A 71,089-nucleotide genomic window follows, 5' to 3' on the forward strand; every position below is an offset into this window, starting at 1 on the left:
AGAGACTTCTGGGAGGACTAGAGAGGTCCAAGCCTCCATGAACCTTCTTTCCAGGGCATGGCTCTGCCCGGGGCAGCCCAAGAGTCCTCCACAGGTGCCTTCCTTACCAAGACTCTTAAATGTGCCCTCCCCAGCTTTTAGATGGGGTGAGATGCAGGCCTTTGATCCCAATCACTCTGGTGACAGAGCCATGGGATCTAACATTCAAATCCTACCTGGATTTGAGACCCCGGCTCAGAATTTAAAGAGTGAATAGCTGAGGCTGGAGAGATGGCTCAGAGGTTAGGAGCACTGGCTGCCCTTCCAGAGGACCCGGTGGGAAATCCAGAATCCACCTGGCAGCTCAGAGTCATCTGTAACGCCAGTTCTAGGTGACCCAGTGCCCTCCAAGGCTTGGCACCAAGCACATGCATGTGACACACGGACATGAAGCTAGCAAAAGGTGGCCAGGGAAAATGCTCACTGGTTCTGTGTGTGTGAGGCCCAGAGTTGGTCCCCAGTTTTAGAAAAACAAAAAACAAAAAACAGCAATTTAGTCCTTTAGTGTGTTTGTTTCTGAATTGTCCTTTAAATTTTACTTACTTGTTTTATTGTATTTTAGATTTTTAAACTTACTTTCACGTGTATGAGTGTTTTGCCTGAATGCATGTCTGTTGGCTTCACCACATGCTTGCGGTGCCCACGGAAAAGATATCAGTTCCCCTAGGGCCAGAGTTACAGAGGTTGTGAGGGTCCTGGGAATTGAACCTGGGTCCTGAGAAGCCAGTGTTTTTGACCTCAGAGCCGTCTTCCCAACCTTATTTTATTGACTTGTATTTGTTTACTTATTTTTAGAAACGTGTAGCCCAGAACTGCCTTGAATCCCCTATGTAGCAAAGAGTGATCTCTAATTCCCACTTCTCCTGCCTCCATCTCTCAAGTACTGAGATGTCAGGTGTGTCCCATCTGGATTTTAGTTTTTATATTTTATTTACTTTTTAAGATAAGCTCAGGCTGGCCTCGAACTCATTACCTCGAACTCTTACCCCTGCTGGGATTGCAGTTGAGTGCTGCCACACTCTGCTACACAGAACCACACTTCACATTGGTTTATATTGAAGCACAATGCTGAGGATACCACAGCACCCCAAGCCCCACATTGCTTCCCCAGTGCTCTGTCTCCGGTTACTGTGGTTATGTTCACTGTGACTGGTGAGCGGGGAGGGGTACATTATGAGACTGTGGCGTGGCCTTTGCCTTCATTGCCTTGGTTTCAACCCTTGTGCCTTTCTTTTGCCCTGAAATTCAACCCAGGATGCCACACTGGGGTGACAATTCTGCACCTCTGGAGGTGAGGGGGAGCCTTCACATGAATAGTTGGGGATTCTGTGAAGGAAATGTGTCCCTTATGGTCAACCCTGGTTGACATCAGTCTGGACTTGCAGTTATTTATTTTCTGCTGTGGGCTCTGTCCAACCTCTTAGATCTGTAAATGAAACTCCATCAGGCTGCTGAAAGCCCATGCAACCTGCTGGTATTATTTCCTCATCCCAGATATTGTCCTGGGGCCACTGCTGGTCTCCCAGAGGTCATCCCAGCTGCCTGGGTTCTGGGACCTTGCAGACCAGTCCTACCCCAATATGTTTATTTGGAGGGGACACTCAATCCATCTGTCCCATGGCATTAGTAGGCTTCCCTACCACATACCCCGGACTCACAGGCATGACAGATTTGAGGCCCTATGAGGACCTGAGCTGCTGCTAAGTTCTCAGAGGACCCAGGTGGATGTAGGTCCTTTGTGTCCTTCTTATCTGGGCTCCGTGGAAAGAGGGGAGTTTCTAGGGGTAGAGACCATGTGCAAAAAGCAGGACCCCAGACTGCAGACCAGCCCTGACGAGTCCTAGAAACTGTCCAAGACTTGGCTGGGCCATTCTTGACGGCAGCCCGGTACCAGCTTTGGGCTTCACAGTGAACTCAGTGGCCCAGACTTGGAAAAGGGATGGAGAGGGAGTTGACTGCTGGCCTCTGGGCAGGGTGATGCCACTGTAATTACTAGTGTGGCCTGGACAGCCCAGCCTGTCCCTGAGGCTGAGAACAGGAGCAATGACGTCCCTGAGAACCCACAAGGCGGTCCCAGGTGATGTCACTACAGCCACCTTCCAACTGTCGTCATCGTCACCTTGGGAGTGAGTTCACACTGGATGTGCTGCCCCGGGCAGCCAGGCCTCTTGCCAGTGGTTGGTTCCTCTATGTCACCTGCCATCAGTGGGTGTTGGCCAGGCCATTTCCTAGAACTTCCTGTAGCCCAGGCTGGCTGACAGGCTGGCCGCAGGCCTGAGGTGGTTGCTGCTTGCTCTTGTCTTTCATTACAGGATAGCAGCTCCTCCCATTGAGGGTCCCGGCTTTACAGCTATGGAGAAAAGGACCAGTTAGTGGAAGAAAGGAAGAAGTCTTAGTCCAACAGAGGGAGCTTGCTGTTGGGACCCCTGGTAACATGGGTCCACACTATGCTGATGAGAACCAGGGAGGGAGTTCTGAGGATATTAGGTGTGGGTCCTTCATTTCCCTTTGTAGAAAGAGCATCTCTTGGCCGCATCTGAGCTGTCCTAGACATCACACACAGGGCTCTGTGCTTGGAATAAATCTCTCCTCTCCTCCCCACCGAGGATGACGGGCTGTATTTCTTGCAGCCTGTGGCTGTCTCAGGGCTGGTCTGCCTGGCAGAGATGCACAGACACTGCCCTCACTGATTTGTGGTCCTGGCTTGGCTGGTGCCGACTCTGGACATCTTTATGAGATGCAGGGGCCTCCGCTGAGAACTGTGATGAGCTGGCGTGTGAGCTACAGCTTGCCAGCCTGGCCTGTCTCTCCAGCACTCACCCCAGTGCCTCCCAGGGCCAGGGCTGGGCTGGCTTCTGTCTAATGCCAGGCTGAGGCAGGAAGGTCCTGGCTTTCATGCTTGTCCGGGGAGCCTGATAATTGGATTCTTGGAGTTTTCACAGGCAGCCAGTGTGTGCAAGCCTGGCTTTGGGCCGGGCTGAATGGGTCTGGGGTAAATGAAGCTGTCCCAGGACCGTGCAGGGAACCCAGGTTTTCTGGAGCTTGGGAGAGATGGCAGAAGCTAGCAGTGGCCTGCTGGGGGGCCTGTCCTGTGCTTCTGAGATATCCAGGGTGCCACGGATGTCAGACCTGTAAGCCAGCGCCAGCTCTGCTACCTGGCTCCAGGCCTCTTTACCTAGCCCGTGGTTCTGAACCTTCTTAAATGCTGTGACCTTCAATTAAGAGCTGTGACCTTCGCCCTCACGTTAGGGTGGCCCTCAACCATAAAAGCATTTTTGTTGCTACTGTATAACTGTAATTCTGCTACTGTTATGAATCATAATATAAATATCTGTATTTTCTGATGGTCTTGAGGGGGGTGGTCATGACCTACAGATGGAGAACCAGTGTTGTAGCCTCCCAGAAAGGGTGTCTATAGAAAGGGTGGATATATACATCATTTCCTTGTGGCACGCATGGCTTCCTCAGCCTATGCCAGTCTCTGCTAGTCAGTCCCTGCCCCCACCTCCACCCTGCCCCTAGAAGAGAACATGGCTCCCCAGGGAGTTTCCCGTTGTGTCCTTCACTCCACCTGCTTCCCAGGTCAAGCCTCCTCCCTCCCACCCCCTTGATTTTCAGGTGGGCAAATCAGTCAGGGATTTGGTTTCTTCAGAGATGGTTGCCAATTTAACGAAGGGCTGAACTGAGAGCCTCGAAGAAGGAACTGGCTGGGATTTGGTTCCGGAACCCGGTGGAGGAGAAGGTTGGAGGGTAGGCTGTGTGTTGAGCTGGCAACAATGGAGCTGAAGAGCTAGGCGAGGCCACCTCCTTTGGGGAACACAGGTAGAGAGCGGGCAAGCTTTGGGTGGGAGCTGACCTTGTGGTTTACCTGTCTCCATGTACTTCAGGGCTCTGGCCCGGTATCACTGGTGTCTCTGGGGTGCGTTGGATGTGGTTATGAACTGGTACGGTAAAATCAGGAGCCACTAGGGTTCCAAAAGAGGGCTTGGGCATGACTTTCACTGTAAGTGGGGGTTTCTGGTGAGAGTCTTAGAAATTTGTCAGTTTTCTGCTAGGACAGGAGAGACTTTAGCAGTTAACTGTCGTGGAGTTCTTGCCTCTGCTGGTGAGATACCTTTGTGGAAGGCCCTCTCATGTTCCAATAACATTCCTGACCTTCTGTCTCACCTCACTCATTCTTCTTACTGTTTCTGGGCCAGCCTTTCCTCAGGCTGGATCTTAGGATTAGTGAACACACCTGCAGAGCCCATCACAAAAGGCTGGGGCTCAGTTGCATCCCCAGCAGCCAAGAAACTGTTGTCACCCAAACACTGAACAGAAGCGAGCATGCAGTTTGGTTCCTTCCTGCTCCTGAGTGGTACAGAGTAGCAATTAGACAGCTCCAGGTCTCTAGAGAAGTGATGTCCATGCCTGCCTCTCTGGTGTGCGTGGGGTTGTGAGCTGTGTCGTTTTGGAGGTCAGTCGGCAAATGTGGTCAGTCGGCTTATCTGGGCCCAGACACTCTCTTCCCAAAGCCAAATGAGTCAAGGCTTCAGACCTCTTCTAACCAGTTATGGGCTGGTGCCACAGCCCAGAAGTTCCAAGGGTTTAAGAGTGTAGGATAGGCCTTTATCTTTCTGTGCATGAGGAGGCCAGGGACTCCCAAGGACAGGAAGTTTCAGGCCCTGCCGGAGACTTGGATGATGCTGGGATGATAGCATGGCCTGAGGATGTGCCCTGTTGCCTGGAAGCTTCTGCAGGAGAGAGAGGCAGGACTTAGACTCCGCCTATTATGTCTCTCCAGAAGAGACCCACTGTGTGCTGGCAGCCAGGAAGGCAGCCCGTTGTCAATCTCAGACAGTGGAAAGCAGTGTATCCCCACCGATCTCTCTGACAAGGCCCATGGGGGACCCAGTCACTGCTCACTAATGGTTTTCTTGCCCTTGGAAGGACAAGGTTGTGGGGCAGATTGGGAGGTATCTGTGGGACACTCCTGGGAAGATGGGGATTCTTCCAGTAGATCTGCCTCTGTCACCATCTGGGCCTCAGTGGTTCCCCACAGGAAGGAGAGCAAACTGACCTAGGGTCTGGGGAAGACAGTTCCTCAGAGCTGGCAGCTCTGTGATATGAACCAAGGGGACAGTCCCTGGGGACAGTAGCCCCAGCTTCACCCCATTAGAGATGGGGTATGGCCAGGGTTTTTTGCCACTGGTGGTGGGTATCTGCTCACAAGGCACAGCCAGGGTGAGGGGTGGCTGCTTGTGTCCCAGTGTTTGGGATTTCCCCAACATGCTGAGCTCAGGGCTCCAGGGGTCAGTCTGTGTGCTGGTTAAGAAGATGCCAGGGAGAACAATGGCTTCCCGAGGCGGCCATATTCTCATCAGTCCATGTGCACACACACAGGTACACACAGGCACATATTCTGGTCTATCTGGGGCCAGATTCCTACAAGTTATATCTCCGTGTACTCTCAAGAGCAACATAATTGCTCTCGATTCCTGGGGATTCCACTAAGACACTGAGCTTAGTAAAGGGTTGGTTGGTGCCTGGCACACAGTGGGTGTTAGTGAACTGGGTCAGATGGGGCAGCACACATGATAAAGCACAGAGATGCACAGCCTCCTTGGCTGCACAGCATCCTTGGCTCTGTGACCTGGGTTGGATGTTTATCCACGGTTATGGTTAGTTTTTCTTTGCTTGTCCGTTTCAGTACAGGGTCTCTCTGGGTAGCCCTGATTGTTCTGGAACTTGATCTGTAGACCAGGCTGGCCTGCCTCTGCCTCCCAAGTGCTAGCATTAAAGGCTTGTGTCACCACGGCCTGGCCTGTGGTTCATTCTAAATGTCAACTTGCCATTTGGGAAGACAGTCTCAATTGAGCAATTTGTCTTTATCAGTTTGGTCTGTGGGCATGCCTATAGGGGATTGTCTTGATTATTAATTGATGCATGAAGAACCAGCCCATGGTGGGCAGTACCATTTTGTAGGAAAGGGGTCCTGAGCTATGTAGGTCAGGAGGAATCTCAATGGGCAGGCAGCAGGTAGCGTGGTGAATTTGTTTCTTGCTGCTCGTGACTGTGCTTGTGACTAGCTGCTTAGCTCCTGGCATGACTTCCCCTCAGTGAGAGCTATTAACCTGGAACTGTAAGCTGAATAAACCTTTCTTCTTCCCGAAGTTGCTTTAGGACAGGGTTTTATCACAGCAATAGAAATGAAAGTGGAACACCCTCTCTGGGCTCGCCTGCCAGTCTAGGGAATAGAAAAGGTACCCTGCTTACAGCAGGGAGTGCTGGGCATCAGGAAGCCTGTGTAGTCTTCTGTGTGGCTCTTCATTGCCACCACCTTGGAGTCAGTTAAGTGTCCTCTCCTGTTCAGGCCTGGCTGCTACCTGTCATCCCACTTCAAGTGAGATCCAGGGGCTTGGGCCTGCCCAAGATCGGAAGGAAGAGTGGAGAGACTCTGCAAGCCTGGGCGCTGCTCAGCAGGGCTCTTTGACTATAAAGCAAAGCCAGGCTGGTGCTCAAGGTCTTCATGGACAGCTGCCTGTGTGATACCTGTGTGAGCATTGGTGTGCACATGAGCACATGCCCGTGGATGTGGACAGTACCAGGCTTGCCTGGAAGTCCCCTGTTGGGTGAGGAAGCTGGGGTATGGTCAGTCCCTTGTGGCACTCTACTGGGGAATCATAATGACTCAAGGTCGGATGATGGTCAGAGATCCTGTCCCCGGTGCCTCTCGTTGTGCAAGGTGGAGACAGCAGAACTCTGGGTCAATTCATCCCCAACTCCATGGCTGCTCCTGAGACTTGTCAGCACTGAGAGGTCAACTCAGTGGCCTGGCTGCCTAAGCCTTTCTGTGTCCCTAGGGCAGCTCAGCCTCTTGCAGCTGGGCCAGGATCAGCTTGAGGCTCTTGGGGTGGGGGTGAGGAAATGGTAACCAAGCCTTGCTCCATGTGAGACATCTTCCTGAGGTCACCTCTGTGCTGTAAAGCAGGGGTCTGTCCCCTGCTGAGCGTTCACCCAGTCAGCATCACAGCCTTGGGTGCTAACATATGGGGTGTGAACGCCAGAGCTGCACAGGGCAGTTAGACTTGCAAATGAGCCCGGGGGCTGAGGAAGTGCTGCGGGAGTGTGGGATGTCCTCCCTGCTGACAGTGTGGGCAGTGTACCCTGGGACCGCTGGCCTCCTACTGCCTCACCTATCTCTGAGGATGAGCCCCCTACAGCCATCAAGAGAGGGTGAACCTCTGGGTGCCCTTCTTCTTCTTCTTCTTCTTCTTCTTCTTCTTCTTCTTCTTCTTCTTCTTCTTCTTCTTCTTCTTCTTCTTCTTCTTTTTGGTTTTTAACGAGACAAGGTTTCTCTGTATAGCCCTGGCTGTCCTGGAACTCACTTTGTAGACCAAGCTGGCCTCAAACTCAGAAATCCGCCTGTCTCTGCCTCCCAAGTGCTGGGATTAAAGGCGTGCGCCATTCCTTTCCCTTGTTACTTCTCCTAGCTCCTCAGTCTCCTGGGTGTCCATCTGGTGGCCTTCAGTTTGGCTCCCTCCTCCCTCTATACTATAAAGGCACTGTTGTGAAATACCTAAAGCCCTTTCCCTAAACCCCAGACTTATAATCCCATAAGCTTCTTGGTATCTGCTCTTCTGTCCCTCGGACTCTCCAGACATTTAGCCTACCTCTCGTCCATGTGCTTCACCCGAGAACTTGGGCTTATGCTAAGGCTCCCCACCTTCCTCTCCGGAGCTGACACAGTCAACCACGCTGCCTTAGTGAGGTCAGGACTCCCCAGGCTGTCCAGGCTAGAGCCAAACTGAAGGTCACCAAGTGGACACCCAGGAGCCTGAAGAGTTAGGAGAAGAATCAAGGGGAGAGAACAATGCTTAAGGATCCCCAGGGGTTCGCCTCCCTCCCTTGATGGCTGTTGAGATCTCAGGCTGTAGAGGCAAGTCCAGGAAGAACCTACCATACTCAGGGGAGAGGGAAACAGCGGGCTGAAGGTGGGATGGGGTAGCAGGATTTCTTCCCAGGAAACCCTCAGTCCAAAAGTCTTCTCTTTGTTTTCCATTCATAAAAATACAGTTGTTGGTATATCTTGAAATCACACGTGACCCACATCAGTTCTGGTCATCCCTGGCCTGTGTGCTCTGAAAACTTCCAGTCTCAGAACAGCTTGTGTGTGTATGTGTGTGTGTATGGTTGGTGTCACAGCCAGGCTGATGTAGGTGTGTTGTGGTTATGCACGGGTTTTATTTGCTTATGTATTATGTGTGTGTTCGATCATGTGTACATGTAAAGGTCAAAGTGTAAAGGTCAAAGGGCAACTTGAGGGAGTTTGTTCTCTGCTCCACCATGTGGGTCCCGGGAATGGATCTCGGGTCATCAGGATTGGTGGTAAGCACCTTTGCCTGCTAAGCCACGCAGCCAGCTCTACAAGAATATCCTTTTCTTTTAAGGAGACAACTATTTGCCTAGAAGCCAGCTATGCCAGGCTCTGCCAGGACGGCTCCTGACTCAGGACACATCCATCGGGGTGGGCAGTAGGGGATCAGGTCTGGTGAAGATGAGATGGAACACTGGCTCTGGACATCATGGAATACCAAAGGGCCCTCAGGTAGAGGCAAGGCCATGTTGTCCTGGAGTGAATGCCTGTCCTGCATTCTGTAGCTGTCCTGGATGGAGTTTGTCATGGGTCCTGGGTCACAGGGCCACAGCAGAAGCCCTGGAGTGGAGGGTGGGCTGGGCCTCTGTTCCATCCTGGCTGGAAAGTTATTTTTTCTGTAAACCGGGAGAGGTATCCTTGTTTCTTGGAGGATGATGTAGACAGCTGGGCACAATGGTCCTGCATACTTGCACAAGGTGGACTCAAAAGGACAGAATTTCCTGCATCTCCAAACGTAAGCTCTTAGTGTGGCTGAGTGGCTGATAGCACTGAGGGAGGAGTCAAAGAGTTTGATCCCAGAGATAGTATGGTGACAGTGTGTGCTGGAGAGAGGCTGGAGTAGAGCAGGGGAGTGCCGGTCATGTTTGAGAATGAAGGAGACTGTGGGCCCTATGATACCATAGTGGTTCTGGTTTAGCAGCCAAGGTGTGAGCCTGGGGCCTGCTCAGCCAGAGATGTTTTCAGCAGTTAGAGGCAGTGTCTTGTGCAGAGACTTTGTTTTATCTTGTCTCTCCACCCATACATTTATCTACCCACCACTCCATCCAAGTGCCCACCCATCTGTCTAATCACCCATTACCCACCCACCAAACTATTTGTCTACCATTCTATTACACATCTATCCATCCATCCATCTAACCACCCATTAGCCCACCCACCCATCCATCCACCAAACTATCCATCTATAATCCCTTTACTCATATTCCCACACATCCCACCCACATATCTATCTTTCTATCCATCCATCCCTCCCTCCATCCATCCATCCATCCATCCATCCATTGACCCACCCACCTACCCATCCGTCTAGCCGTTCATGTACAGTGGCAAGCAGGTATTGCAGAGGAGCCAATGAGGCACTGGCTTCTGCTGCTGCTGCCAAAATGCAATGGCTAAATGTTTAGAGGTTTCACGAGCCAGTTGCCAAACATTTGCCAGTAAATAATATAGAATAGCTCATGTCCTGATCCTGCCCCATAACAAAGTCACTGAAGTCAGGGTTGACATTGCATGGCTGGTAGCTTTTGTTGAATGAATCGAATCTGTGTAGGGGGAGGGAAGTTGAACAGATCACAGGCCACACTTAAGTGATTTCATCGGGGTAAGACACATGGCCTCATTTGTCAGATCATGTGAATGGTGGCTAACGGCTGGCTGTGTGGATGGAGGCCAGGTACAATTTGCAGTCTGTGTGGGTCTCATCCCTCATGACGTGCGTGTGCGTCCACAGTAGGGACATTTATATAAAGCTTTCTGTATCGTATGCCTTTTCCCAAAGAATCAGTTGTGGACTGTTCACTGGTACTCTTGGGAAAACTTTGGGAGTGGGTGGGACAAACCAGATGTCGGTACATTTGGGTGCTTATAGGCAGGGAAGGTGGTGGGGACAGGCGAGGGTAGACTGTAAAGAGGTGGAGCTTACCCAGGCGAGGGACCAAGGAAGGGAAAAGAGGGACTGGGCAGTCGGTGCAACTGGCTAGAGAGGGAGGCCAGAGGAGGTAGGGGCAGGGTTTGGTCTCAAGGGTACCTAAGGAGAGGGGTTCTGTTTTAGATTTTTTTCAGCCCTTTTGATACAGAGGTGAGCTCATTCCTGCAGGCTGTTCTCTCTCTGTCTTTGGCCCTTTCTGTTTGTTTCCATCCTTTGTGACAGGTGGCAGTGGCTTTTATTAGCGCCTGCCGCCTCTCACACGGTTACCTGACCCCTGCTGACAGGCACCCCGCTGAGAACCAGGCTTGGGTGGGACAGCAGTGTGAGGAACCTTGCTGTGCGCGTCAGTCTGCAGGACAGCTGCCGCAGCCCAGAACAGCCACTTCCCAGCTTCCTTCTGGGCTGCAGGCTGCAGAGAGAAGCAAAATGTCAGAGTCCTGAGCTTGGGCTGTCCATCAGGAGGACCGTAGCAGGGGAAGGGGTAGACATCGCTGCTGAGGTGTGTTGCTGAGGATAGGACCTAAGACCACGCTCACGCTGAAGCACGCGTTCTACAGCTAAGCACGCGTTCTACAGCTAAGCAGTACACCCGTGTTCATGTGATAAACATGCACTGCTGTCTTCCTTCCCCCTGAAAGGAGACCAAGGGTGCTCTCTGGCTTTCCGAGGGCCAGTGCTTAGTCTCGTGCACCATCCTTGCATCTACCCAGGCATCCTTCCTCCTTCCCAGTCTGTCAATCACGTGGCAACCTGTTTTCTGTTCTCTAATCTGTCCATCAGCCGTCCAGCTTTTCTGCTACTGGGTAAAGGTTTCCTCTTTGGCTTTTGTCTTCTTGAAGAAAAGAATTCGGCTGAGAGACACAGTCAGAGAAGTTTCTTTAGCAAAGAAGAATTGCCTAGTGCACACCAGGGAAAGACTGAGGCAGGCAGACCAAAGGCCCAGTGGCGCCAGTACAGTGGGCTCTGGGTGGGTGTTAAGAGCCTTTTTATGAGTATTTATGAGGTGGGTAGCAGATTACATGGGCATAAGATGACCCCTTTCTTCTTCCAGTTCATGGCCTATCAGATTTCCCTTTCAGAGTATTTCTTCTGAGACTCAGTGGCACAGTGTAAGCAATATCATAGTGAAGACAGGGTCTTGTGAGAATTCAGACATTGCCAGTCTTTCCCAGTGAACCCATCCTACACTGTGTTACCAGCCTCACCGGTTTGACGCTCAATTGCCCACACTGGCCTTGAACACAGGGCCCTCCGGCTAAGCCTCTTGAGCACATGGGCTTCCAGCTGTGCTTCACTAGGCCTGGACAAGAATGGCTCTCTTGGAGTTTACATTCACAAAGCTCAGTTTCCTGACGCTGACCACACTGGACAGGGAAGGACTTCCTGGAGGTCTCGGGATACCTCTGATGCCAGGATATAGGAGGCTGGCTCAGCAAGTCACTCTCGGGGACCCTGGACACTGTTGCTCCCCAGACCTTCAGGGCCAGAGCCAGCAGCCTTCTATGTAGGTGTACGTCCACGCCTGTCAGTGACTCCGGAGTGTCTCAGCAGAAGGCGCCAGACAAGGAGTCTTCACGAGAGCAGAGCATAAAATGCCGGCACCTTCAGCGGAACCTCTGGGCTCTGGTTCTTCAGGGACACACGGTGACAAGGGAGGTGACTGGATTTTTACAAGCAGGATTGATAGGCCCAGGGTCCCATTCAGGGGGTGGCTGTGTGTGTCTCACACCTAGAACCTGCTGCTCTACTGCCCTGTTGGGATAAGGGATGCCTGGGGGATTGGTGGTACATGGCCTGTGTTGTGTGAGCGCTGGGAGCCTGAGATGCACAAAGGGCGGGCTACATGACTCCTGGATAACAGGGACTTTGGAAAAGAGCCAAGTTTCACTTCATCTGTCTCCGTGATTTGTGAGGACCCTGTGCGAAGCCACGTCCTGAATCATGTTGGGCGTGTTGAACACGCATCGCCAACAGACTCCTTCCTAAATTACCTTTTACGATCGCCAACAAATCTGTGGGCAGTGGGCATCTGTACCCAAGCCCAGGCGTTATTTGTGGCAGCAGACAAAGCATTAATTATTGATGCGCCCAGCCACCTCCTCGCCACCTCCAGTTAAAATTCATGGTCCAGACACTCTGCAAATATTGATTCTGACCCAAGTTGATGTTTTCCCTTTAACATTATTATAATGAGGGATAAAAATCAAATTGCCTTCACTGACGCTCAATCATCCCTCTTTGCCGCTCCTCATCGATCTTCCTTTCCCCGGGTTTTACCATAAATTATTCTATTCAATTAAGTAAACTCACACATAATGGCATTTTGCAAACTGAATAATTTATTGGCTATTTGGCAAAAGCCAGGTTTGGGTAGTTTTATGTCAACTTGACACAAGCTAGAGTCATTTGGGAAGAGGAAGCCTCAAGTGAGATGTCCCAATCAGATTGGCCTGTGGACAAGCCTGTGGTACATATTCTTAAATAGCGATCGATGGCTGGGGAGGACCCAGCCTATTGTGGGTAGTGCCATCCCTGGGCTGGTGGTCCTGGGCGTTGTATGAAAGTAGGCTGAGCAAGGCAGCGGAGGAATTTTTTTTTCTGGGGCAGTCCCTAAGTACTTAGTCCCTAGTACTGGGACTAAGTAGGATTTTAGTTGTAAGAGGTGAGGCCGGAGCCAAAGCCAGCTGGTGGGCAGAGAGGTAAGATGGGGACACTCCATTCCTCTCTGACTGGAGATCCAGAACCTCTCCCGAGTGACCTCCTCCTCTTCCCCCATCCTGATGCCAATCAACCCTGCCCTTGCTCTCACTGGCCACACTCACACCGTCCTCCCTCCACAGCTCCAGAGTTCCCCACGGGAGGCAGAGCCAGAGTCTCTGAAGCTCCCCTAGCCACACGGGGCCTTTCATGCCTAGCACTACCAGCCTAGGGACAAAGGACTGTCTTCTCTAGCTCACCTTCATTAAGATTTCTGTTGCTGTGATAAAACATTGGCAACGTGGGAAAGGAAGGGTTAATTTCTCTTCACACTGTCAGGCCACAGTCCCATCACTGAGGAAACTCAGGGCAGGAACCTGGAGGTAGGAGATGATCCAGGGCCATGGAAGGTGCTGCTTTCTGGCCACTGCCATTGGCAGGCTGACTCCTAAAGTTGGCGCTGTCTCCGTCCGCACTGAGTCGTCCTTTGATGAGTGTCTGTGTCTCCGTCTTCTTCTCTCATGAGAATACAGACTAGGTGGTCTGACCTAGGGACTTTGCTATCTCAGTCACTTCTTTAATGGACCCATCTCTTAATACGCTTCCATGCTGAGGTCCTGGGGACAGGGTCTCAACGTGGGAAGTCTGGGAGGGATTGCCCTTAGACCAGAACACCCTTAATCACTATCTGTCCCCTGGCTGGCACTTAGTGCTGTGGTCCAGCTGGCCTCTACTCTACAGACTCTGAGAATCACCTCCCAGCCCACCACCACCAGTCCTGTGCATCCTGCTCTCTCAGAGCCTCTGCGGAAGCGTGTGCTGAACGCAGAATATCATTAGAACCACTGGACCATCTGGCTTCCTCAAGAGGCCAGTTGTCAGAACCCAGTCTAAGGCTACTTTCCCACAGGAATCGGGTGCAACCCTATTTTTTTAAAGTTTTTTTTTTTCCTTCTAAATGTCATGTGCATTGATTGATATTTGTCTGCGTGTATGTCTATGTGACGGTTTCAGATTCCCTGAAACTGGAGTTACAGACACTTTGCGAGTTACCATGTGAATGCTGGGAATTGAACTCGGGTCTTCTTGAAGAGCAGACTGTGGAGCCATCTCTCCAGCCCCAACAACCCCAGCTTCTATGTCTCAAGTTATATATATATCCAATGCCAGAGCGATGAGCCCCAGGATGCAAAGTGCAGGTGGACAGAAGGATGTGTGCTGCTTAGTTTATGCCAACTTGACACAAAATAGAGTCATCAGAGAGGAAGGAGCCTCAACTGGGAAAGCGCCTCCATGAGATCAGACTGTAAGCAAGCCTGTAGGATATTTTCTTAATTGGTGATCCCTGGGGGACTCCAGCACACTCAGGGTGGTGCCACTCCCGGGCTGGTGGCCCTGGGTTCTGTAAGAATACAGGCTGAGCAAGCTACGAGAAGCAAGCCAGTAAACAGCACCCGTCCATGCCCCTGCATCAGCTCCTGCCTCCAGGTTCTTGCTCTGCCTGAGTTCCTGTCCTGACGTCCTTTAGCGATGGGCTATGATATGCGAGTGTAAACCACGCAAACTCTTTCCTCGCCAGCTTGCTTTGGTTATGTGTTTCATCACAGCAATATTAACCCCAAGACAGATGGGATGCCGTGCTCAGAGGCTTTAACATTTGTGTGTGGGTGACAGAGGTCACAGAGGCACACAGAGCAGTAAGGGTCAACTGGCCTGGGCTCTTAAGGAACACATCCTCCTGGTCCCTCTGAAGAAAATATTCTGAAGGAACATTCCATGCACTCTGAAAGACTCCCAACTCTCAGGACTATGAGAGAGGGAGAGCCTGGTGCTCTCCTCTGGGCAAGTCCAGGCTCTTGTGACAATCCCCGGGATACCTGGCCACTCTGAAACTTCTCTTTGGTGACCCAGGGGCAGGCTAAACAGAGCTGTGGCTGTGACTGTGCGTAATTAGGGTTAATTTCTCTTGGAGCCACCAAGCTCCAGCTAAAAGCTGTTAGAGCTAATTGCTTCTGTAATGAGCCTATCTTGGCAAGGCTCCGCTGGCACTGGCTGGGGTGGGGCTGTGTGGCCTTTCCTGGGGACCTTCCCTGGACCTCTCTGAGACAGCCTAAGGTCCTGAGTGGAGGCATGAGGTACTGAGGACCCACCCATAGCTCATCTGCTGGCCTCCTGCATAAGTTCTCAGACAGAGTAGCACTGGGGTCTGAGACTCTGCCTAGGATTCAGCCCTTGGTCTTCTGCAGTGCAGGGCAGAGGATAACAACACTTGCAGGCAGGGCAGAGGATGACACTTGCAAGCCTGGAAGGAAGGCTGAGGCAGGACCCTGCAGGGTGGGGTGCCCTCACATGTCTGTCACTGCAGGGTGAAGCAGCCCTGAGCAGATGACTGAATGCACACTGCAGGGAAACATTGGGGAAACTGTGTCTGGGGCAGGGGTGGGGAGGGAGGGGGAACGGGATGACCAGAGGGTGGGGCCCATTCTCTAGCCTCTCCATTTTGCTCAGAAATTCATGGACACCAGGAATCCTGAACTTAAATTCAGATCAGGTCTGGAAATATGGAAGGCCACATGGGTGTGGCTGTTGGCTCTAGGCGTGGCCTTTCAGAGACAGCCAACAAAGCATGTGGACAGCAGTCTGAGCTCACTTCCTCCCTCCCATAGGACAGGGTGTTGGTTTGGTGTCAGGGGCCCTCTGCAGGCTTGGTGGCAGAGAGCCCTCTCCACTCTGGGCTTCTCAGCCCTCTGCGGTACTTAGGGGTGGGATGTCCCAGGGAGGGCGCACATTGTGTGCACATGTGTGCACAGCAATGCACGCTATAAGGCACGGAGGCTGAGATGGTTGTGAAATGTTAACTCTATGCGCACTGAGATGGTCCCGCCTCGAGGCTGCTGAGGAGCAAAACCAAGGACCACGTGCTGGGCAGGAAGCTGCTATCCCACTGCTGCCCCGGGGTCTCTGCAACTCTCAGCCCTGTGGACCAGGCAGCCCTAAGCAGCTCTGGCACCCTGCCTCGGTCTTGGAAATGCTCTCTGGAGCCAGGACTCCTCTGTTAATTCTGGTTTCAGCCTGGGGGGCGCTGTACCCTATCCCAACTAGGCCTGGGGCTAGATCAGGGGCAGGCTGCTCCCCCTGGGTACCAGGACACCAAGTGTAAGGAGCGATGTGAAAGAGTCCATTTTGGTGGTGCGATGGGGTACATGGACCTCCTTACTGACTGTCCTTACTCTTTTTTTGTTTTGGTTTGGTTTGGTTTGGTTTTTCAAGACAGGGTTTCACTGTGTAGCTCTGGCTGTCCTGGAACTCACTCTGTAGACCAGGCTGGCCTCGAATTCAGAAATCTGCCTGCCTCTGCCTCCCAAGTGCTGGGATTAAAGGTGTGCGCCACCACCGCCCGGCACTGTTCTTACTCTTAACCACATCTTCATGTGGAGCTCCACTGTTATGATCCTGCAAGCCTCACTGTTGGCTTAGAGGTGTCTGTGGCCTCATGAGTCAGGTTAGGTAACATGTGCCTACTGCCTCTTGCCTGTGGCCCATGAAATACACAGTGGCACCCTGATGTGCTGGAGACAAGCACTCCATGCAGGACCTTCAGCGGTCATCTGCTGACGTCAGCAGCCTGTGAACCTAGGGCATTCTGGGCTGTGAAGCGATACAACCCACTGAACTCGGGGCAGACTTTCTCTGGATTTCTTACTATATGTTGAGCAGCTTTGAGACAGGAGAAAAAAACCAAAAGCAAAAGGCTGTAAAAAACTAACGGTGAGAGACTGCCCTGAATACTTGATTCAGAAACAAAACTTTTTGCTTTCTAGTGCTGAGTAAAGGAACGCCCTGCTTAGCCAGCAGATCCCTACTTAGCCAACTGCATCCACCCTTTGTGTAACCCCGACTTTGGAACTGAGAACAGTGTGTGATCGGAGGGGCCAAGTCACTAACACATCAGCTCATTAGCAAAGGGAAGGCAGACTGTGGCTGCCTCTCCCCCTACTCCCAGCAACCCTCAGGTTGATGCAAGACTTTACTCCTGGTGAAACGTGGTTATAAAACCCCTTTCCAATCTCAAATGATCAAATCTCCCTGCCACTGAACCCTAGCACCTAAATGGAAAATTGGCACGTGGATTGCTGCTCAGGTGAGGACACCAGAGGCAGCCCGGGCAGTGTGTGCTAGAGACGTTGCTCCTTTGGTCTCATTTTCTCCACCACTTAGCAGATGGCCACTTGCTGTGAAGGTGCAGAACATGTTAGGCCCATACTGAATCTCTGAGAGAGCCAACTTGCCTACCCCCACATCTAGGCTCAGGCTACCCAGTAGCAGGGCCGGTTTGCCTAATGGTGGAGCTCTGGCTATGTACCACCTATCTCCTTGGTGTTTGCTGGAGAGACAGGCACTCAGAGGAACAGTGCATTGTAGGTGTAAGGCAGCCATCTGGGCTAGAGGCTTCCTGATGTCCAGAAGGACTGGAGCCACCCAGACCTGTACCCTCTGTCCCTGAGTAGCTGTCTGTGGCCTGGAGAATGGCCACAGCTGGGAGAGACTTGCCCTGGGGTACACAGCCTAGTAGAGTTCCCAGAGGGCAGTGGTCTGTTGGGCAAGGCTGCCTTTCTCCTAAGGTAGTCTGGCCTGCACTGTGACTTGTCTAGTTTGCTTTCTATCACTGTGATAAAACACCAAGACCAAAACCAAACTGGGTGGGGTGGGGGAGGGCTTGCTTGGCTTACACATGCCTAGCATGATTGATCATTGAGGGAAACTGAGGTGAGACCCCAAGCGAGGTGAATCCCTGGCACGGGAAATGAAGCAGAGACCATGCAGGAAGGCTCACTGCCCATGAATTACTTTTCTTATACCACTCAGGACCACCAGGACTGGCACCACCCACATCAACCATAAATCAAGAAAATGCTGCACAGACTTGCCCACAGGCCAATCAGAGGGAGACATTTCCTCAGTTAAGTTTCCTCTTTCCGGGTGACTCTAGCATGTGTGTCAAAATGACAAAACAGGCAAAGAAATGAACATCAAGGACAAAAATGAAGCTAACCATTGGACCTCCCGTAGACACAGTTCCATGGCCTTTCTGATCATGGGCCTTCTGTGGCTTCCCTATGTGACAAAGTCCCAGGATTTCCCAACATTCCCTCCCTCATAGACTTCATGTACATTCGCTGGGGACACTCTGACAAGGCTGGGGACCCTCTAATAAGGCCCACTATTTGTGCTTCCTTCTAAAGTCAAGAGTCAGGAGGGGCCCCTGACCCCCTCTCTCCTTAGACAATAATGTATTATTATTATTATGTGTACAGCACCCATTGTACACAGTGTTCACAAAGGCCAGAAGGTCACCCTTGAACTGTATTTACAGGTGGTTGTGAGCCACCTGATGCATGTGCAGGGAACTGAGCCCTAGTCTTCTGGAAGAGCAGCCATTCTCTGAGCTGCTGAGCTATCTCTCTTGATGCCTCTCTCTCGGGTTCACACATGGCTTCCTTCTCCCCATACCTTATTATGTTCCCTTCTGTGCCTTGGTTGCCACTCTCATTTTAACTTACTAATCTTTTTCTCTTTCTCTCCCTCTCCCTCTCCCTCTCCCTCTCCCTCTCCCTCTCCCTCTCCCTCTCCCTCTCCCTCTTCTTCTTCTTCTTCTTCTTCTTCTTCTTCTTCTTCTTCTTCTTCTTCTTCTTCTTCTTCTTCTTCTTCTTTGCAATACAGCTAATTGCCTTTATTTCAGTATGCATCTACATTTAGTGGTCCTGAACAGAGAGTGGGGAGCGTGGCAATATGACAGAAGGCCAGGCCCCAGATCTGCGGATGATCTGCAAACGTGGTGACACAGAGCTCCTCATGGTCCCTGCAGGAGGGTCTGAGGAGCAGCACTGAATCCTGAGTCTGCAGGGTTAAGGCCTCATGTTCCAGCTGTCAGGCTCCATATCAGACCCGATGGATGGCCAGGGTGACTCGAGAGCCCTGTTCAAACCTTTTCAATGTGTAAAAGCAAAGCAATTATGGGAAAAGGAACCAACTCAGAACCGTGTGCACCGAGGACTCTCCACATGGCCTTTCTCTAGGCATCTTTCCACCAAGGACCCTGAGCGCTGGCCGGTCTGAGTCACCCTGTGACTGCTCTCTTCACCTCTAGATCTGAGCGCAAAGCTCAAAGGCTGATGGTAGCAGCAGGGCCCAGGACCCCCCCACTCCCTTCCTAGTCTGGTGGCAGGTGAGTGTGGTCCGGAGCTAAGTGAGGGAAGAGCCAGGCTCTTCCAACCTCATCTGATGGCTTCTGACCATAGCAAGTGTTGGGTGGTGATGGGCAACAAGGGAGTTGAGGAGGGGAACGCAGCACCCCTTGATAAATGGGGGGATAGGAAGCCCTGAATTCTTCACCCACAGCCAATCTCAGAGGGAGGGGAGGGTTACAAGCTTTGGCCAAGGGTGGGAGTGGAGCAGTGGGAAACCACAGCTTGGATGGGGCATCACTTAAGACTTAAGAAAGCAGGGGTGCAGCCAAAGCGCCCCAAGCCCAGCAGTAGTCAGTCCCACAGCTGCTACCTGAAGTCTTCCCGTCTGTTTTACCACACAGCTGTGGTGGAGGGTGGGGCGGGCAAAGGCAGACCCAAGCCAAGGGCCAGCAGCAGGTGACTGGGTGACGTGTCTGTTCACAGTTGCGTTAGCTGTGCCCACGGCTCCCACAGGAAACCGATTACAGCACCTTCTTGATCCCAGAAGTTCAACCAGGCAGACAGCGGTTACAATCGACAGTTGATGTTACACAGCACAACTTAGGTATTTCAAATGGACGAGAAGTTAGTATCAGAACAGCGTCTCAGGATAAAGTCTGAGTGGGGCTTCCCCTCCGGTACTTTGAGGTCTACAGATGTATCAAGAAAATTCACTACTGTGGAAAGTGAAGACTTGGGTTGGATGGGGAGGGGAGACCTTGGTGACTAATTGCTGTCACAATGTCCTTCTGGTGGCTGTGGCAGCTTCATGTTCTCTTTTGACATTATCAGGTACCGCGGTTCCTGCAGGCTGACTTTGATGCTGTGGGAGTTCTGCCACTTTGCCAGCACTGCCATGGCTCTTGGAGCCGTCTCTCCATTTGAAATGTTCATGCCGTTCATACTGACTCTTGTTACAAATCTCACAGACGGGGGTGCTTCTGGGTGCTTAGGTCCACATTTTATTTTAAGGCTGTATATTTGGTTTCTATATAGTGCTCATGGAGGCCCAATTATCATGCCTGTCCATGTTGTAAGTGTCATGTCCTTGTTGTCCTCTACACCCCAGCTCACTGTGCCATTGCCTACTCCTTTCTGGCCTCCTTCCAGCTCTTCCAACAGTCGGAAATTTCAAGGGACTTTTACTCCCGAGCCTGTGGTGGCTGCCATCTTGCGTCAATGTCACTCCAAGGCTGCTAATAATCTTTAAAGGCACTATCTCCAAATACAGGTGCCAGGTGGAGATCCGTGGCCAATGCTTGGGTCTGGCTGTGTGTGGTAACCTCAGCCCTTGCTTCCGCACTCACGAGACGGTCCTTTCCTTCCCAGCTTTATCCTGACCTGCAGAGACCTTGGGTCTCTCTCTCCTAGGGTGCCATTGCAGATCTTCAGACTGTTAGGACCTCTCCTCCATGTTGTTCCCGCAGTTGTCTGTTCCTTGCTAGGTCATAAAGCACACTCCTGAGACAGTAACCGTGTCCCTCCCAAAGATCTGGGCCTGTGACTGGGTAGCCTCAGACCCCAAGACTTCAGACCTCAGACCAGAAGCAGACAAATAAATACCCAAGACCTTGGCCCTGCCCAAGCCTTTGAGCTGCTGAAGTTTCTCCTGGCGGAGTTCTGAGGCAGCCGGTGGGAGGATGGAGGGTGCCCACCTACCTGAGAAATCCTGATTTTGAAGAAATGGATTCCTATGTGGCCCCGTCCCTTGTTGGTGTCCACTACCACTTTTTTTTCCTCCAAGGTCTCTGCCCCCTGCCCTGGGCCACCCTGCCAGGTTTGTCATTGCTATGGTAGGTTCTCTCCACTCCCCTTTACATGCCTCACCTGGCACCAACTGTTAGCCTGGAAAGAGTCACAAAGCACAGTTGTCACACAGGACAGGAAGAGGGTGAAAGACACAGAGGAGAAGGATATGGCTTTCTCAAGTGACAAAGGACACATGCAGGAACATGAGAATGGGGTCAAGCCCCTGGTGGACATCGAGCGGGAAACTTTTCAGCAGGTAGAGGTGGGCACAGAGCTTGAGAGATCCCGACTCACCCTCGGTGTTCAGATGAGTACACAGAAGCCCGAGAAGAGAGACTAGGCTGCCTGGAAGCAGGCCTGGGCATAGGCTGGGTCTCACACCATGAAGGGTCTCCAGGCACATCTTAGCCCTGCTTCCTGTGCCTCAAGGTCTGTGGCCATGGGAACTGTCTCAATTAGGGTTTTTATTGCTGTGAAGAGACACCATGACCACAGGAACTCTTATGAAGGAAACCATTTCATTGGGGCTGGCTTACAGTTCAGAGGTTCAGTCCATTATCCTCATGGTGGGAAGTGTGGTGGCACACAGGCAGACAAGGTGCTGGAGAGGAGCTGAGAGTTCTACGTCTGGATCAGCAGGTAGCAAGAAGAGAGTGAAAGAGTGGGCCTGGCGTGAGCTTCTGAAACCTCAAAACCCACCTCCAGTGACATATTTCCCTCAAGGAGGCCACACCTCCTAATACTGCCACTTCCTAGAGCCTATGGGAGCCATTTTCATTCAAACGACCACAACGATGGTGGTGTGGTGGGTTCTAGGACACCAGAGATTTGAGTGAAAGGCTTTTCTCGGGGTTGTACTGGAAGGCTGCCTGGAGGAGTTGGCAGCAAGGTAGGGTTTTATTAAGCCCAGGTACCCTAGCTGGAGGACCATGTTAGGAGGCAGGTGGTAGAAGGCAGGCGGCAGGAGGCAGGTGGCAGGAGGTAGGTGGCGGAGGCAGGTGGCAGGTGGCAGAAGGCAGGTAGCAGGTGGCAGGAGGCAGATGGCAGGTGGCAGGAGGCAGGTGGCAGGAGGCAGATGGGGAGGGGGCTGTGTTGGGCGCTGAAGATGAGGATGGCTAGAGGAAGCTGCATCTGGTTCTATAGGGCCTGTAGTATACAGCACGCAAACGAGTGTCTGAACTAGCCTCACACCCAGTAGGGTGACATAGATGAGTGTGAGGGAGGTGATGTGGAATGAGAACCAGAGAGCGTTGATGAGCAAAGAGGGTGGCTGAGGAGGTCTGCTGAACTGGCCAGGGCTTGAGAAAAAGCTGGCCAAGGGCAAGTGGGATTTCTGCAAGGCATGGGATGGGGTGGTGTGACCCCTGGTAAAAGTACTCCTCTACACACATACACTGTGGGAACTGAGGCCTGAGAGCCAGCTAGGAGCCAGGGCGTGGCTAGTCTGGCTGTGGGAAAGTGAGGCCTGGGGTTGCCTGGCTCTGCAGTAACAGACTCAAGGAATCTCTGTCTGCTCTGTCTTGGGCAATCTGGGCCAGAGACCAGGGCCAGTAGATCTGCAGGGGTCATTGGATGTCACCAGGGATGGCCCCTGTATCCTGGCTGCCTGGCTGGCCTGTCTACAGCCCATCTGGTGGCTTGAGTGTGCCCAGCTGGTCATTCTTGCACCCATGCTGGAACGCTGTCCCCATGGACCCAGGATGGACTTCCAGAGTGAAGGATTAAGTTGTTGATGGTAATCAAGCTCCCAGCAAAGGCAGTAAGTGAATTGTACTGATGGATCAATTGTGTAATTGGCAGCTAGCCCTTCTCCCTCACCTCAGTCTGCCCTCTTATCGGGGTCCCCGTGCTCTTCTAGCTTGTGTCCTGGGGTGGGGGGTCATGTGTCCTGGGGGCACATCTTGGGAGGCCATTGAGCAGAGCCTCCTGGCTAGAAAAGCCATTAAAGCAAATAGGTCTTGGACCATCTTTTGGCTTTTCCATTAAGTCCTGTTTGCTACTGTTTCATGAAATGGTTGCCTAATCCTATTTGTGACAAGCCTGTAAGCCACAGATAAAAACAGGGCATTTGCATCGAAGAAGGGAGTGGTACTGAGCCTTCCTTCCCTGGGATAATATTAGCTCCTCCATGCTCCTGGGGTTTGAAATTTTTACATGGAGGTTTAAATATTCAAAAGAGCTTGTAGGGCTCCCCCTTTCTTCTGCTAACTATTAGAGACAGATTAAATTTAAAAGAGATTTAATTTGTCAGTTGTCTCGAACATTAATGGAGGATAAATTATGCCTGCGAAGGGGACTGTGTCGCCTTTGTCTCGCTGGGCAAGGCCGTCCGGGTTAGCACTGGCGCAGTTAAGAGTCCAGTGCTCACACTTCGCCCAGCCTCTCCCTGGCAGCCCGAGAGCATAAATTACCTCTGTGGGCATCTGCTTGGAGCATTGCAGGGATCTGCCCATTGAACTCCCTGTTGATAAAGTGAGTGATCAGCCATTTAGCCCCCCAGCCATGTAGAGACCCTGGAGGAGCTATCCAGGTTCTCAATGAGGGAACCACCCTGAGAACTCTGCCACAGCTCTGTCTCCTTGCTCTGGTGAGAAGGCGTCTGAATTGAGGTGTACATGTGTGTGAGAGTGTGTGCCCGAGTGTGCTGGGTATCGTCTGGGACAAGCTCTTATCTTGATGGATCTGGTAGAGGTGCCCCACCCCCTGACCCCAGCACTGCCACCACTGGCAAAGTGGTCTGGAGTTTTTTCCTCAGGGCTAGGAGGGGCACACACTCCAGTGTGGCTGTCAGTGGAGCTAATGGGAAATGTTAGCTGGGTGTGAGGCGGAGAAGGATTTGGGGGTTCTCTTCTGTGTTTTTCCCAGGCTCACTTTTTAGAGTGCTAGCGCTGGCTTTCAGGGTGTGGCCTGAGCGACTCAGGGTACAGAGACTGGAAAGGAGGAGTGGGTTGAGGAGAAGAGACAACCGAGGTCTTTCTGGAGAGATCGCTGGACCCTCTGGGAAAAGGACAGAACACGGAGCTGGAGTGAAGTAGTGGGGTCAAGAGACCAGGGCTTTTCCTCTTAGGTATTCTTCAACGTGTCCTCTATGGCTCCCCCAGAGTAGAGTTCAGGATTTTGTGATGATGTAGACAGCATCCCCTGCCCAGGTGGTAGGCTATATATGCTGGAGGCACTGTATTGCTGGAGTCCTCCCACACTGGATTAATTCCCATAATCAACTTGACTGGATTAAGAAACACCCAGGGCATTAATGAGGCAGGCCTCTAGCATACTCAATGGCATCTCCAGAAAAGGTTAACCCAGGAAGAAAGACCTGTCCCCAACTGTAAACAGCAGGGAGCTGAGCAGTGAACATCTCCCTGCTTCCTGGTGACAAAACCAACAGTCTGCCATGACTGGGCGTCCCATGGTCCTGCCACCATGGTTTCCAAATCACGGTGGCCTTTAACCCTTCAAAGCACGAGTCCAAATCCTTTTTAAGTTGCTTTGTCACAGTCATAAGACAGGAAACTAATACACACCCCTACTGCCACCTCCTGGGGGGAGGGGCAGGGCGGGCAAAGCTCAGTCCATTGGCTCCCAACCTTTCTATCACTGTCCCCATTGTAATGATGGCCCACATATCTGAAACAAAAGGCAAGGCCTTCAGGGTGGGGCTCAGGTGCATGCAGGATCCCAGACCCTGAGTACCCCATGCTCCAGGGGAGGGGTGATGACCCCCTTCAGTCCTCAGCACCCCCGGGAGAGCTTCTGAGGGCATGCCCCATGCAGACCTTCCAATTAGAGTCCGTTAGTGAGGCCCAGCCCAGCTCAGGCACCTGGGCACCCCTGAGGGGCAGGGATAGGGATTAGGTCACATTCAGCCACATCTTTGTTGGGGGATCAGCCGGTGGGTGCTTTGGGTCCCCAGGGCCTCCAATTACAGCCCCTTAGAAAGAGGCGGCAGGGCTGGGTAGGGGCTTGGATGAGCCCCCTAAGCTCTCTGCTTGTACCCCAGCCTGCATCTGGGTCCCGCTTTTGATGGTCTCAGTCTTGCCACAGTGCAGAGGAGAATGTGGCAGGCTTAGGGTGACTCCAGACGCCTGGCTCGAGTGGCTTATGGTCCCTGTGCTGGGAAGGTCTGGAAAGTCACTGACATCACTCAGACTGGCACATCTGAAGACCTGACCTTGCCCCTCAACACAGTGGTCACCCTCTGGACATGCTGAGCTGGCCTCACAGGATGGAGTTTGGGAATGTGTGTGGCCCACTGGGGCACGTGTGTTGACTCAGAAGACAAGCTGGGCCACCTGGCTCACTCCCATGTTCATCCCTCATTCTGCTTAGACAGGTATCTAGAAAGGGCATGCAGGTGAGAGGAACCCAGGCTCAGTGCAGAGAGAGGGTCCCTTTCTGGCCACAGGGCCATGCTGTGCCACCTAATCCATGGTGATACCTGTCTGACAGTGTCTGAGAGCAGTTTCGTCTGTTTCTCAGCTTGTACCATCATCTCTTGTCCTGTTGGGCAAGCTCTACTTGGCAGGTCTGCCCTGGGAAACAGAGGAGAAGGGTCCAGGACTGTTGGACACCCCGAGAGGGGGCAAAGGAGGGAATGTGTGATATGAAGTGACAGCAATTTCTCCCTAGGTATATCATGAAGCAATCGTCACTGGTTCTCCTCTGAACATGTTTCTTCTGCTTTCCCTTCCTGCACCCCGGCCTTCTTTTAGGCTGTTAAATGAACAGGATTTCTCGGGAGCTGGGGGTAGCAGGAGGGCTGGGAAGAGGTGGGCCCTCATCTGAAGGCTCCTGACTGGGAGGCATCCCAGTTCTCCCAAGGCCAATACATAAGCCCATCCAGCTAGCACACAGCTGTCCCGATTGCATGCCACACACATGGCCTCACACTGCAGTACAGCAGGTGGGAGTTTTACGGGGTCTGATTCTGCATTCTCTCATTGAGCTGGCTGGGGGAAGGGGAAGCTGCCGGCTGGGCCCCCAGCCAAGGCACACAGTTCCCGCCACCACATGGCTCCTTGTTCATGGGCACCTGCTGAATGCCAAGCAGCCTGGTGGTCCGGCCTAACCGTTAAGGGCCTGATTTGCATTGGGAATGGCCCAGCACTGGCTTGTCCACACCTCCTGGGGTCTCACCAGGAGGCAGGTTGCAGTGCTTTTGGGTTCCTCTAAGACTGTTGGGGGATTTTATCAGGGCCAGGTGTACTGGCTGGTTTTGTGTGTCAACTTCACACAAGCTGGAGTTATCACAGAGAAAGAAGCCTCCCTTGAGGAAATGCCTCCATGAGATCCATCTGTAAGGCATTTTCTCAGTTAGTGATCAAGGCTGGGAGTCCCCATTGTGGGTGGTGCCATCCCTGGGCTGATAGTCCTGGGTTCTATAAGAAAGCAAGCTGAGAAAGCTAGGGGAAGCAAGCCAGTAAGCAGCATTCCTCCATGGCCTCTGCATCAGCTCCTGCCTCCAAGTTCCTGCCCTGTGTGAGTTCCTGTCCTGACTTCCTTTGGTGATGAACAGCAATGTGGAAGTGTAAGCTGAATAAACCCTCTCCTCCCCTACGTGCTTCTTGGTCATGTTTTATGTAGAGGTAGAAACCCTAAGACACCAGAGATGTGTGTAAGCGTGTGCATGTAGGCCAAACGAAGACACACCAGTGGACGGCAGCCAGAAGGTGAGGCAGATCACCTCTCAGCATGGGACTGCCCAAGTGGTGTCCACCCAAGATAAAAGATGGGCAAGATGAGCTTATTCCTAGCAGAGGTGCTGACTGGACAGGAAAACCAGGGATGCCTAAGCTTCAGGGCCTCATGGAGTTTGGGTAGCTGTAGGAGACCCTGGCACACAGTCTGCTAGCAAGGGAGAGGGATCAGAGAAAGTCCTAAAATAAGGAAGGAGAGCAGCTACAGGAACCAGAAAGGCCCAGAGAAGCAGGGCCAGACAGACATTCTGTTTACCAGGAAGATTCATCTTTGGCTTCTCTGTCACCTGGACTTCAGGGAGGTTCATCCACGGGGAAGAACCCCATTGTAGTCAGAGGCTAGAGGCAAAGTCTGGTGTGGTCCTCAGGGCCCATCTCCCCCCCCCCACTCCTTGGCGGCGTTGGCTCCAGTTCCTGCCACACTCTGCGCCTATGGTTCCTATGTGCAAGAGTCACACTCATCCCCTGGGCACACCTGGTCTTTCAGCCAGCCATACAACTGTCATCGCAAAGCCAGTCGTGAACATGCAGTTGCTTTGGGGAGTCCTCTGGCTTTCCTTGGAGCTTAGCAGTGGGTGCACACTATTAACATAACCCCCTGCTGGTGGAGGTGTGGATGCTTTCCCAGGTCTTATTTCCCACTCTATGGGGCCCCAGGAACCAGGACCTAGGATCCAGGGACAGGTGGGATGATGGATGCAGAGCACCTTGAGAGTCCCTCTTATGAAGGTAAGGGTGGTGACAGGGTCATGCAGGAAAGGTTTCCCCACCACTGGTGGCTAGCCTCTTTCTCATATCCGTTTTCCCATCCTCTCAGCACTCATCCACTCTCCTGCTACCCTGGGATATGGCTTGAGCATTTCTCCCAAGGCCTCACGCACTGATATCTAATCCCATCACGGGGTATTAAGGGAGCAGAAACGTAATCTAACTGTCTTGTTTACAGGTTGCCTTGGGAGGTGGGAGACTTAGATACGATCTTCAGGGCTGAATCCCTGTGATCCTATTCTGGTACCTTTACAAGAAGAGGAGAAAGAGCAGGAGGCACACATGCCAAACGATGCCTTGGGATACGACATGTAAAAATGCTGTTGCCAGATGTGGCCCTAAATCTATTTCTAGCAAAACTTATCATCTTATCAGCCTGTATTGACAACAAGAACGAGCCAACACTCTTGCTCCCTTCCCTCCCTCACCCCCTCCTCCCTCTCCCTCTCTCCTTCCTCTCTTCCTCCGTCCTCTCCCTCTCTTCCCTCCTCCCTTCTACCTATCACCTTTTAAAAAATCACCTGGATTTGACCAAATCTTGTGTGGTTTCACAACCAAGTCTTTAAAGCCTGGAGTTCTAGGCCATTAGAGAAGGAGACCAGGATCCAGAAGGATCCAGAGAAGGCCCTGGCACAGGCTGGAGGTGGCAGGGGTGTGTGTGTGTGTGTGTTTGCGTGTCTGTGTAGTAATGTGTGTGTACATGTGTGTATGTAGTAATGGGTGCATGTGTGTGTTTACATGTATATAGTAATGAATATGTGTGTGTGTGCATGTATGTGTAGTAATGCGTATGTATATGTGTGTGTATAGTAATGGGTACATGTGTGTGTATAGTAATGGGTACATGTGTGTGTATAGTAATGAATGTGTGCGTGTGTGCATGTGTGTGTAATAATGAGTGCGTGTGTGTGTGTGTGTGGTAACAGGTATGTGTGTGCATGTGTGTGTGTAGTAATGGGTGCCTGACCAAAACTGGGATAATGGACAGTGATCTGGTGGGTTGGTGCTGGGGAGGACGGTAGACAGCGTGAGGGTGCCTGGAGGGCGTGTGGTACCTCCTTCTGGAGGAGAAGCACAAGTGCTTTGGTCCAGGTTGCTAATCCTGGCCATGTCTGGCCACGGGACTCATCAAGGACCAACCCATTCCAGCTGTCATAGACCCATCGGCCCTGTGTTAGTTGAGTGCCAATATGCATCATGTGTGGAAGCCAGATCCAGGCAGGTATCCCTTGCAGTCTCTGTGGGTAGCTTCCAGCTCTGCTTGCAGCAGCTAGACCCAGCTGGGCAACAGTCACATGTCTTGAGCTCGGTGTCACTGGGCATTCCGAGGGCAGGAAGCCTCTTTGTGGACAGAGGCTGCAGTCTCTGACACGGGCATGCCATGGACAGAGCCGGCATCCTCCCAAGCTCTGGCACTGCTTCCCGAGTTGACTCTTCTCCTGTCTCTTGTTCTGTCATGTGTCCATTCTTAGGGATAGAGGTGGGCAGGGCTTGCAGTGGCTGTCCAGCAAGGCTACAGTGTAGATGAGGGCTCTATGCCAGAGCAGAGGCAGAGGCAGAGGGAACAGATGTCCTGAGTTGCTCTGCCTCCTTATAACTGGAATATCCTTATACCTGGAATATTCTGCTTCTTGACTTGAGACGGTTTGGGTTTTGATATGGCCACATTCAGCAGCTGTGAGTTTGGCAGGCAGGCTGCCTGGGGCTTTGTTGTCTGGGGGTCACTCCCCTACTCGGGCTCCTGCTGAGGTAGGTTCTAATCTGGGAGAGGCATCCTCATTTTCCCCTTATGACTTGGAGTAGGAGCTGGGGGCAGACATCTGACTCAATGCCCTGGATCTTGGGGTCACATGGGGCCTCAACATATGGGGCAAGGGTCAGGGTCTGGGGGCAACAGAGTAGACACTGGGCTGAGCTGAGACACTATCTCAGAGCCACAAAAGACTAGTCAGGTGGCTAGAGGCTGGCCCTGTGCTCAGTCACCAGGCCCTGACCTTGATGCGCAGTGGTTTGGGGATAACCTTAGCCAAGCTAGCACTGCCCTGGTTTGCTGTAGTTCTGGGTCTTTTGTTCAATGGTGGTTACTCATTTGGTTGTTAGGCCTACCCAGTGTTGTTCTGGGCTTCAAGGTGACGGGAACAAACGGGTCCAAGCCTGTGGGAGGAGCTGGATAGAGGGCTGGCCAGTAAATTAGAAAGGAGGCTGCCTGCTCTGCTCAGGGTCAGACGAAGGCTCCACACTATGGGGTGAGACAGGAGGGCGGGGTGGGGGGGACAGCTGAGTTACTACTCATGGCTTCCAGGCCTGGGAGGAGAGATGAGAGCCTGCAGCCCCGCCTGTCCTCTAGATGAAAGGTAGCCAGGCAGGCCGAGTGCAAGGGAGGAGACGCCAATTACAGATGAGCGCACACTCCCCAGGCAGCTACCCGCCCCTCCAGGATCAAACGCTGCCCTCCTCTCTGCCTGCCCCGGCGGCAGCTCCATGTCCAATTATGAGTCTTACAGGGCGGATGGTAGCCTAATGTGAATTCAGCCATTAGCCCGTCCCCAGCAGCTGCTAATGAGCACTGCTGTGTGTGTTCATATGTGCCCATGTACCAGTGCATATGTGTGTAAGTGCATATATGTGTGTGTTCACAGGTGACCATGTGCCAAATGCATGAATGTCTAAGTCTATTTATCTGTCCATCTGTCTGTCTTTCTACCTATCAGCACAGTGCAATGCATATGTGTGTGTGTGTGTGTGTGTGTGTGTGTGTGTCTGAGAGGGAGGTAGGGGGTGCGGAGGGGGGGAATATGGTACAATGCATACATGTGTGTTCATGTGTGCCCATGTGCCAAGTATATGTTCTGTCTGTCTGTCTGTCTACCTATCTATCAGTACAGTATAATGCATATATGTGGGTTGTGTGTGAGAGAGAGAGAGAGAGAGGAGAGAGAGGGAGAATATGGTATAATGCACACACATGTGTGCCTACGTGCCATGTGCATGCATGTGTAAATCTATCCATCTATCTATACAGTGCAGTGCAGATGTGTTGTGTTTTGTGTGTGTGTGTGTTCACATGCTCAGATTAGCGAAACTTGGTACCTCTTACATCCTTCCTAATAGGGGATAAGCTTGTTGCTTGCTGCATGAACAGACTAGCCAAGCCTCCTCTTTTCTTTCACCCACTCCCTACCTCCTTCCCACAGGCCACCTCATACCACCACCCACACACCACAGCCCACTCACCCCACACTCCACACCTCATGTCACACCACCCACCATTACACATCCCACTCCATCCCACATCCCACCTCACACCTATCCCGGTACATCACCTCCCACCCCCCACAACACACTCGGTGCAGCTCACCCCTCCTATGCCTGACTTGGCACACCCTCCACGCTCAGCCCATCTCATATCCCACCTCACACCATATGCATGTATGACACCCAACATCAAAAAACAATGCCATGTGTCCCACACCACACCTCTGCCCCTAACCCCCATATTACACTGTAACCCACAGCTTACACCTGTGCCCAACCCCACACACACCCTCTGTTTCTACAGCTCATATTCACACCCATACCCTCGTTGACCCAGGCTCCACCCCCACCCCACTGCCATATTCCAGCACATCCCAGGACCATACACACCTGACCCGGATGGCTCTGAACCCACTGCTTGCTTGCCTTATACGTGACAGAAAAGTAGTTCTGGAAGAGTCTGGACCTAGGGGAATAACGCCTTTTCTTCACTTGGAGAAACTGAGGCAAAGCGAAACTGAGGATCACAGAACTAGTCATTTTCATAGGCAGACAGTATCCTGGCTCCATGGCCACCTCTTGGGATAACTGGCTTCTCCCGGCTGTGTCTCTCCTTGCCTAGGTTTTGCTTTCCCCAAGGACCAGAGGCTGACCCTGGACATCCAGTTCCTTGGGAAAAATCAAAGCCCTTGAGCATCTGGACGCTCAGGGCAAATGGCAGAACCTGCTGACTCCGGTATGGGGTGGCTAGCTGCCTGCTCCTCCTGGGTTCAGGCACTGCCCTGTCTTTCCTTGTTGGTGTCTCCAAGTGGATGGGCGGGGCCTGACTTCAAGACTGGGATGCCAGCTTACATTCTGCAAGAGCCACTATCAAAACCTACCAGGGTGAACCATAGTTTCACTTCAAATCATCTCTGGGGCACCTTCCTGCTGAGCCAACCTCCCGAGTCTCCTTGGAGAGCTGGTTCATTCTGTCAGGGAGGGGCATGGAGGATACCTGTCAGGGAGGGGCCCTGTGGCTGGTATTGTAGCAGGCCAAACTCTCCTTTCTGGAGGCCCTGGAAGGAAGTAACCCCCACCCCACTCCACGTGCCTCAAAGAGATGCTGCCAGACACTTCCTTACTGCCACACTCCCTGCATGGACTCACTGGGCCGTGTGAGCAACATGGGTGGGAGACTCGCCGCAGTACTCCATGCTCGTGTCTAGTTTTGCCTGGGACTCCTTGTGCCCACCCCCACACTCCATCCCCGCCTTGTTATTATTCCCTCCCAGGGCTTGCTTCTTGCTTAGCCTGGCTGACTTCTCTTCAACCCACCCCAGACATGCAGTGGCGCCCGTGGATTCAGGCCAGAGAGACACTGGCTTTGTCCTGACACCTGCGGCTGGGCTGTCCTCTCCATGTGTGCTCCCTGGAATGGAATGGAGTCTCTTCCCTCTGCATGCCTGAGGCCCTTAGCATTGCTTTCTGAGCCCTGATGGTGCCACTCCTGGGCTCCTTGATACCAGATCCTGCTGGGTTCTGACATAAGACAGCACACACACACCACAGAGCACTGGCACGGGGAAGCGCCCATTCAGCTCAGATACACAGCAATTGAATCCTCAGGCTGACGAACATTTCAGCAAAGCTGTAATTAAAATGCACTTGGGAAGCATTTACTTGTATCTAATTAGACCTTGGGTTTCTATGGAGATCCCTTTCGTTGTAATACGAACATCCTCTCCTGCGATTGCAGACCCTGGGGCCAAGCATCCGAGTACAGACAGCTCTGAGCCATGGCTGACCAGCCTTCCTCCCTTCCATCCTTAAAGGAACCCAGAATGATATCCTCTTCCTGCATCGCTGGGAGACTCAGAAGGATCTAAGCTAACAAAAATGGCTCTTAGAGTTGACTGGCTGCCCAGGAGGCAGGCTAGGCTCCCCGCTCACCAGGATTTTGCCCAATCCACTTCAGAGACAGAGGCATCCAGGCTGACCTGTTGTCCCCGGCTGGAAGAAATACCACCAAGACCACCCTGGCATCCAGCCAGGCCCAGCCTCTCCCCCTGGAGAGCCCAACCAAGTACACCTTGTCCTTCCATGCACAGAGTGGCTAACCAGGCAGTGCTACAGGACCTGGGACGCCTCCAAGGGAGTAACTACCCACCTTTGAGGTCCCCAGTCTGTGCTGACTAAGCCCCACAACACTATGTCACACCCATTTATGCTTCATGGCAGTTAGGGCCTGCCATGGAACTGGGGAGCAAAGGCTGACAGCACCTACAGGGGCTACACAGGTGGTCACCCTGTTTTATCAATGAGTAAACCTAGGCAGAGCAGCTCAGGCCAGGAAAGACGTAGGTGGAGGCTCAGAGCCAGCGGCTGGGAAAGGTACAGGGGACACTATACCTATATGGGTGTGGAAACATTCATTCAGGAGCAGGATGGGGGCGGGAAGGTTATGATTATGTATGCTCAGGTGGGGACTTGGTCTGGTAAGGGGGAGGGAGGAAGAGAAATGTCCACTAGGAAGTAGCCCTGTGACATTCTAGGGCTAGGACTAGGTTGCCCTCAGGACCCTTTAGAACAAAGGGATTTCTCTGGTTCAAGGCCACACGTTGAACTAGGCACAAGCTGAATCTTCCAGGTCCCAGGGTATTGAGGAGGCAGAGAGTCAGGTATAAGGCACGGAACAGTATCGTATGTGGTGGACACTTGTCATCTGCCCCATGATGCTGCTGAGGTGACAGAACCCCTTTCCATAAATAAAATAGAGGGGCTACAGAGAGACCAGAGGGTATAATACTAGGAACAAAGTGGGCATAGGGTCAGGGTGGTCCTCAGAGCCCACGAAGGCTGGACACATACTGGCATCCAGAACATGCCTATGAAAGACTTCCCTGCCAGACCAGGCAGCCGTCACCAAAGCTGGGCTCGTGCCCAAGCCCCTGCCTTTCCCTGCTTCTGGCTGATATAAGCCTCTGAGGTCAGCATTTAAAACTGCCTTTAGGGCTAGCCCCACAGGGACCTAGCATGGGCCAGTGTGAAGCTGAGCTCTATAAGCAGGGACTGTCTGTCAGAACAGGCCAGGAAGTGAACCAGGCTGCAAAGGGCTGAATGAAGACTGGTGGGCAGTGGGGGGGGGGTGGAGGACAGGCTGACCAGGGCACACTGCCGCTAGGAGGACAAGGCTTGGAAACTGAGTCAAGCCATCCTCACTGGGACTTCTGTGGTGTCCTCAACAACACAGTGCTGGCAGTCAGAGGACCCTGCAGGGCCCACATTTTCATCACACGGGCTCCTGTGATTGTGTAGGATGGGCGAATCTACAGATGTCTCTCCCTGCCACTCTCTTCTTTCTGTTTGCACTGCTGGGGTTTGAACAAGGGCCACAGGCACTCCAGGCAAGCACTCTGCTACTGGCTACAGCCACAGTCTCTTTTTACTTTTTATCTGTCAGTAGGATCTCACTAAGCTTCCCCATGTTGGTCTTGAATTCACTCTGTAGCCTCCACAGGCCTTGAACTGGCAATCCTCCTGCTTCATCTCCCAGCCCCCAAGCTCTTGGAGGTACTTCTCATTGATAGTGTCTTGTTTTAGCTGGAGGTAGGTGCTGTGGTGACCCTAAGCGGGTAAGATGTTTGTCAGTCAGTTATGTCCAGTTTGCCCCTGCCTCTCCAGCAGGCTGGCTGCTGGCAGCTTGTTCTGGACAAAGGGCAGATTCTGTCCTGGAGGGATCAGGCTGGCAGCAGGGAGGGGTGGCTGATTGTGAAACAGCACTCTCTGCCCTCCATACCTCCCCTGCTGCTTTCTGCTGGGAGACCTCTTAGCACCTTGGAATGAACTATAAGGGGCCGATGGCAAGGCCAGCGGGACACTGACTATGTCTGGGTTTGGGTAGTGATGAGAGGCCCTGGAGCCCTGATGAGAGGAACTGGCAAGACCTTGCTCCTGCCCTTGTGCACCTGCAGGCTGGCCCCAGCTCCTCTCCTGCAGATGACACTGAAGTCAGGGGCTGGGGTTTTAGGATCTTTAGGGCCAGTAAGCCTGCCAACTTGCAAAGACATAGTTCTCAACTGAGAGAACCAGGCCCTCAGAATAGAGAGGCATGAAGAAGCCAGTGTCTTGTGATGGACATTGGGCACCCTCAGTGACAGTCCCCATTAGCTGGGCTACCATAGCTCCGGAGCTCAGGATGGGCAGAAGCAAGGGCTCTCAGCAGAGCCTGTTTATATCTACCTGGGGTTCTTGGTTCCCTCTGGCCTTCTTGTGTGTATCCCAGGAATCCTGACTGGCTTCCCAACTGCTGATGTCAGGGGCCTTGTAGGGAGCCCTGCCTTCCATCCCAGAAACAGACAAGAGGTCCCATTTATGGTTCTAAGAGGGCACTCTGATTTCTTATCACCAAACAGGAGGAAGTCTTGGAAAAATAGTTCGGGTTTTGCTTCTGCCCATCCTGAGCTCCAGAGCTATGTGTGACCTGGCTGGTGGGGAGGGATTCCGTCACTCCACCTGGTTGGAGACCAATCTCTACTGACCTAACGGTACCTCAGGATGAAGTGGGACTGGGGCCGGAACCCAGACTTTTGGTGCTGAGTTTTCTGTGACCTGCCAGGTGCCGATTGTGAGAAAGTGAGCCCAGATGTGTGTCTGGTGGAGAGGTCAGCTGCCTGCACTCTGATGCCTGGCTTGGGAGGGCCTTTATCTCCCCTCTGTGGGAAGCAGAGGATGGGAGACCTGGGTTCTGTGTGTGCCAACACACAGATGTTTGGTGAGGACCAGTGTTCTTATGGCTATGCTGGGTTGCTGTGCTCAGCCAGTTCCTAGCCTCCAAGAACATCGTGGTGGATTAGCCCCAGACATAAGCCATTTTCAGCTGAAGGCCTGGGGCTCTTTCATCTGCTTCTTCTTACCCTAAAAGGCTAGACTGGGCCCCTTTGTGTAAGCTCCCTGGAGCCTGGGGCTCAAATGGCAGGCACAGAGGTGGGTCCAGGACAGTTGGGGAGGAGTGCGGAGGCCCCATCCCTGCTGCTGGTCCAGAAGTCCAACTCTGTCCTTACCTCTCCTTTCTGGGACCTCAGTAGCTCCATCCTCAGTAGCGAGGATTAGGCTAGGGAGTGTTACCCAGAAGGATACAAAGGATTTCAGGCTAGGGAGTGTTACCCAGAAGGATACAAAGTTGCCTGGGGACTCCAGGAGCATGTGTGTGGGTAGACCGGGCTGTGGAGCTGTATCCTCATTGGGGTTGGAGTTAGGCCGGAACATGTGTGTTTTGTGTGTGTGTCCATATAGAAAATATTGAGGGCAATCTGCAGAAGTCAGTTCTTGTTTTCTGTGTGTGGGTCTAGCCTGGGAACCCAGGCTGTCTGGCTTGGTTACAAGAGCCTTTACCTGATGAGCCATCTGGCTGGAGCCAAGAAGTTGTTTCCAAAGGAACTCCAGATAATTCGTTTTTCCTAGGTTTTCTATCTCCAGGGTTGTCTCCCTTTGTTATTTCTTTATTGTTTCTATCTCCATTTTTAGATCCTGGATGGTTTTGTTCAATTCCTTCACCTGTTTGGTTGTGTTTTCCTGTAATTCTTTAAGAGAGTTCTGCGTTTCCTCTTTAAGGGCTTCTACCTGTTTACCTGTGTTCTCCTGTATTTCTTTAAGCGAGTTATTTATGTCCTCTATCCTCATCATGAGATGTGATTTTAAATCACAGTCTTGCTTTTCTGGTGTGTTGGGGTATCCAGGGCTCCCTGCCGTGGAAGAACTGGGTTCTGGTGATGCCATGTAGCCTTGGTTTCTGTTGCTTATGTTCTTGCCCTTGCCTCTCGCTATCTGGTTATCTCTGGTGTAAGCTGTTCTTGCTGTCTCTGACTGTGGCTTGTCCCTTCTGCAAGCCTATGTGTCAGTACTCATGGGAGACCAGTTCTTTCTGGGAGGAATTTGGGTATGGAGAGCTGTGGCACAGGGTCAGAAGGATCCTGTCCCCAGATGTTCCTTGGTTCCTGTGTTCTGATGGCTCTGGGAAGGTCTTACCTGTGCTCACAAGCGTGTCAGCACTCCCAGGAGACCAGCTCTCTCCTGGCAGTATTTGGGTATGGAGACCTGTAGCACAGGATCAGCTCTGGGCACAGATGGACACTGGAAGGCCAAGTGATTAGTAATCTGTAGTCCGACTATCCCAACAACAGTCAGCTGTGAATGGGAAGTAGTTGCTCAGTCCTACGAGGCTGGTTGATTCATCTAGTCAAGTCTGTGAAAGTAGGTTCCAACAGACATGCTGGCAAGTAAATGCAAGCAGACGAAGAAAAGTCCAGATAATTCTTTTTTTCCCTCCTTCTTTGAGACAGAGTTTTGCTCTGTAGCCAAGTTACTTTTAAATTTTCAATTGTCCTGCCTCTGACTCTTGAGTGTCAAGCCAATAGGAGCCCCACTTTTGAGAGAGCAAAGGGTTTATTGCTGCCCCTTAAGCAGAAAGAGCAGCTGGAGGGCATGCTTCTGTCCAGCAGTTATGGCTATGCAGAGGAGCCCAACCCCAGCCCAGCTGTGAGACAGGAGAAGGGTCATTGGGGTCCAGTGGAAGCCAAGAAAACTCACTTCAGAGAAACTTAAAAATGAATGCTTTATTTCCTGAGCGCTCAGGGAGGTGACCAGTTCACGATCTGAACCGCGTCCTCAAATGGAGACTGTACAACATTTTTATAGAATTTGGGAACACAAAGCAAGGGTGGGTTGTTGCATTGACCAATTTTGACATAAGGGCTTAAGCAAGGAAGTTAACATTGGTGGCTGTACCTTATCTGGGTCACCTGGTTCAGGGTCCTGGATTCAGCTTTTGCAGTCGGGTGCCCTACTGGACTCTGACCCAGAATTTTAGAATGCCAAGGGAACAAAGGGATGGGCAAGCTTCGCACGTCGTTAAGACAGGAGCACACTTATGACTGTGTGCCTTAGTTTACATAACAGGATAACAGCCTCTTCCCTCTTTATATCCTCCACTGGTTGACAGACACACGGAACACCTGAAGGAGCAGGGCAGGAAGGAGTAGGGTTCTGGGGCCTGCGAATATGAACTCAGTTTTGACCCTGTCAGCAGGGTGGAGCTTGTTCCCGAGATGGCTGCACTTAGGAAACTGTCTCCTAACAGGGTGGTCACAGGCTGCATGTAGGATAAAAGGAGACAATGTAAGAGCCCTAAGTAACCCAGGGCAATGCTGCTGAAAGCTCAGAACATTCTGGAAGCTCCCCCTAACCTCAAAGGGTAAGAAATCTTCCAGAAGTTTCTCTCCTCACATACCTGCCTCTCATCCCCATTTCCCACTGCCTCTCTGGTTACAGTCTATAGACCCAGCCTGGGCTGCCCTAGGAGCATGTGGTTCAGGCTGCACCCTCTCCTCCTGGGGGAAGGCAGGTCACCCCTGCAGAATGCTAGTGACTCTGGCCTTGCATACCTGTGTGGTGTTTGCCTCTGTGAGCCCAATCTAACAAACATGTTCCATGAATTGTTTCGAAGTAAAAATAAACCCCAGTGCCCCTGCTTTAAAACAACAGTAAACCCACCATGAAGGCCCCTCCCTGACGGCAGGGCCTGAGAGCCAGGCCTGACTATTGATAAGTCATTTACATAGTCCTCGCCCCTCTGCCTTTTATCAATATTTGATGACAGGCTTCAAGATGCTTTTGGTGGCAAGTCCTTCTGGAGCCCCCTCTCATGTGACAATGATGGAACAGAGGTCTCAGCAGGAGCTCACATCACAGGTCACCTCCTTCCGAGGGCAAGGTGGCCCGTGATTGGCTGGGCAGCTGTGGCCGGAGCCAGGGGAGTATGGTGATGAATCCTAATGATGGGGGAAGGCCCTGGCAAGCCACCATGCAATTAGCAGCCTGTGGATGTCTGGGTGGCTTCCAGACAGAGGCAGGGCTAGGGTCGGGCGGGAGCGGGTGCATCTAGGGGCTGCTTTGCAGGTGGATGGGGGTTGTACGCGGCTCATGGTCTCCAAGAGAGACCCAGGGAAGGGCATTTAATTAAGTCCAGCAGCTGCTCAGAAACCATAGTCATGCCAGAGCCGTGCATGATGTCTCTTCACAAGGAAGGAGGGCCCTCCCCAGTACAATAGTACACGTGGCTGCCCGCCCCCTCGGAACATCAGCCTCTGCGAAGTTCATCGCTATCTGCGACCATTAAACTGTGTCTCTGGCAGTGAGGCAGCTCCGTCTGGTGACAGGGTCTGTCGGTAAATAAGGGTGTAGTGACAGGTTCTGGGGGCCTGGGATGAATATACAATGTCAGTTTCTCACCTCATCCCGGATAAATAGGAGGCAGGCGGGCAGGAGGGTCAATTTGCGGCTGCTCCGTGTCTCTGGTCTGGATTCCTAGTCCATAAATAACTCAGTGCCTTCAGGAGGCCCAGACATGCTGGCCGCAACAGGAGCCTATGGAAGGGGCCACAGCTGACTGTGGAGCAGGCGTTGTTAAGCTTGACAGCCGTTTCTCTGATATACAGATGTTCCCTGGCTTGGGGATTCTTCCGAACACGGATTTATTAGTCTACAGGAAAGAAACCTGGTGATTCAGCCCAAAGTGCTTGTTTTGGGGACAGAGACCTGAGCTTACTTCTCTGGATGTTGGTACCTAGATCTGACTCACTCACATAGATGGACAGCCCCAAGACCTTGGGACACAGGGAAACCCTACAAGGGACTCTACTTCATGTTCACTAACCTGGACTGGCCAGAGCGTACACAGGTGGCTTGATCTAGTCTCTCTACTTCTAACTATGGTAGGCTCAGCATGGTGGTGAGAACTGGGGTGCTCATTACCCACTGGGACCTGTGTGTCCCCCAGGATGGGCAGGTAGGAGCCCAGAGAGGGAGCTGGCAAAAATCTTGCAGTTGGGTCCCCTTCTCTGGTTCCCCTTGCTGGTCCTGCGACACGGTGGGTCACTTCACGCTCTTGTGCTAGATGCTCTTATCTGTATTTGTAACTGAGGCAGCTGCATCTTGGTAAGAGTCAGAATTCCCAAACATCTCTCTCCACAAGATATGGCTCAACTCTGATGCCCCCCAGGGGTGGCGGTCAGAGTCTCTGGAGATGTGGCCCAGGACTCAAGGCACCTACCAGGTCCTCCCCGATGCAGACTCCCTCTTGCCTGCTTCCCAGCCTCCTATCAGGATGTGCAGCCCCCCCCTCCCGAGAGCACTCTTCCTTATCTTCCCCAAGCTCCTGCTCTGTAGACTGGGCAACACTGGAGCTGGGCAGAGCGCACCTGCTCGAGAGTGTCAGTCTCTGGGCCACACAGCAGGCCATTCAAAGCTCCTTTTCTGACAGATGAGGGCCCCGGGTCCTTGAAGTTCCCATTCCTGTTCAGAGGCTCTTGTGTTCCCTGCGCCACAGCGAAGTGCCAGGCTCTAGGAGGTGGGGGGGGGGCACAAGGAGCTGAAACCAGTGGGAACTGGCATCAGCCACAGGTGGAGTTTAGGGTCTAGCCATCGGTGGGAGCAGAACAGAGAGAGAGATTACAGGTGGGCTGAAGCACCCAGGGGTACCAGGAGCAGCTTGGCAGGCAGGCAGGGTGGACCTCAGGGTACCTGGTAAAGAGGAGAGCTTCCCTTCTGCTTGTGAGGAGGCTGTTTGTGAGGCCCCAGCCGAGGGCCATGTACCAGGGCCGGGTATGGAAAGCCCTTGGGTAATGGCTACCAGGGTGACATATAAATCCTTTGGGCTTGGGCAAGGCCAGTTGGTAACCTGTCTTCTTGGGCCAAGAGCCAGACAGCATCTTACCCTTGAAGCTCATGGTCTGCCGGCAGCCAAGCCCAGCCCTGATCACTTTACACAGAGACTCTCAAGAGACTGCAGTGAGCAGCTCCTCTGGGCTTGACAGGAAAGATAAAAATGATGAAATATTTGTTCTCTGACATGGAAAACCAGGCTCCCGTGTTCGGGTAATTGGAAAAAGATCTTCCGGATTGCACCGGCATGCCGCAGGTCGAAGACCTGTTCTCCTGGCCGTGCCTTAATGTAGGCACAGCTCAACAGCCTTGAGCAGGCACTGTAGCTGCCTCTGCCTAGTGGTGTGATTATACAAGCTGGGGATGTCTGCTCCGTGTCCGCTGAGTTCTGTGCCCAGCTCTGGGTTGAGAAACAGGAGCCTCACCATCTTGCTTCATAACTGGAGCTTCTGAGGGGTTTACAGAGTATGCTGGTCCCATGCTCTGAGGGATTCTCTGTGAGCCTGGGACTACCCTAGCCATTACCTATCTCCTGTGTCCCTAGCTCAGCATGCTGGAAACTTCAAGAGATGTTTGGTGGGACGAGTTGACCCAGAGGGGGCAGGTAAAGGGCCCATAGCAGTTTAGCAGCCCATGTAGATGCTTCTACATGAGGCCTGTCATACCAGTGCATGCTGGTTAGCCATCTCTCAAAATCCCAAACTGCATAATCAATTTGCAGCCTGGGCCACTCTCTGAAGTGTCCATACCTCCATCCAGTGAATTCTCTTAGGGTCATGGCTGTTCAATACTCACCTTGGGGGTACTCATGACACAGCAGGCAGAACCTCAGATGGCTGAGTGGGGGTGGCAGGATGCCTGTGTGTAAGGGCTTGACAAAACAGCTGAACTCGGAATGCCACCAAAGTGGAATATCTAAGTCAGTCCCCACATAGCAAGGCCGGGCCACACCTACACACCTTCTATACTGCCTGAGATAGCAAGCTGTGCCAACCATGGCTTTCACAGAGGCCATCTGAGGACATCTGAGTATGTGGTTAGCCCTCCCCCTTGGGCTCCCTAAAGTAAATGGGCCAGGGGATGGCAGTCTGCAGCCTGGGAGGCATGCAGACAGTTCTACACCGTTGCCTGGTTCCTGCAGTGCTGCTCTGGGGTCCAGACCTTGTGGGTGGAGCCAGCTTGGGCAGTGGCACTCTGCTGCCCTCAGGGCGTGGTGCAGAGAATCTTCGAGGCCCAAGTTGGAGTCTCACACACAACAGTAACTTCTCTTGTCCCTCTCAGGTCTGGTCTCTGTCATCAGGACACAGAGACCTCCTCTTTCCTTTGACCCAAGGTCTGGCTGGTTCTTGCTTCTCCCAGCCTATGCCTCCTTTGGCTTGGTGGTGGCTGTGGCTATGGCCATGAACCTAGTGCAGCCTGCTAGGCTAATATTTCATGTGCCTATACTCTTAGCTCTTCATGGTGAGCCAAACTGCTGCTCACAGTCACTTGTTCAGCAACCAAGGTGAGCGGGGTGGGGGGCTGGGATTGAGGGGTGGGGGGTGCGAGGCCCCGTTCATACCCTGACCCGGAACTGCCCACCCAACTCTGTAGCTGTTTGTCTCTTCCACTCGCTTCATGGCTGGGTGTCCTGGGGATTGTTGCCCTGGAGACTTGGTGACATTGATGGGGATGAACTGCCAAGCCAACTGTGCTCATTCATGCAGCTCCCTGGGATGGAGGCGGGCCCATACTGACACTGGGTACAAGGGGGTTCCCTCTTGCATCTTGTCTGCCATGTTAAACTTGCCCAGAGGCAGCGGCTGAGTCCAGGGGGACGGGCTTTGGCTTTGAAAAACAAACACCGCCAAGTGGGAGAGGCTGCGGGAAGGTGGCAAGGCAGATACCAGCCTAGGGACCCTCCCTGCAGGGAGTGTCTCCCCTGTCTTCATATCTCCTTAGCATAGGCAGGTGGAGCAGAGGTTGATATGACTGTTAAACATGGAGAATTTTCATTGTTGGGTTACTAGCCAGGGCCTCTAGGCAGTGACATCCAGGAGACCTCCTGGCCTGCCTACCCTCTCCAGCGTCTACCCATGGAGGGCTTCTGTGGTGTAATTATCATCTTACTAGTCAGCCTCTTGTCTGTGCATTTTCAGGACTGCTCCATGGGCCTTTCCTGTTTCTTTCCCTAGAGCTCTTCCCACTGAGGCTGTGGTGTCTGCCACAGGAGAGTGTCACAGAGTGAAGCTTGAGGGGGCTGGGATTAGAAAGAGGCTCAAGGCCAGATGTCCCCCATCCCCTTCCCTCCGCGTGTGTGTGTGTGTGTGTGTGTGTGTACATGTGTGAGTGTGAGTATATGTATGTGAATGAGTGTGTGTGTTTGTGTGTATACGAGTGAGTGTTGTGTGAGTGTGAGAATGAGTATGTGAGTGTGTGTATGTGTGAGTGAGTGAGTGTGTGTGTATGAGTATGCATGTATGTGAGTGTGTATGTACATGTGTGAGTGTGTGAGTATATTCACTCAAAGTGTGTGAATATGTGTGAATGTTTGTGTGAGTGTGTATGTGTATGAGTGAGCATGTGTGTATGTGTGTGAGTGTATGTGAGTGAGTGTGTGTGAGTGTATGTGTGTATGTATGTGTGGTTGTGTGTGAGAGCTCGTGTGTGTGTGTGCAAAGAATGTGGGTGAGGACAGGCTAGACATGGGGAATATGGTCTAAGGCAGTCCTCAGAGAAGGGACACACCATACCATACACACCCTAGAGGTGACTATAGAGACACACAGTCCTCTAGGTTGGAAGTCCAGTCACCAGGTCACCTTGTGGTTGGGTAGTGACATGGCCATTCATCCAGCACTGGTGACCTCAGTGGATTCTCTTGGCCTCTGCTATGACCCACTCAGGAGACTTGGTCCATTTTCAGGGCCTACTGTGGAAAGGCCGCCTGGTAACATGAGTAGACAGCCTTGTGGACCTGTGAAAAAAGAGGGGTCTAGAACCTGGCTCCAGGACTAGCCAAGAGGCCTTAAGCTGGGGTGTGAACTTGAGCCAGTGTGACCCCACTTTCCTGTGTGTTTCCTGAGTGCTGTTTCAGGGTGGGAGAGAGGTGGACGAAACCCTTCTGGCGCACGAGGTTTGTAGTAGCCGCTAATGTTGGTTAGACTTAGGGTGGACTCTTAAGGAAAAAAAAAATATTAAAAATGGAGACACCAAATTAGCTCCTGTGCCAGCAAGGGACATGCATATATCTCTGATAGGACCTGAGAGAATTCTCCAAGGGCTTTTAGCATGGGAAGGCAGCAGTACTTCCTAAGGGGGGAGAATGGGAAGAAAGCCAATCATGGTGCAGAGTTGGGGTTTCTACCGCTGTGATGAAACCTCGTGATCAAGAGCAGCTTAGGCACTGAAGGGGCTCATTCCACTATGGCTGACAAGTGTAGCAGGAGAGAGGGAGAACAGGAGCTCAAGGCAGGAACTGGAGGCAGGAACTGAAGCAGAGACCACAGAGGAGTGCCCAATACCGGCTCATTCCCCATGGCTCTCATTCAACAGAACATGGCTGCTTCTTATTCAACTCAGGACGACCAACCGTCCGGGTGTGACGCAATCCACGATGGGCTGGGCCCTACCACATCAATTGCTAGTTAGGAAAACGCACCCCCAGCTTGCCCACAGGCCAACCTGGTGGGGGCGTTTGCCCAACTAATGCTTCTTCTTCCCACATAACTCTAGCCTGTGTCAAGTTGACACAACCTGGCTCGCACAGGCTGTAAGGGGCCTGGGACTTCAGTGCAGAAGCAGTGTGGTGCCACAGACAGCTGTACAGGTGGCACAGGATCCTTCTTATATTGTTGCGATGGCAGTGTGTGGGGATGGGTACTCACACAGGGCAGACAGACTGACTGGAGGTGGCTGGTCCTGGGAGCTCACATGGCACTTCCAGTGAACAATCCTGGGGCAGGTGCTTGAACCCACTCCTTCCAGGTAGGTGTTATCATGTCTCCTTTGTAGAGGAGTAAACAGGCTGGCTGGGTGAACTTAATCCCCACTGGTCTTGCTGTGCTCCACTGACTGGCTTCTGTGTGTGTGCCCACCTGGGGCATTTAATGCCCTGAAAATGGCCAGACCTGAGAGAATATCAGACATGTTGAAAAGACAGGGACCCCCTACCCACCCCATTCCTCTTTGGTCTGCTTAGGGGAAGGCCTGCCCTCAGTGATGCCAGTGCCAGCCAGCCAGTGCACATTCTGCTGTGCACCCTCTCTCCAGAGAACCTGGCTGTCATTTAGCTCAGAGAGGGACCAGCCCCGGGGTCAGGAGGCTGTCTGAGGGAGTTTCCAGCTGGCCTGTTATTTACTTACAGCATGTAGCGTACTTGCAGCCCTGGACACATAGTATTTACAGTGTTTGATTGGCTTTAGCTGCTGCCTGTCAGGAGCATTTACTGAGATGTGTGCAGCACCCCTGGGGACGACGCACGTGCTGGCATCAGATTCCATGTGGCAGCTCTGCCACCTGGAAAGGAACGTTGACACCTGGTATCCAGGGGGCATCTTTAGGGGACAGTCAACACGAATACACCCTACTGACCGTGCCCTACATCTTCTGCATGATTGGGGACAGTGTTGCAAGGTGGTGACAACCGTCCATAGTGTGACCAGTGCAGTGATGTTGTTAAAGGTAGCCGCCGGGAGCTGACCTTTATTGAGTACCTCTTGTGTTGTGGGTTCTCAGTATCAGACCTTTGTCTCTGCTTTCCTTGAGTGTTCATAGAAGCTTTGTGAGGTTAGAATTCCCAGTGAGAAATGACCAGAATGGCAGGGACTGGATAGAGTGATCTCCCTGGGGTCACCACATGGCAGCTTCTGCTGGCTCCGTCTGAAGAGGACCAGCCAGTGACGCGCCATACCCCTTCCCTCCCCACTTCCTTTTCTCCCCTTGTTCCTTCCTCCCCCCCCTCTCCCTCCCCTCCCCTCCCCTCCCCTCAATTCTCCTCTCCTCCCTTCCTTCTTCCTTCCCTTCTGCCCCCTCTTTTCTTCCCCCACCCCTCTATCTTTTCCTCTCCCCGTCCTGTCCTTTGTGTGGTTATGCCGAGAAGCAGGAACGCCTGACAGCGGAGGTCTCACTCCCACCTCTGTCCCCCAAGCCCAGCCAGCAACCAGGAAGCAGATTAGCTGCACCTGGCCTGATAAATTAGACATAGGGCTGAACTGGAAGACAAATCCTGTTTATTACTGAAGACAAAGCTGGCGCGCACAGCACGTGTCAGGGATAGCGCCTCTAGGCAGTGGACCTTGGGGTGGAAGAGCAATCAAGGCTTTTTAAGAGGCCCCCATTTACGTGGGAGACAGAAATTCAGTTAGGGGGGGCTGTGGGGGAGGGGTGGGCACGTGTCTGTGGCTGCCTGAGGAAAGGTGATCAATGCCAGGCATCGATTTGTATCCTTCCAGGGCAGCGATCAGGAACACGATGGGATGCGGCTTGGGGAGGGGCGGGCAGCAGCTTAGGAAGTCTTTCATGTTTTGGGTCTGAAGGCTTTGTCAGATGGGTGCTAGTGAGTATTGATCTGTATTAGAAATGATAATGAATTGATCAGACGGGCTGGGAGGCTTTAACCACTTCAGTGCTTGAAGCCATTCAAGATGGGGTGTGAACGGAGGACTGGCCTCCAGCTCTTACTTCCTCCATACCAAGTCTGCAGCTTCTAGACATGTGTCTATCTGTGTGTCTCAGCGTTTGTGTCTGTGTCCATGTCTCTGTATATGTGTGTGTGTGTCATGTCTGTGTCCATGTGTGTGTCTCTGTATGTATGTCTGTGTCCATGTCTCTGTGTGTGTCTGTGTCCATGCCTCTGTCTCTCTCTGTGTCTCTGTCTGTCTGTCTGGGGGTGGGGGGACAGGGGGGAGTGATGGTGGGGGTTGGGGACTATATAAGGCAGAAAGCTTGGACAGGGACTTTGTGGCCAAGGTCATTAGGTCAGAACCAACAGGCTTGCCCAGCATTTGGGAGCTCTGGCCTCCTGTATGGAAGGTGAGATGCTCTACAACACAGAAGACAGGAAGGCCTCAAGTAGTGGGGGGAGGGAGTGACTATCTCTCTAGAACTCTGGGCCTTGATAGTGTCCAGAGACCTGCTATTTGCTTAAGGAGCTCTGTGGAGTTACCAAGTCCTTCAGGAATTCACCTTCTTCTTCTGTAAAATGGGATCCTTCTGGACCCAGAGGCCTGTAGGTATGAGATAGCTGGCCCTACCTCTCACCTGGTGAGAGCATGCCTCTCACAGGGCAGCATGGTAGAGCTGGCCCTGGTGATGTGGGTGCAGGAGCGGTGGCAGACTGACTAACTCAGCTATGGCCCAGGCCCAGATCCATGGCTTTGAGTTGGCCCACCCCAGCATCTACCCCATCCATGAGCTGCTGGGGTGTGTGGAGGGGGGAGGCGCCTGTCCTCTAGAAACAAAACTGTGGGATCTTCATGACACAGGGAGTTGATTGTGCCGAACTTGGACACCTGCAGCCATTTCTGAGTGACAGCCAGGGTGTGAGTGTGGGTGTGTAGGGGATGTATGACATTGTCACAGCTTGTCAAGGACCAATGCTACAGCCCCACTGGGGTGCCAAATCCTTTCCCTGGTGAGGCTCAGAGGGATGGCAAAGCCTCCCTCAGTTTCCAGTGCAAATGCTGACAGTGAGCAGAAAATGTCCCCACGGGTATCTCCACCCCCTGCCATGTTTACTGCCTGGAGGCTCTTCTCTTCCAGAGACTGCATCAACAGAGATGAGCTAAACCTGTCCCCTTGTTCTGCTGTGTGTAATAACCCCGCCTCTTTGCTCATCTCTGTATAAGAATCACGCAGCCCCATTCTACTGCCATATAATAAATGCCCTGTGCTGTGGCTTTTTTAACATCAGAGATCCTAGACCACCAGGTCGCAGCTTCTCTGTGTCTATGTGACTGTTGTTTCTTCAGTACCTGTCCTTTCTCCACTCCCTCATCATCCTTAGTCAGGGTTCCAAGTCCCAAGCCCCTGCAAGGACAGGGTTCTGGACCCATGCAAAGCTCTGCAAAGCTGAGGCGGGAGTGGAGATGCTAGGACTCAGGGGCTTTCAGTATTACGATTTGCACTTCACTCTAAGCAGGATAAACCAAATAATAGAACAAAGTCCATTTTCCTCATTTGTACTGCTTATTTTTTGTAAGATACAATACACATGAGGAATTGCATCTAAATCATAAATGTGCACTATGCCCAGGAGTGATAAAGCCCGCATCTATGAGGCCGGCGCTCAAATCACTCACATTAGGCAATGGTTTTCTAGAGGAACAGAACTAGTAGAATGTATGTCTATATTCTTTGTTAGAGTGGATTTATTAGCCCAGCGTACACACCAGGGGCTAGGGAGCACAGCAGTGGCTGTGGACTTGTGGGAAGGGCTGAGAACTTGGTAGCTGCACGGTGTACAAAGCCTGGAGCCTCGGCAGTCCTGATCCAGTGCTGAAGGCCTGGAGATCTCTAGAGAGTCAGCTCACAGTTGAAGGCCCAAGATATTAGAGGAAGACAGTAGCAGCAGCGATAGATGCAATCAAACAGGAAGAAGATGTGAAGGTAGGCACGGCACATGTATGTTGCTTTTTCCTCAGACCTCTTTGTCCCTAGGCTGTCGGAAAGCACCATCCACGTTGAGGGCAGAGTAACCCCTTAGTTAATTCTTGGCAGCGAGGCTGCTACAGACACATACCTGCAGGAGTGCCTTCTTCTGGGTGATTCTATACCCAGTCAAGGAGAGACTCAAGATGGACCTCTACACCACTCCAGCCCTAGTCACTTCTGGCTGGCTGACTCCTCTCTCTTCCCCATCATCGTCCATCACTCAGCCACCCCCCTCCCGCCACCCCCTCCCAGCCCTGGCTTTGAACAGTCCTAAAAGCATGCATATTGTCCCTGCTGGAATTAAGTTGCTTACACTCATGCTTCTTGTTTCTTTTGTTGGCTTTTGGTCACGATGTGCAGCTTCCAGTCCACAGGCTTAGGTGACGCTTGGGTTGCCTGTGATCTCTGGTGATATTCTATGGGCTTGCATAGCTGCAGTGCACTACATTAGGCAAACACGGAGCAGTTTATCTGTCCCTTCCACAGCTGATGTGGATGGGGCATTCTCTAGTCCAGTGTGACTGGCTGGTGTTACCAGGCCTTCTCTGAACACACTTGTGACAGGTCACAGGTGAACTTGTGTCACAGCTTCCAAGGATCCTTCTTAGGAGCCCAGTTGCTGGACCACTGGGGTATGTGGCTTTATTCCTTTTAGATAATGCCAGTCTAGTGACTGTTTTGGGAGTGGGAGGTTGTCTTAGTTAGTGTTTTGACCATGACCAAGGTGACTCTTATAAGGACAACATTTAATTGGGGCTGGCTTTACAGGTTCAGAGGTTCAGTCCATTATCATCAAGGCGGGAGCATGGCAGCATCCAGGCAGGCACGGTACAGGAGGAACTGAGAGTTCTACATCTTCATCTGAAGGCTGTTAGCAGAATACTGGCTTCCAGGCAGCTAGGGTGAGGGTCTTAAAGCCCACCCCCACAGTGACACACCTACCCTAATAAGGCCACACCTTCTAATAGTGCCACTCCTTAGGCCAAGCACATTAAAACCATGGCAGGGGTGTGGTTTTGTTTTTTGTGGACTGTGTTTTGAGCGGCTTTAGTAAACGTTTACAGGAGAGACGGGAAGAAGCACCGAGCTCCTGCTTGTCTGTGGACCTGTTGTCAGATGGAGTTGCTGGCTATAGCCTGTGGCTCACAAAGGGCTCAACTCTGCCTGTTGCAGTCTATGGGTTTGAGAAATGCACCCTGTATCACACAGGATGTTCGACAGCCCCCAAAAGATTCTGTGATCCACCCTGTTTGTTCTTCGGCTTTAGAAATTAATTAATGAATTAAAACTTTAATTTATGCCATTGTGCCCATGTGGAGGCCAGAGGGTGACTTACAGAAGCCGGTTCTGATTTCCCACTACGTGGGTTCCAGTCAGCCAGTTCAGGTGGTGAGGCTTAGCAGGCACCGTCACAGGGCAAGACAGTGCAGAGATTGCTCCATCTTGTGTTCCTGTTGAGGCTAGTTTAACTAGCATCTGCTCTCCTTGATGGAGAATCCCATGGAAGAGTACTCAACTCTATTTTAGGAACTAAAGGTCGGGATGTCCTAGCTAACCTAGCTCAGCTTCTGCTAAAACTGCAGGTTTGTGCGGAACCCCTCCAGCTAACCGCTTATCTTAGCTTCAGTTAAAGTGCTTACTTTGGCAAAGCCCTGCCCCCTGCAGCTGCAGGGAGAGATGCCAGGGTGTAGTCTCTGCTTTTAAAAAGCCTGTGTTCTGGACACTCAGGGATACACCAAACACCCAGATGTGGTCCTTGCTGGTTGGGCTCTGCAGTGTGTCTGAGTGGTTTTCTCTGGTGAACTCCCCATTTCAGCCTAGGTGCATCTTCCTGGTGTACCAGAATTCAGGCCTCTTGTCAATGCATGGATACTTAGGAGGAGGCCATTGTAGGTTCCTTGTGCATTCCCTTGACTTGGGGCGCGGTTGGATACATTGTATATCTGATGCTGCACTCGATCCTTCCTGGTGTCTGGGGAATGATCTTCAATAGCCATGCTTTGAGGTTTGAACGACTCCTGTTTATTTCGCACATAACAAGCAAGGAACGCAGAGAGAAGTAGCTGACAGATAGCAAAACACATTAAATCTGGCACTCACAAAATCCAGCAGGAACTGACCAAGAAAACAGCTTTCTGGGCAGGGTAGAGCCATCTCTCCGCGCCTGAGTTTCTGGCATCTCCTTCCCACTGCAGACAGTTTTACTCCGCAGGACAAACAGTAGTAAGCCCTGATGCAGACGCATCGTAGTCTTTTAGCTGTCTCAGAGGCACAGTGCTTTTTCTCTTGAGCAGTTCTGTGCCCTGTCCTCCCTGACACAGACTTACGCGGGGAAGCCAGGAGAAGAGGCCTTGAAGGACTAAGAAACATCCTCAGGTCTGAAACGGAGATGCCAAATCCCTTCCAGAGCAAGCTCAAGGAACAGATAGCAATTTGCCAAGATAATGTCCACCACAGCTGGTTGGAACCATTATTATTATTAATAATAATTATTGTTTATTAAATGTATGTGCGCATGCCTGTGTGAGCTTATGTGTACCACATGCATGCAGGAGCCTGCAGAGGCCAGAGGAGGATTTTGGATTCCCCTGGAACTAGAGTTACAGGCACCGGTGAGCCACGACGAGGGCACTGGGAACCAAAGCTGGGTCCTCTGTAGGAACAGTGAGCACTTTTAACCCCTGCCCCCACCCCAGACTCCTGCTGGAGATGCTCTGTGGACTGAGCTCTGTGCTGTTCCTGTTTTCCTTACTGACTGCTCTGCATGCTCCCTTCATCCCAGGTTTTTGCCGGCTGTGCCTTTGGCCACTGTATGGCATGCCTTTTTTTTACACTCATTATGGGGACTTCCTGGGAACAGAACTCTCTTACATGAATGCTGCTGAATTCATTAACCTTTTCCTTTTTAGTGACTTATTTAAAAAACCCACCCCCCACCAGGGTCATGATACCCAGCCCTGCTCTGATCTTCCACCACCTCGCCTGCCGCATGTCACCTTGGAGCTACCTTGGGTGGAGGTGTGAGCTGAGCCTGCGACCCATGCCTTGCCAGTGGTTATTGTTGAAAGGATGGCGTGTATCCCAGGTGCCACTGCAACAGTCACAGAGGGAGGGGCTGCAATGTCCAAGTCTTTGTGTGGCCCGATTATGTTAGTCCTCCGACTGTCCTTGTGTCAGTATCACCCTCCAAATGGCTTTAAAATGAGGTCTGAAAGCTGGACGTGGTGGTGCACACCTTTAATCCCAGCACTTGGGAGGAAGAGGCAGGTGGATTTCTGAGTTCGAGGCCAGCCTGGTCTACAGAGTGAGTTCCAGGACAGCCAGAGCTAAACAGAGAAACCCTGTCTCCACCCCGCCCCCCCAAAAAAAGACGTCTGAGGCCACAGAGTCTCCCCACTATTCCTCTTTGTGATGCGGGGGGCCTGAGGCCCTGTGTAATTCCTTGGATATTTGAGGGTTAGTTTATTCAGCTTCCTGCTGACCTAGAAACAAGCCCCAGTGGGATTCTTGTTGGAAGTGTCTCAAACTGAAGCAACCTGGGGGAGAAATAGCATCCCCCTAATATCCTGCCTTCTAATATATGGCCACATGATGAGGGGTGGCCTAGATAGGGTCTCACAAAGTAACCCAGGCTGGCCTTGAACTCAATATGTAGCCCAGGCTGGCCTTGACCTTGCCATGATCTTCCTGCTTCCACGTTCTGAGTCCTGGGATCACAGTTGTGCACCACCATGCCTTGCACGTGCAACGTTGGGGATGGAACCCCCGGACTTCGTGTTTGATTGGCGAGTGCTCTACCCATTGGGCTGCACCTCCAGCTCCAACTTCACGCATCTCTGCTTGATTCATTTTCAAATCTTCGTTGGCACATTTTATAGTTTTTCAGTCTCCTGCATATACTTTTGAATGTTTTATCCTTTAAATTTAGTGAGTATCATGATTATATGTCTAATCTACGGGAATCCCCTAAATCCTTTGTATATCTGTTCCTATTCTCCTTCCTTCCTTCCTCCTTCTCTCTCCCATCCCTCCCTCCCCATCCCTCCCTTCTTTCCTCCTTCCTTCCCTTCTTCCTCCTCCTTCTCCTCCGCCTCCTTCCTCTTTCCTGGCTTTCCATTAAAGATTTTGCTTTCTCTGTGTGTGATTATCTGCCCACACTAGACATTGTATTTGACAAAGTACTTGTGAGAATAATCTGGGCTTTAAGGTGACAACCTCTGCCTTGGTGACCTATGTGTCAGTGCGACCACGAGCCTGAGAGAAACAGCTTAAAGGGAGGAATTACCTGTTTCAGCTCTGGGCTGGAGGGCTCAGCCCAGGGCAGCAGAACATCATGGTGGTGAGGGAAGTGCTCGTCTCACCGAGACAGGAAGCAGCGGAATGGGAGAGCCACCTCCTCTGACCTACTTCTTCTGGTGAGGTCTCCTTAAGTTTTTAAGAGCACAAATACATCACCTGGATGATCAACCTTCAGTTTAGTTCTTGAAGGGACACTACATCCAACCCATACACGGCATTTCCTCCTAGAATTTCTGCTCGATTGCTTTTTTTCTGGGCATCTGGGGTCTTGATCCAGGGTGTCCCCACATAGAACATGAGGAAGCAAAGTTCAAACCAGGAAGTTTCCATGCCGGCTGCTGCTGTTGGTACAAAGACTTGCTTCTGACATAGAATGGGGGTCTATCCACTGGGCAAACGGTCAAGCTCCGGAGCTCAGCACTGGAGAGACGCCAACAGCAGCTCCTGGGACCTGTGAGCTGACTCTAGCCTTACCTGCTGGGCACACGGTCTGATCAGTAGGACAGTGGTTGGCCAGGTACAGGAGCCATGAGTGTTGGGCTTGTCTGTAGACTCTCCTGAGTTCTGGGCATAGCATCAAAATCAGACTCATTTCTTAGTGCTTTAAAGCTGATCAGAGCTCTAGGTCCAGCTTTGGTGGCTGTCTCTGGTGGTCTCCTGGCCCAGCATCCTGCATAATTCTACATACATGTTCTATTTCCTGCTGCAAGTGCACAGCAGTGCAAGTGTACAGCATCCATAGCAGCAAGAACTGGTGGCATAGAAGAGAAACGGGGAGGCGTCTCCAAGCATGCTGCTCCCAGTGGTGCACTGTTCATGGTGGGGAAGTTTCCCTCAGCCTTATTTTTGTATATACCTAATAGCCGGTGCTATGAACCAAGTGGGCACGGTGTGGCCATAGACACCAGCCAGTCACTCTGGCTCACAGCCATGAAAAGTTGCTCAGCCTCTCTGAACCTCCAAACTCCAGCTGCCAAAGGAACCGAGCCCCACTTTCTCCAGCTGCCGAGGGGAGCCAAGTGAGGACAGAGCTGCCTCTAGGTTCCGAGGCTCCTCCGGGCACTGCAGATGCAGCTGCGCCCATCGTAAAGGACAGTCCCGCAGTCCCGGATTCCAGGGATCTGGCCAGCTGTCAGCCTCTTTGGAATCTAGGTTTATGGGGAGCCCGGGCCTCATAAATGTCAAAGAATGCATTCTCGGCAGCCCAGGAATTGGAAAATGTCTCTCTGAGGGGCGCATTCCTTCCACCCTGCACAGCTGCTTGGCTGCCGTTTTTATCCTTGGGCCATAATTAGTCCTCTCCCTTGCCCCTGGATTCTCGCTTGGGCCAGAAACATGTGTGCCTCCCCCACCCCCCAGTGATGTGGTTCCCTGACTCTATGCCCTTCGGCTTCTCCAAGGCCACGGCAGGTGAGAGAAGGGGTGGGGGTCAGGAGAGCAGCTGGGAGGAGGAGGAGGGTCAGCTTGTGGGATCTGGAAGCAGCAGACACTGTGGGCTTTGGGGAGGGGGCGGTGCTTGAGCTGCCAGCTCCAGCCTTCTCCAGGTCCTCTTTGATGACATGGGATGATCACCACCTAGGGGGAGTGAGGAGAATGTGGGCTTCCCATCAGCCCCGCGCACTGGCCTTCCATTCAGCCCAGAGCAGAGGGTTACTGAGAACCGTGTCCCTGGTGACAGATGATGCCTTCCAGGTCACAGGAATTCGACTTGCTATGGTTGTCTCTGTGGTCACACGAGGCAGAGAGGGGCTGAGGGGCGTGTGTGTGTGTGTGTGTGTGTGTGTGTGTGTGTGTGTGTGTGTGAAGAAACATTGCCAAGGGGACACTGCCCCTGGTCTTAGCACGAGGCAAGTGAGGGGCATTTTCCAGTGAGACCAGCCCCAGGGGGAGCCCAGGACAGTTGGTCACTAGATTTCCTGCTTACTTCCCTGGGTCCCCTCCTTCCCTTGGCTGACCATGGCTGTGGATGAAGAATGTGCATAGCCACCCATACATGGCCTTCCCTACTCTGCCAGGCAGAGTCATCCTGGACATAGCAATAGCATGGGTGGCAGTAATAATCACAGCTGATTGCAGTGATGGCTCTGAGAATGGCCATCATGGGCTCAGAGGTGACTCCGCCTATGCATAGGGGACAGGTAGAATGTTGGACAATGAGCCATCTTTTCTTCTCTTCTTTGGGTGTGCTGCCTCAGTGAGTGGGGGGTGCTTGTGATAAAGACCACATTCCTGGGTTTGTCCCTGGTTGGGGCTCAGGGGCAGTTGCAAGGAAGGGACTCTAGCACACGACAGTGTACAAGGTGACATGGTGACTCTAGGTAGACCCCTGTAGAGATCTGTGGCTGTTCATGTTCTGATGGGGTCTACATGCCAGCTAGACTGGCACACATGAGTATGCGCTTCATTGTGAATGTTCCAGAAATGGGCAGATGTCTGAGGTGGATCTGTTCTGGGACTCTGGGAACTGTGGACTGGGGCTGTGCAGCCCAGTAGGGCTGCAGGTCATTGGCAAGATCCCATCCTCAATGGGACCTAGATGTGGCCACTACCTGTATCTCTGATCCTGGGGCCGTGTGCCTAGGGAATGAGAGACCCTAATCCTTACTGTACCCCTGATTCCCAGCCCTATGTGCAGTGATGGAGGTAGGAGAAAATGGCTGGAGAGAAGAGAACGGTGGCGCTGTGCTCTGTGGGAGCCTGAGGGATGGTAGATTGGGGTGGCAAGGGGCTCAGGTGCCCCAAAAGAAGTAGGGAAAGGTGCTTACTGGCTTATTCTACCATGCCACAGGGTTCTCAGAGTGGAGGCAAACCAAGCCCAGGGCTGGGCAGGGCAAGGTAGGAGGTGTGGGGAGGGTTCACTTGGGCTCCTAGGTACACCTCGAGGAGGTTTTCCCTGCCTCCCAGCTCTTTTTGAGAGTGGGGAGGGAGAATAAATTACAGGCGCCTGATTTGCAAATGTATTCCATTCTTTTGTGGAAGCTCTCACCCTCTTAAAAGCATTCAAGGGACAGCGTGAAGCAGCTTGAGGCTGGGAGAATCGATAGCCACTTTCGCTTCTTAGGTCAGTGTTGCTGGGAGCTCAGTGGCCTGCTGTGAAATTTGGCCATCATTAAAATCTAATGATCAGACAGGCACTGGATGCAGCCCCCCTCTGAGGGCCCGAGGGTGGCTCTGAGGGACCTGCCTCCCAAGCATTGTATAAAGGACTTCATGACTTAGGCCCCAAGCTGGTTAAGCCTGTGGTGTAAGCAGGAAGCAGACAGGCCCTTCCAGGGGGGCATGAAGCTTTGGTAGTGGTTCAGGGGGAATTGATACCTGGAAGCTTGCATTCCCCAGTTCTCTGGCAGTGAGGAGGGTCCGTTAGCATCGTCCTTGGACATATTCGCTCTACCTAGCAAGCAGAACCAGCAGTATCTGTGGCAGACATGCTGGAAGAAAATGGAACAAGGTATCATTCTGGTGGGGACTTGGGGACTCTTGGAGACACCAGCTGAGAAGGCTTTGCACCCTCTTTGGCTGTCAGCTCTCAGAAGACCCAGGAGACTGGGGCCCTTTGGGGACCAGTGTCTACGGCAGATCTATGTTCCTCTTATGAGTTGGATGGGAAACTTGTGCCAGGCTCTTGGGTGTCCCTTGGGAAAGGGGGCACAGATCAGTCACATGTGAGGCTCTACAGACCATGTACACACAGGATGGTGTTTCCTTTCTCACAGTCCTGATGTCTGAGGCCAAAGCATGGCTGCCCCCTTCTGAGGCTTCTCTTGCTTCCTCTGCCCTCCTAGGGCCTCCCCCTGCATACGTGTGTCCTACTCCTCTTGAAAGGAAACCAGGGGTCTACCCTAGCTTCTCTGGTTAACCATGATCACTCTTTAAAGGTCTGGTTCTAAGTTAAGGTGCACATTGAAGGCAGGTAGGGCCTCAGCACAGGCATCTTGGGCGACTTGATTCAAACCTGAAAGGCAGGAAGTCAGTTGGGCGAAGCTTTGGTTTTCCTGCAGATCTGTGGGGTTGGGGCCTGACCTGACCTAGCACCATGGCATGCCTGGGGTAGGGGGTGTCTCTTTCATTTCCCACTTCTGCCTCCAGTCCCCAAAAGTTCTGTCACTGTGAAGGCCTGCCCAATTGTTGCCCCAAAGACCTCTGAGGTCCTACCAATTGTTCCCCAGAGGGCCTCTGATATCTACTCCCACCTCAAACTGTCATTGTCACCTCAGCTAATGGAGCCCTAGGCTTGAATCCAGCTTCAGAGCCTCAGGCTGAGTCTGGTCCCTTTTGTAGGGGACAGCAGCCACCCTCTGTGACATAGCTGAGGTTGGCCTCCTGGAGAAAGGATGTGGAATGGGAGCCTGGCTCTAGGAGCCTCATCAGCCCATCCTAACTTTGCCAGCAGGTGGGAGAATCCAAGGAACCAAATTCACGACTAAACAGCTCTCCTGTCACCAGCAAAGGGGCAGACCAGACCGGGACCTTGTTTCCCGACAGCAAGTTAAATAGACATGAAGAGACATGTTTTGCTAAAGCTACTTTCTCTCCTAAGCAAAGACAAATCACCCATGTGCTCAGCTCAGTCCTAGGGGTTTGCGTTCATAGGAGCTCCCCCTGGAGGGGCAAGAGACTGGAGGTGAGGCTTACTGGAGAGTTGGAGGCCAGGCTAGGCCAGCCTAATGCTCTGCTAACCATGGGGCCTGCTCCTCGGGGCTCCCACCCTAAGTGGGCAGCTTTAGGGGAGGGATGGAGAGCTGGAGGCCCCTGAAGTGGGACAAGCTCTTTGTCATACCTGTCTGACATATCATAGGACCCCAATGGAAGAACCACTATCTGAACATTCAAAGGGTAAACTGAGGCTCAGAGGTGGGAAGGGATCTCCCAGACCTGATGACCAGCAGGGCAGAGGGAGAGTTGGGTGTGGCTCATTTGGCTTTCCATGGAGGAGGCTGTGGTTATGGGTGTAGTGGGTAGAGCATCCCAGCGGGATGGAAGGACCAGGAGAACAGGGTCTGTGGTAGCAGTAGGAGGTTAGACATGGTCAGAGCCTGTGGGGAGGCCAGGACTGTTAGAGTCTGCAGGCAGGCGGGGGCCAAGGTTGGTACTGGAATAATCACTCTCTCCCTAAACCCTCCATAATTGGCATGGCGGTCTCCTGGGTCTCGTGTGGTCCCACAGTGGTGTTGGGTAGCCCTTAAGGGAGGATGGCTGAGGGTTCTTGAGGTAACTGTGTGGAAGAGGAGAGATTGTGGGGTCAGGCTAGAATTCTGTATGAGGGGGATGCGAGTGCTGTGTGGGAGGGGACGGGGGTGTGGACAGAGGGCTCCCTCTGGGGTCCTGAGGGCTGGTCTAACCTTGGTCAGCCGGTGCACTCACCACCCACGCACTTACAGTGCTCCATGAGGCCTCTGGGCTACTCCTCTGATGGACCCAAGGGCCTGTGATCCAGAGTACTCCAGACTTCACTGTCTAACCTGGGACCTGGCCAGAGAGAGGCTATCAGCAGTGTGACTGGACTGTCTGGGCGGGCCATGTCTCTCCAGTCACTCTCAGAATTGACCTGGTATCCAGGCTCCTTGGTTAACCCTTTGTTCACTGTATTCCCAGCTGCCNCCCCCTTCCCCCCCCCCCCCCAGCCACCCGCTCCTTCTCAGTTTTTCTCCAATTAATGCTCCCCCCAACTCCAACACCTTAGAGTGGGCTCAATTATCGCCCTCACAGCAGGCCTGTCTCCCAGGCTGGTCCTGACCTCAATTTGCAGACAGCCCTTTGTCTGGCCTGTTGGCTGCCCCTAAGACGCTGAGCCCAGTCAGGGAAGGGAGGGTGCCAGCGAGCCTCTGATTAGCTCTGGGTTGGCTATAATGGTTTTGCTTGATGATGCAAATAGTGGGTACCCTGAAGACAGAATTCCAGCTCTGGAAAAAAGGGTCCAAGCCAGAAGGTCCTTTGGGAGCTAGTCGTAGGCTCTGTGACTGCCCAGGGCTTTTTCTGCAGTTCCAGGAATAGTGGTGTAGATGCTGCCCCTGCTGGACCGTGCTCAGATGCTCTGCCAGTGGCTGGCTCATACAGCTATTGTTCTGGGCTGGCCTGGGCTGGCCTGGGCTGGCCATAAAGACCTGGCCACCAGCTCCACCTGCCATTCCACAGCAACAGAGAGGTAGGTGGGTAGGAGCACAGTACATCTGATGTGGGACTGGTAAGGCTTAAGTCTCCCATACAAAACAAATCCCCAGCTCTGTGGCTCCTCCCACCTTGGGTTTAGGAGGGGCTTGGTGCAAACCTGCTTAAGGTAGAGTTCAGGGTGACCCACCTGCACACACCCCAGCTCTGCCACCTACCAGTGGTTGTAAATTGGGAAAAGATGTCTTCTGCAGAGAGTGTAGCCCAACGGGAGTGCTTGCCTTGCATGCAACAGACTCTGGCTCGCACCGCAGCACTGTAGTGAGAGAGAATGTCTCTGAGCCCAGTGTTTCTGTCCTGAAAATGTCTCAGGTGAGCCTTGGGACAGAATGTCTTCAGAACCCCAGGCTATGTCTCTTGAGCCACTTCTCAGCCACCAGCCCCAGCTGCCTCTGCAGGTTCTTGCCAATTCAGGCCAGCTCCTCTGCTGTGGGCTCTCCTGCTCCACCCCAGAGGCCCCTTCACATTTGACACTGTGACCTTTGGATGCAGCAGGTGACCTTGCCTCTGGGGTCCCAAGCTCTTGGCATTCGGTGTGACATTGGAGTGGAAGGCCCCCCTCACAGGACACAGTCAGTGCTGAAGAGCAGCTACTTCAGCCCTGCTGTGTCCTAGAGTCTGGGCTGTCACCTGGGATGCAGGCCCCCCTCCGGCCAGTGTTTCAAGTGAGGCTGAGATCTGACAGCCTTGTAGAAAGCTGCCTGAAAGCTCCTTTTGTGTGTGTGTGTGTGTTTATGTTTTCCCCCGAGACAGTGTTTCTCTGTGTAGCCCTGGCTGTCCTGGAACTCACTTTGTAGACCAGGCTGGCCTCGAACTCAGAAATCCGCCCGCCTCTGCTCCTTGAATGCTGGGATTAAAGGTGTGTGCCACCACCCCTGGTGCTCCTTGTGTTTTAAACTAGGTCACCATGGGAAAAACACTTGAGGAGGGGCAGTGAGGAAGATGGAGTGTAGGGATGAGGGAGGCAGCAAAGGATGTGGTGACAGAGACCCCTCTAACAACGTAAGAGCCATCTTTGGGGTTGTGAACGCGAGTGTGTGGGAAATCCACGCTGAGCTGAGCCTACACTAGGCCTGACTGCTAGGCTCAGTGACCTGAGGAGTTAGGCCTGCTCACCTCAAGGGACCTGTCACAGAGCTCACACAGAGGCAATTTCAGTCTTAATCCCCATAGTCACATGCAAAGGAGGGAAGGCTGTGGCCATCTGTGGTGGGGAGAGGGGCCGGCTCTGTTGTGCTTGCACATCCCACCTCTAGCTTATCAGGCTGCAGCCTATGGGACCCAGAGCATCCCCCTCAAAGGGGCAGGGGCTGTGGGTCCAGACATGGCCCTCACTCTGGAAGGCGCTTGAAGGCTGTGTTTTTTAGCATTCATGTGTGAGTGTGTGTATGTGTATGTGTGTGTGCGTGTGGTGTCTGAGCAGATGTCTGTGTTGTCTCTGTGCAAGGGGCTGTGTGCACGTGTGTCAGTGTGTGTATCTGTGTGATATGTCTGTGCATGTGTCCGCTAGCTTTATGTACAGGGTCTATGTGTGATCATGGGAGTTAGAGAGTTATCCTGTGTGCTTTGTGAGTCAATGTATGTGATCTGTTCCCATGTCTGTGTGTCTGAGCGCCTGTGAGAATCAGTGTGTATCTGTCCCCACGTGTGTGTCTGTGTGTCAGTGTATGTCTGTATGAGTTGGTGAGTGTATGTGTGTGTGTGTGGTGAGTGGTGTACAAAGCTCCTGAGTGTACCCCCATGTGAGCCATCACTCATCCATCCCTGTGTGTCTTGGGAATGGGGCAGCACCTTTGGTGGGCTGTCAGTGGTCAGCAGGGCCACTGGCAAGCCTCAGGCTGTCATGTTGTTGCTGTGGGTGTGAGGTGAGGGGGCAGCAAGCTCAAAACTGGAGTTTCCAGCGAGCAAAGCCACCCTCAATGTCATAGGAGGGAAACCATGGCTGAGGCAGAGACTGGGAGACAGAGGCAGGCAGGAAATAATGATTGGGGGGTGGGGCGCGGAAGGGCTGAGTGGTTGGTCCATTTTCAAATCATCTGAAGTCACAAAATCAGTCATATCTGATCATGGAGGAAAGGACACTGGGAGACCCTGTGCTACCCCCATCCCCCAGGAACGTGCCTCAGCTTGCCCTTCTGGAGTATGGGCGTTAAACCCTAGCTTTTGACAGCATTTGCTTCCACCTTCTGTGGGAGCCTTGGGCTTGGAGAGCCTGCGTGTCTGAGGATGCTCAAGGTTCCCTTCCCGTCTGTGAGTGTTTCGGGCTTTGTGAACAGTGATGCCCAACTCTAACCTTGTCCAGACCATGCCCAGCAGCTCACCGGCTGGTTGCTCACAGTGAAACCCACAGTTTACTTCAACCTTACATGTTGTGCGACGTTAAATACCCTCACAGTGCTTGAAGGTCATCAGCCCTCACTGCGTCCCAATCGCCTTCATCGTCAGAACGGCTCCATCCTGTTAAACGCTCACTCTCCCTTTCCCTCCCCTGCTACAGAGTGTGTTCCTCTGACTTTGCTGTGGTGTTGACAGCCCAGGAACCTCACGGCAGAGAGCCATTCGGCAGCTGGTCCACTGTATTTCACCAGGGTAATTTTTCCAAGTTATCCCCGTGTTAAAGGACACGCGGTGTCTATAGGCTGGACTTGGCCACTAATCTGTCCCATGCAGTCAGGTTCCTACCATCGCTTGCTCGTCTCCTATGGATGGTTTTGCTATGAAGGTGTCTTTCAGACCTCATCTTCAGTTCTGTGGGCATGGCTGCCCTTCAATTGCCGAGCCACACAGGAGTCCCCCACTTCACCTTCACTACTGGACACAGGCCACACCGGGTCACACTCCCTCCAGCAGGACACAAGTGCTGTGATCCCTCGCGTCCTATGCCATTCCAGTGGGTGATGCTTCATTGTGACTTTGGTGCCTCTGTCCCCAGTGACTGGAGGCACCGTGCATCTTTGCGTGCATGTTTGACCTCTGTGTATGACAGTGTGAGGTTGGCCACACACATGCAGAGTGACACTTGACGGGGCAGCATGGGACTCAGAGGGAAAGGTGCCCTAGCAATATCCATGTGCCAGTGAAGTGCCACAATCGAACTTGAAGGGAGACAGGCTAAGGCACCTGTGTATGCTGCAAACCACAAAGCCACCAAGTCACCAAATATCTACAGTAATGAGCCAACAAAAGAATCACACGGAACATCTAGTTAGTGCGAAAGAAGGCAGAAAAAGATGTAAAGGGGATTTGACTTTCAAGAAACATGCCACCCAATAACCAGAGAGCATCCATTTCTTTCCTGTCACACGCAGAACACCAATATAGGTCATATTCTAGATCATTAAAGAAATACGAAGACATACAGAGTTCTCAGTCATCGAGTGTTGTAAGGAATCCTAGCACTCGGGAGGCAGAGGCAGGCAGATTTCTGAGTGCGAGGCCAGCCTGGTCTACAAAGTGAGTTCCAGGACAGCCAGGGATATACAGAGAAACCCTGTCTCAAAAAACCAAAAAATAAAATAAAATAAGCTTTAATTGGAAAAGCACCAGGAAGGCCCATCCTGCGTGACAATGGTGGTGGGTAATCTTGGCTGTCAACTTGACACTCCTGGGAAGAGGGGACCTCAATATGAGAATGATCCCCATCACATTGGCTTATGGGCATATCTGTGGGGGCATTTTTCTTGGTTCCTAATTGGTAGAGGAGGGCCTAGCCCATGTGGACAGCACCACTCCTAGGCAGGAGGCCCTGGGTTGTATAAGAAAGAGGACCAGACAAGTAGAAGGCCAAGTGATGCCATCCAGTAAGCTCATGTAGTCCCTGTGTTTCTGTTCAAGTCTCCCCCGCCTTGAGCTCTGCCTTAGCTTCCCTTGACAATGAACTATAAGCTACAAGATGAAATAAACCATCTCCCTTTCAATTGGCTTTTGGTCCTGGTGTTTTATCACAGCAACAGAAACCAAACTGGGACAGTAATATATGGACCAAGAAGAAGTCAACGTTAGAGAGCATTTTAAACAGAATCAAAAGGAAAATACCCAAATCTGTGAATTTATCTATAGTGCTGTACCTGAGTTTGAATGAATAGTTTCAATCAATGACCTCAGCTTGTGCCTTGTGATGCAGAGTGCAGAAGAAACGGACTTGAAATGAATGAAAGGCAAAAGCAAGCTTCCCTAATCCCCGAAGTCAGCTCTTTGAGATGATCAATCAGATGAAGAGACCCTTAGCAAGCAGGATCAGAAAAGCAGGGAGACAAAGCATTACAAACATCCGCAGCTCAGGAGATGCCGACTAACTGACTCCACCGATTCAGGAAAAGTGGCTCTGTGGCAACAAGTTTGCTTATTCAGAGGAAACGGCTGCATTCCTTGAAAGACTCAGTTTCCCAGGCACATGCACGCCAGGCTCAGACACTGGCTCATGGCTCTAAACCTTCCTGCAAAGGAAGCTTCAAGCTCTGGGCTTCCTGAGGATCACATTAGATTCAAAGAGGAAAAAACCACCCAGCCAGGCACACTCTTCAGATGCCAGCAATCACAGAAAAATGTCAACACTGTCAGTCAACAGGGAGCTAAGATCCAAAGCGACCACATGAACGCCCACAGCCATCAGTGTGCCTATGGGAGAGGGCACAGGGGAGTGGGAGTTTTCAGGCCACTGACGGGTGTGGGTTATGGTCCAGCCCTTGGAAAATAGCCTGTTTCCTAATTTATCACATGCCCACCTCCCTCAGGGTCCAGACATTCTGTACCAGGAGAAGCAAAAGCACACGCTAGGCCGAATGCACAGGAAAACATTGAAGGGAAGAGGTTTCAGTCTGTGAGGGGCTGGCTTTGCTGCCTTTAGGTCCATGGTAAAGCAGAAAACATCACAGCAGAGGGATGTGGTCAAGGAAACCTGCAATCAGGACACACACACACACACACACACACACACACACACAGAGAGAGAGAGAGAGAGAGAGAGAGAGAGAGAGAGAGAGAGAGAGAATGCACACTAATTGGAAATGACAGGACATAGAACCATGGTTTCTTGAGGGACCTAGGCCCTGGGACGAGGTGGATGAGAGGTGAGGGGACAGATGCCTCTTCTGTGTCCTGGGCATGTTCTTGCCTTTCCTGTTGCACTGGGCATATATAAATGTCCCAGTTTGCTTTCTGTTGCTATGATAAACACCAGGACCGAGAGAGCCTTGGTGAGGAAAAACTCTGGGTTAAGCTTCCAGCTCACAGTCCACCACCGAGGCAAGCCAGGCAGGAACTTAAGCAGAACCCACAGAAGAAGGCTGCTCATGGGATCGCACTCAGCAGTCCAGGACCGCCTGCCTAGGGATGGCACTGCCCACAGTGGGCGAGGCCTTCCTGTGTCAGTCAGCCATCAGGAAAATGCCTCACAGACACGCACACAGTCCAGTCTGATCTGGGCAATCCCTTACTCGAGGTTCTCTCTTCCCAGGTGACTCTGTTTGAGTGAAGTTGATGATTACAAACTAACTGGGGCAATGGGTATGTTAGAAACTGTGCTTCAAATGTGTGCATCTTATCCCGCGGTGCCAAAGCTAATGACTGGAAGCATAAAGCTCTAGTTCTTCATTTAGCCAAATAGCAAATGCTCACAGGTCATGGCAAGCCTGCTGCGTCACACAGATGAACAACATGTGCACCTATGAATAGTGTTAGCCTAGAGGAAGAACACACAGCAGTACAGCATGGGCCATGCTCATTGCCATGGGTGAACATCCTGAGAAAAACACCGGCAAAGGGGATGTGAGGACCTTGACAGATACTGCTGGTACTGCTGACCATAGGTGTGTCCGGGCTACCTCGAGGGACCCTGGTGGGAAAAGATCCTTCCCGTCTCCGTGACAGCAAAGGCAGAGGTGTTGGTAACCCCCAGGCAGGCCCCCAAGTGTCAAGTAGATGAGCCATTGAGTGGTTTATGCTGCTGTGAATTAAAGCCATAGGAATGGAGAAACTTTGTGAGGCTGGGAGACGTGGGTATGGCTGCTCTAGGGTCTGGCTTGCGGCTGTATGTGCAAGGAGGCTGGTGTGGATCTGCTGGCATTCTTGGTCCTGTGACCTGTGCCCCTGTCCCTCAGTGTAGTGGGGCTGTAGGGAGGGGTTTCTGGGATCACTTGGCAAGTGAACCTAACCGGAGTATGGGAGAATGGGAGCAGATGTTAGGGCCCGGGAACAGTGAGGGTCCCTAGTGCTATATGATCTCCTGCCCTTCTCTCCCTCTTGGCCATGTCTTTGGGGTTGTTTGTTTGTTTGTTTGTTTGTTTTCGAGCCAGGGTTTCTCTGTGTAGCCTTGGCTGTCCTGGAACTCACTCTGTAGACCAGGCTGGCCTCGAACTCAGAAATCCACTTGTCTCTGCCTCCCAAGTACTGGAATTAAAGGCGTGCGCCACCACTGCCCAGCTCTTGGCCATGTCTTAGGACATTAATACATCAGGGAAAGAGGCTGAGCCCTGAGCAGAGGTTCTAAGGAACTGGGCTCTTGTATCCCATTATTCCCCTCAGGAGTGACCAGATCTAGGGGTCAAGCAGTACTGCAGGGCAGACACCAGTAGCTTAGCCACTGGACTTCTGTAGGGGGCAGGTGAGGAGGCTGATAAAGCCTGACCCAGCCCTACTGGAAGGACCTAACTGTAATGGGGGCTGGGCTGTGGTTGAGACCACATGGGTAATAGGTTTATCCTGGACACTCAGGCAGGAGAAGTCTCATTTGGTTGGGCCTCACCTGTAGGTGAATATTTCCTGAGCCCTGGAAGTCAGTCAGACACAGGGGTAGCAGGATCTGCCAGGGGGTGGTGGAGCTCTGTGTCTGGTGTGTCAGGGCCTGGGCACACAGAGGCTGATGACATTTCTCCCCAGCCTGTGGCCTGGCCTTGGTTGTCCTCTGCTTGGAAAGATGAGGTGTTTTCTCCTTCTTCTGTGCTATCTGTCCCCTGGGTAAAATTGAGCAAACCCATAAAAGCCAATGGCTCTGATTGCGGAGGACGACGACGCGCTGCCCAGATTGCATCGTGACGCGCGCTGCCAAGTTGATAAAAATGTAATAAGTTCCAACACGAGAGTTCTTTGCTGACAGGTGTGGCGTGGCGGTGTGTAACTACGTTCACAATGAATCGACTTTCTGTGGCGGTCATTTAGTGCTACTATTTATGAAGCGTGGCACAGAGTGACCGGAAACTGTGGAAGGGAAGGTGTGATTGACTCTGGGGTGAGGCGCCCCGGGGCAGGAGGGGTGGCCTAGGGTGTACCTTGGCCGAGTCTAGGGGTCCCCAGCAGAGTACACTGTGCTGGGGCCTCCTGGGCGCAGCTGCTGTGCTGTGGGATCATCCCCTTTGGACTGGAAATGATTGTATTTGTGGTTTGCACAGAAATTCTGCAACATATTGATTTTTCAATTATGTTGGGAAGAAAAACGAGAATGAGAGGGAAGGATTGTGCTCACTCCGGAGTGGCTGAGTGGAGCTGTCTGCTGTGGCAGGCATTTACAGCCGTAACCCCAGGCGGCCCAGGAGACCTGGCCCCAGTCCTTGAGTAGGTCACCATCCAGGGCCTGACAATCACACATGACTCTAGACATACAGCCTTTGTGCGTCTGGGGAAACTGAGCCACGCTGGGGAAGGGCCTTGCCTCTGTGGAGTTAGTAGCAGAAACAGACCGGAACCTGAGCTCAGGACTCAAGCCTGGTGTCCTGGTCCAGGTTAGCATCTGATCAGAAAAGCTGGGGTCTGAGGGTCCGGCAGAGTCTCCAGGGCCTGCAAGAGCAGTCAAGTGTAGCCCAGGGTAGGGCTGAAGGCCCAGCAAGCCCACCTCTTCCAAGGCCCACTGTTGTCTGGGCCTGTTTTGGGGCCACCAATACTGTGAGCTCATCTCTATTCCCTTCTGCCATCTCAGTCCTGACTAATGTCTTCCCTTCTTTGGGGTTCTTTGGACCTCTATTCCTGCTCCTCCTTTGCTGTTTCGCTGAGGATCTGGTGACTCTCCAGTTTCCAGCAGGTTGAGGGAGAGGTTTCAAAGCAAGGCCAGCTGTCCACTTGAGGGTGAAGGCAGGGTGATGTGTGACTGTAAAGCCAGGCTGTTGGCTGGAGTGATGGGCTCTGCAAACAGGTTCCAGTGGCCTGGGTGTTTGACCAGAGTGGAGGCTACCCTGATCATTGCCACCTCCCCCTGCCCAAGACATGGCTCCCTGAGCCTTCCAGGTGTTGTGAGAATCAGGTTAAGCTGACTTGAGAACTGGGGTGCAGGGGGATCATGGCTTGGTGCCAGCAAGCTAAGGCTTTCACTGGAGGGCCAACTCACCAGGGTGGTGCACCATAGGGCTCTTTGGAGGAGGCAGTTGGGTTAGGGACAGTTATAGTTGGAGATGCTGCTGCCATCCGGCTGTTGGCAAAACAAATGCTTCTCTGAGGCTTGATCTCGGCTGGACTTTAATGGGAAAATCAAATTCTTACCTGCTCAGAAAGGCTCTGCTCCCTCAAAGCCATGTAAAGCACAGTAGCAATTACACTCCCTGGTGTTTTTCTTCTTTATAGAAGTGGGAAGTGTGCAAAATGGATCACACGCTTATTAGCACAGCCAGCTCGTGCCACAAAAGAGTTCTGGGTATCGGGTGACATGGGTGCTGCTTCTTGCTGCATGGGACAACGAGACAGCTCTGTGCAGGTGAGAGTGGAGTGTGTGACGTCAGGCAGAGGGGCTTTGGGATCGGGGCACCCACTCCAGTTGCTGTACATCTGGCTTCCAGTGAGATGGTTAGGTGACCTGACCTCCCTCCCACTTGAGGGCAGAGTTTCCCTTCCCCTTACCAGAAGGCTGACCTTCTGAAGCAACACACAGGTAGGCATTGACCTGACCAGGAGGCTGCTTCACCTCCTGAGAAACAACTGCCCTTCTTGACCCAGAGCCAAGATGCTGGCTTGCATTCCTCTAGTTGATCTTTTCTCCTGCCCTGGGATAAAGGGAGCAGAAAGCTCTGGACCACGTGTTCCTAAGAGGCCTGAGGGTGAGATCCGACTTGGAAACTTACTTTCATCCACTGCAAGGTTTGCAGAGGGAAGATGTCCTGGGCTTCCAGGGGGACCAGGAGGACAATGATCGGGAAGGAAGAACCCTTATAAAGGGCAGGGTGAAGGGCTTGGCAGGCAGCTCATCCTTCTTTGACACAGGATTTGGGTCCCCAGTACAGTAGTAGTAAAGAAAGCCATGGACCAGCATGTCAGGGAGCTGGGCAGGAGCTGGGCAGGAGCTGGGCAGGAGCTGGGCAGGAGCTGGGCAGGAGCTGGGCAGGAGCTGGGCAGTACAACCAGGATGTTTGGTGGGAACAGGGTTGGGGAGAGCGGCCCCAAAACAATGACTTGAGCTGCCACAAAAGTGAGGACACCTTGCCTGGTGGCCACATGTTCAGGGTCCATCTGTGTATACCCTCTGGTTCACAGAGGTAAATAGGCCCAGAAAGGGGTGGCTGTCTAAGGTCTCACAGCAGTTTGGAGGGGTTCTGGGACAAAGTGCTGTCCTACATGGGTCCTGACCTGGTCCCAGCCCACATTATCCCTGAGAAGGAGCAGGGCTAAAATGCCCCCCCGCCCCCCACAGGAGCATGGTCTCTGTCACTAGACTGTGAGTCCAGCAGAGGACAGACATGGAACACGTGCCCCAGACCACGCTTCACCCAGCACAGTCCCCCACATCCACTGAGCTCGTAAATAATCTCACAGGTAAAGGATCTAATTTTCTCTCATTCGTCCTGTGTTCTTGCTGCCTCGTAAATCACAGCCATTTATGACTCTCTCTTCGGCACTTTTGCGATGGCCGATAATGGTGGAGTAAGTGGCAGAGAGGATGAATTCTGCGGCAGATTTTAAACAAACGTGCACGTTGGAGCCATAAATAACTTTAAGCAGTGCTGGGGGGAGGCGTTCCCCCCTCGCAGGCCACCCCAGGAGCACAGCTGCAGCCCTGGGGGGTTCTGCTTCCCTTCAGAAGGGTCCCTTTAAAGAGTAGGACTTGTAGCTTTTTATTTCTTATGGAGAGGACCCCCACATGCTCACAGGTTTACATATGTGTGAATACGATCATATGTGTGCATGTATGTACCATGTGAGCCTGTGGACTCCCCAGCCCAGCCCAGCCCAGCCCAGCCCAGATGTGTACCCCAGTGACAGTTGCTCTTTGGGTCTTGGGGTAACTTTCTGCAGGATGTGTACAATGTCGGCTCTCAGGCTGGGGGGAGTGGCTGGGGGTTCTCAGTCTATTTAGCTCCAAAGTCTGCTCCTCAAGGACTGTGGCTCTGCTGCCTTGACCTAGAGACCGCAGACCACCCAATACATTGCCAGTACTGTCCGATACCTGCTCCAGCTGAGGGAGGTAGATGTGAACGGTAGGTGGGAGAACTCTGTGGCCAGAGCAGAGGTCCTGAGTACTGAGGCCTTGAAGAGCTGGACTAGAGACCTGGGGTTGTCTCCTATCAGGCCACCCACCCAGAGAGTACATGGTAGGGTTGGCTTTTGAGAAAGTACCACCTCTGTTCTCACAAGGTATTAAGTGGCTTCTCCTATTTCCAAGGTGTCCTTCCAACCTTCCCTTCCCTTCCCCTCCCTAGGCTGTCCCTTGATCCTCTAGCAGCTGTACACACATATGTACACATAAGTCAGAGCACATAAACATGTATGTAGTAGGTGCACATGTAGACAGGCACATACATGTCTGCTTCCATACTGGGCAGCTTCATAGATACCACCCGGGCCCTCTGAGCCCACAGGCTCTGGGACCCCTGAGTCCCCCATTGTTTGTTCTTTGCCAGGACCTGCTTTGCCAGCAGTGGGCTTGGGCATCTCCTCATGCAGCCATAAATGTAATTGATATTCTCAGCATTTCGAGAAAAAAAAATACGAGTATTAAAGATATACAGTACACCTCATAAAATTCTCTCATATTTCTTCTTTATGGTAGGTTCTAAAATTGGCAAAATAAATTCCCTAAAACCCATTACACTTAGTGCAGAGTGTGTTTTGGAGGCAGAAGGCGCAGAGCTGGGGCCTCGGGCTCCTTGCATAGAGGAGTGCGGTTCCAGCCTGGCCACAGGGCCCTTTTCCCCGACACTGGATTAAATGGGAGCAGTAATTGCCTTGTTCACAGCCTCTGAGCACGGCCCAGTGCCCAGCAAGCTTAATCTCCATGCTGAGGCCTTCTGTCTTCCTCCAAGTAAAGAAACTGCTGCTGTGACTCCCACACTGATTCTGTCTGGTTCAGGGCTGCATATCCCCAGGAGCCCTACCATATAATTATGTGGGCTCCCTTCCCCACAGGTGCATGTGTTGGGGACTTGTGTCCAGGTGGGCGGTGACTGTCAAAGCCTGCTGTCTGTGAGCCCCTGTGCCAGCTCACTGCTGTAGCTGAGCGCTCTGCCCACCTCAGTTTCCTTACAGCTCCCTCTTAGTTTAATTCAGATTGAAATTCATAACCCATGATTATAGATGCCTGGATTCACTCTTTATTATTTTTTCTCTTTCATAAGATTCGCTTCCAAATAGCAGAAGGCCACGTTTCCCCCCTGCAATGTTTAAAACCAATTTTATTGAGGAATAGTTTACGGGCCATAAAATACATGCTTTTTTAACAAGGTAAACTTGGGCCAGAGGTAGTGCGTTGGGTAAAGGATGCTTGCTGCCAATGCTGATGACCTGAGTTCAGTCCCAAAACCCCCATGGTAGAGGGAGATCGCTGACTCCTAAAACGTGTCCTCTGACCTCCATACGTGCATGGGCAACTGTGCACACACACTAGGTATAAATAAGTACACTGTAAATGTTATTTTCTGGATTGTTTTAGGTTTCCAGAGGTTAAAAGAATTCAAGACAGTATTGACACTTCTTATACACGTCCATAACTTGCATCTCACGTTATTTTCGTATGTTTGATGTGAATGTTTCTAAAGACTTTGGTGGCTTTGGGGAGAATTGTTAGGTGGCATGTAAGCAAGCCACCTCCAGCCCACCTGGCATGTCTGCTGTTTTGTCCCTGACCAGATGGGAGCTGTGGGTATTGTAGCAGCCACAGAAACCATGAGGTCTCTCCACATCTGTCCAGGGTGAGTGTTGTGGGTGTGAGGGATCAGTATCGTTGACCTATATAGGCTGGCAAGGGAGTCAGGTGAGCCTGCCATGGTGTCGCCCCTTCTGCGCTGCCCTCTGGAGGAGCCTTGTTCCGTTCCTGAGCACGGGGCACCTTGTAGATGATCTGGAATTTTCTGCATCGAAGATTGTTCTCTTCTTCATCTGTTTATGCATTTGCTTGTGTTAGGAATGTGTGGGCTTTCTGTCCTGGCTCCTGTGTTCTCTGACTCTCCCAGCCCGTGTGCCTATTCCTCTTTCTTGGCAGTATAGGAACCTCCAGGGCCACCTCATGCCTTCCCTACATCCATTTCTCCACAGATCTTTGAAGTGGAAACTTAAGGGTTCTTTGGAAAGTCAGTTGTGTTGGATGGTGTTTCGTTGGGGCAAACAGATGAAGGCGTGTTTTCCTAAAGTGGACACAGGTGAAAGACTAAGGCAGACTGGTGAAGGAACGTTTTTGCCGAGGCAGACACAGGTGAGAGGATGTTCTGCTAAAGCAAGCACGTGAAAGGACACAGGATGAAAGATTCTGTGATAACAACACGCATGTATTGGTCCGCCTTACATTGCGTAGTTGAGCTGTATCTGGTCCAGACTCCATAGAGAGAAACTAAAACTTCTGGTGGTGTCCTGCAGTTTCTTGCCACTTCCACGGACTCGGGTTGATGTGAAC

The 71,089-nt window shown here is 52.3% G+C and overlaps 1 pseudogene; it reads right to left on the reverse strand.

Moving 5' to 3' along the window:
* Positions 1-19,753: 19,753 nt before the first annotated feature.
* LOC110307409 lies at positions 19,754-20,197 on the reverse strand (annotated as a pseudogene).
* Between the last annotated feature and the right edge of the window lie 50,892 nt (positions 20,198-71,089).

The sequence above is a fragment of the Mus caroli genome, chromosome 12, assembly GCF_900094665.2.
Source record: "Mus caroli chromosome 12, CAROLI_EIJ_v1.1, whole genome shotgun sequence".
Taxonomy (NCBI): Eukaryota; Metazoa; Chordata; class Mammalia; order Rodentia; family Muridae; genus Mus; species Mus caroli.